This window comes from Balaenoptera acutorostrata, chromosome X, assembly GCF_949987535.1.
Source record: "Balaenoptera acutorostrata chromosome X, mBalAcu1.1, whole genome shotgun sequence".
Lineage (NCBI taxonomy): Eukaryota > Metazoa > Chordata > Mammalia > Artiodactyla > Balaenopteridae > Balaenoptera > Balaenoptera acutorostrata.
Genome location: NC_080085.1, coordinates 35,963,100 through 36,018,143, shown reverse-complemented (window position 1 = coordinate 36,018,143; position 55,044 = coordinate 35,963,100). Strand labels below are relative to the sequence as shown.

Below are 55,044 nucleotides of genomic sequence, written 5' to 3'. Positions count from 1 at the left end.
AATTTATACAAGTTTCAGAGAACTACCAACTCTCTAGTTAATTTTCATGAAGATGTTTTGGCTAGTAGTCTGGTTTAATATTAGCTTAACCTTGAAGAAATTGGTCCTGATTTGCCACATTCTTTTCTCCAACTGCTGAAATGAGGACTCCGCGCTTCCAATGCAGGGAGCCGCGGGTTCAATCCCTGGTCGGGGGACTCAGATCCCATGTGCCGCGGCGCGGCCAAAAGCTAAAAAAAACAGAATGTATTAGAAGTATTTTCAGAATTAGAGAGGAAGAAAGCAAAAACTTTAACAGAACATATCAAGTTATTAATAACAGGAGCGCTGAACTTTATGTTTGAAAACTAACGCTGAGTGAGCTAAGTGCAAGCATAAACTAAAATATACATGATTTTGAATTTAAACACCACTAATAACTTTACTATGTTGTAGTTAACACAGTAACCTGTTCAGCGACAGGATACTAGATGGCCTGTTAGTCATTTTTTGGATCATGGTTAATTTGATAACTTCAAGACATACAATTTTGCTACTCTAAATCTGGGTCCAATTTCAACATAAAAAAAGATATTTCTTTCTTTCATGGTTTCTTCCCCAGAAGAAATACCTATTACATTTTACTTTAATCCAGTTTACTATCATCCAAGTGTTCCTGATATAAAATCAATACACAGAAAATTATAAGAGAATTTATGCTCAGGGAACTTAAGGGACAGAAAGGAAAGATGTTAATGTATATTTCATTGTTCCTTGTGGAATTTCCTTTTTCATGTGGTTTAATGGGAATGGACAGTTTGTCTAAGGGAATGATTTGAAATTTACTTGGGATGGATTTAGTATCGAGGTTTTTAAGAAAAAATTAGCAGAGGCCAGCCAGCATTGTGCTGCAGAATTCCAGGAGACTATGATCCGCTCACGGTTTTCTATAAATTGCCTCCATTTCCAGGTGGCCAGTGATTTGTTAAAATACTTTGCCCAGGAATGACTGATTGATGAAAGGGCACGTTTAGGTCAACATAAAATAATAGCTAATATTTACTGAGAGCTTACTATTGCCAGGCACTAAGTATTTCAGACTGTATTGTCACAACAACCCAGCAGGGTAGCCCTCCTTTTACTGTGAGTAAACTGAGGCCTAGAGAAATGAAGTAATTTGCTGAGATCAAATTAAGATTGCTTAAGATCAACGAGCTAAGAAGCAGCATTTTGAGTCCAAGGCTAACACTCCTGAATACTGCCACTTTGCTGTGAAACAGAAAGTCAGGGGAAGGCTTCAATGTTTAGACTCTTCCCTCAGAGCCTTTTGACTACACACGATTTTAAAATGTTTTCCAAGCTCAAGAAGCTCACTAAAAGCAACTAAAATTGAGATGACCTCTTGTCATTTGGAGTTGACAAGCCATTGCCTTCTGACCCTCATGGCACTTATTTGGAACTTAGATTACCTTATGCAAGGAGCTCTAATTATCATATGACGAAGAGTACTAAATCATCTAAGCTCGATGCTTCAAGACCATGGTGGAAGAAGTCCTCATCCCACTCGAGGCGATGCAGCCCTCCAGAATCCGGGTGATGTGTCGTCCGTCCTGTTTGCCTCTGCTAGGTAGCCCAATGGCGGATGTTTTTGAGCTTTGTGTCGCCTTGGCACACCGCAGGCGCATAACAGGTGCGCGGTGCAGACAGCCAACGGTCAAATTTCACTAATGTCCAGATAGGCTACAGCCAACCTGCGGGCTTAGGATCCAGTTAAGTAAACTTTCTAGAATTGTATAACGCAAGGAACATAAGTAATTCAAGAACTGTGTCTTGAGCACCCTCTTACACCTCTACAATAAAAAAACCCACAAAACAGGAGCACAGGCTTCAGGAGAGGGAGCCCAATCGTTGGCTGGCGAGGTCTCAGTTTAAGGGAACAGAGTAGAGGCTTCCTAGGCGAGCACCAGACAAAGTACATAACGCGTCGGTCGTCATCTAAGACGGGGGTGGGGCCGACGTGCCCCGGAAACTAGAACTCCCTGCCGCCTGGCGGTTGGGGGAATCCGGGGCGCCTTCGGGCGGGGCCACGCCCACAGCGCCGCCGTCGCCTCGGGCGCGCCCAGGCTTCCGCGCCTGCGCACTACCGTCCGCCCCCGCCCCTCGCTCCGTGGCCCCGCGGGCTGGGTCCCGGCATGGTTCTCTCTGAGCTGGCCGCGCGCCTCAACTGCGCCGAGTACAAGAACTGGGTGAAGGCGGGTCACTGCCTGCTGCTGCTACGCGGCTGCTTGCAGGGCTTCGTCGGCCGCGAGGTGCTCGCCTTCCACCGCAGCCTGCTCGCCGCCGCCCCCGGCCTGGGCCCCCGCGCCGCCTGCCGCAGCGGCTCGCGGTGCAGCCCGCGCGCCCGCCAGGTGAGCACCCGGCCCGGGGTCTTGACCGTCGCCCCTCACCCCGTCCGCGGGCGCAGGGTCTCGTGCCCTCCCCGGAGCCGGGCCGACCGCCGTGCCTGGGGTTCAGATGCCCAGACGCCGCCCCTCCCTCCCGGGCCCCTCCTCACCGCCGCCCCCTGTAGTTTCAGCCTCAGTGTCAGGTGTGCGCAGAGTGGAAACGGGAGATTTTGAAACATCACACCAGCAGAAATGGAGACGTCCACTGGGGAAACTGCCGGCCGGTCCGCTGGCCGGTCGACGCCTGGGAGGTGGCCAAGGTAAGCACCTGAGGTCGGGAGGGTAGGAGGAGTTGGCCCACCAGGTAGGAGTTTCCTGGAGCCCGGGGCGTCTGTTGGGTCTGTGTGGGAGCTGGGGTCCCATAAACAGATGCAGAGAGAGATTGGGCTTTTGATCTAGGATGTAGTGTCTAGGCGGCTCAGGGCTGTTATATCGGACCCCAACGCAGCTTAGTAAAGTAGAAGATTTCAACAAGAGACGCTGGGTCAAGATGTAGAGCGAGCATCATGGGCACAGGCACAGAGGGAGAAGCAGGCAAGGCGTTTTGAGGGTAGGCTCCCTGAGTAGCTCACTTTGTCTGTAGGGTGCCATGAGGATGGCAGAATAAGCCAAGGGAAGTTGGGGCTAAGATAGAAAGGACCTTAAGTGCCTAGCTAAGGAGTAAAACTTTGGGGAGGTAGGGGTGGGGTAGGCAGCCAGATAAAAGGGGACTCTTCGGCCCGTTTTCAGATCTTGGCGATGTGACTTACTAGCTGGGCTGATTGAAGAATTTTTTTTGACATTTTGATATGTGCCAGAAGCCCAGTAGGAAGGGGGGAGGGGGAGTCGAAGTAGCCTCCTAACACAAATTCGCCTCTGGAGTCAGTCTACATGCTAGTTACCAGCAGGCACAGGCTTGGTGCCTGGGAAGCAGGGATCAGAATCTCTGCTCAGCTGCTGTGGTGCACCATTGGGCCAGCCTCTGTTCCCTAACCTCAAAAATGAGGAAGTTGGACTATATCGGTGGCCTCCAGACTTTTGGCTATCGTGGTCCAGTAAACCCACCATACCCTCTCCCCCTCTTGTTTGTTGCTGCCATAGAATTGCCAACTTTTGCTTTTACTTAGAAAAGAAGAAAACTTAAAACTCTACCCTTTGCTATGACCGTCCCTCACCTGTTTGTTTTCTGTCGCTGCTTTCATACCCTCAGAATCCTCTTGAAGCCCATGCCACCTGTTTCTGCCACTCTTTCCCTTCTTCATTGCCGTCACCCGCAGACCTAGTCCAACCACATGTGTATATTCTCTCTCCAAGCTGGACTCCCCGCTCGAGCATCCTGTGATCCTCTCGACCTCAGCCTCCCACTTGCATACTTACACCCGGACTGTGTCAGCACAGGGAGCTGCGGTGTCCAACATCCTGCTTGCCCTCGGCGTACTTATTCAACCCGCCCCCACCTCTGCCCCACCCCTTGTCCCTCTCCAACGTCCACAGCTCTGAGGCTTCCACTGCTTTCCCAATCCCCAGCAGCCTCTGCCCTCCCAGCTTCCTTTGCTTCCTCAGCCAGCCCAGATTCCACAGTCCATCATTCTGTTCAGTCCCTTGCAGTTGTCTCGGTCTTCTTCCTCCTTTCTCTGCACTTGCCAGGCTCAGCTCCAGCCCTGATGACACCACACCTGCTGCTCTGGGGAAGAATCTTTCGAGGGATCTTTCGCTTTCAGTTCTTGATCACGAGCCCAGCAGTCTGGCCCTGTCTCTCCGTAGCCTCCTGTTCCCGGAGACAACTGTTGCTGCCTCTCCTCCGCCGAGCTCCCACTCCTGTTCCCCCACCTGCAATCCCAGCTGCTAACCTTGCTCTCGCTTTCTTATCTTTTTACCAGACCTACCGACCTACCTCCATGTGCACCATCTTCTTCCTTCTGCTACAAAGGAGGAAGGGCGTCTCTCCTCTTACCGCCCTGTCCCTCCACTTGAGTGTTGGACCTTATCCCCTCCCACCTGCCCAAGGACTTTGAGTCTCCACTCTTCCGACCTCCCAGCTTACTCCCATCACCATACAAATAGCCTTAGTACTGCCTTGGTTTATTCAATTTTTTAAAAAAAGAGATTCAGTATAGAGTTAATATATGACTTAGCAGTGCCAGTCCTAGGTACATACCTGATGAAGTGGAAACGTGTCCACACAAAAACCTGTGCACGAATGTTCATAGCCGTACTCTTCACAATAGCCAAGAGGTGGAAACAACACACATGTCCATCAACTGATGAATGGATAACCAAAATGTGGTCTATCCATACAATGGGATATTATTTAGCCATAAAAAGGAATGAAGTACTGATACATGCTACAGTATTGCATGAACCTTGAAAACATTATGCTAAGTGAAAGAAGCCAGTCATATATTGTATGATTCCATTTATATGAAATGTCTAGAATAGCCAAATCTATAGAGGCAGAAAGTAGATTAGTGGTTGCCAGGGCCTGAAGGAGAGAGGGGGCAATAGCTAATGGGTAGAGGGTTTCTTTTTGGGGTGATGAAAATGTCCTAAAATTGTGGTGATAGTTGTGCAGCTCTGTGAATATACTGAAAACCACTAAACTGTAAATGCTTAATTTTTTTATTGAGGTGTAACTGACTATAATGTTATATTAATTTCAGGTATACAACATAATGATTCGATATTTATATACTTTGTGAAATGATCACCACAATAAGTCTAGTTAATGTCCACTACCATGTGTGGTTGCAAATTTTTTTTTTCTTGTGATGAGAACTTTCAAGATCTACTCTCTTAGCAACTTTCAAATACTGCAGTACAGTATTATTAACTATAGTCACCATGCTGTGGATTACATCCCCAGGACTTATTTATTTTATAACTGGAAGTTGGTGCCTTTTGACCCCCTTCACCTATTTTGCCCACTCCTCCACCCCCCACCTCTGGCAACCACCAGTCTGTTCTCTGCATCTGCGAGCTCGGGTTTTTGTTTTAGGTTCCACGAATAAGTGAGATCATATGGTATTTGTCTTTCTCTGTCTGACTTCTTTCACTTAGCATAATGCCCTCAAGATCCATCCATGTCATCACAAAGAACTGTGTACTTTATTTATTTTTTTAGCCATATTATTACATTTTATTTTATTCATTGAAAATAAATAATTATCAATGAATCCTTTCTAGATTTTCTAGTTTCCCAAAGTTCCCTGTATTCACATTCTTTTTTTTTTCACACACACACACTGTATTTTATTTTTACAAGAGATAAATAAACTGACACCAGGCATTGTAAATGGATGACCACAACAAAAGCAACAGTGATTGCAATTACCAAACATGAGACACACTCAGACTATGTCATAATATTGACATTCAGTCCAGTAATCCTCCACTGTAACAGCTCCTTTACTTTGCAGTGATAATTGATTTGTATATTTTTTGCTTCTGAGTCCTTGGGGGATTTTTTTTTTAATTCAAACAGAAAGTCACAAAAATTATAATCATCCTCATCAGTTCACTCAGTCCCATGTAATTAATTTTTTTTTTCATCTTGATCTTTTGTTAGCACTTTTATGAATTCATCAGTTTTCCATTAGAGTTCTGAAAATGCTTATTCATTCAGTTCAGTAGTATAGTCAGTTAGCAGAAACCTGTACTTGTCAGAGTCTTTTCCATGAAGAACTGTGTACTTTAAATGGGTGAATTATATGGTATGTGAATTACATCTTAATAAAGCTTTAAAAAAAAAATTGAGTGAATACTTGGAAAATAAAATTTGAAAAGAAAGAAAAACTTCCTTCATCCATTCCGTCCAGCTGTCTTCCCATTTCTCTAACTGCCTCCCATATACATACCCAGTAGAACTTCTCAAAAAGTGCTTTATGCCTAATTCTCTTTTCAGGGTTCATGCAGGTCCCGTTGACTCTTCAACCCACTCCCCTCTGGCTTCTGCCCCGCCACTCCACTGCATGTCTTGTCAGGGGCACGCGTGACCTTCAGTTCTCTGGCCTCGTCCTTCCTACCTCTCAGATATTCGGCACTGCCGCACTGCCGGCCACTCTTCTTGAAACAGCCCTGGCTTTGTGACAGCCTCCCCTCCTGGGTTTCCTCCTGTCTCCCCGGCTCCTCCTTAGCCTCCTTCTGAGTGTCGGTTGGCCTTCCTCCGGCCTTTTCTGTCCCTCCCCACCCCGCCTTCTCCCCTGGTGATACTGCCCAGGCCCGTGGAGTGAAATATTAAATACTACGTTTCTGCTGACGGCTCCCAGATTCGTACCCCTAGCTCTGCACTCTTCTGCGCTCTGGAGGCCCATACCCAGCTGCTACTTGATGCCTCCACTTGATCACCTCCTGGGTACTTCGTCTTTACTTCTCAAGCAGGACTCTTCATCTCTCCCCGCCAGCCTGCACCCATGCCCCACCACCAACTACCTACAATCATTCTTGCTTCATCTGTTTCCCCCCACCACCCCTCTTATTTGTACGAGCAAATTATTTTTGGAATCCTCCTCGCCATCTGTACATCACAGCTCTCGCCCCCTCTCCTGCCAGCTTCCCACCTGGCCACCTCTGTTGCTCTGCTCACCCCTGGTTGGTCCTTCACACAGCAGGATGTGCGGTCTTCATGTGGGAATCAGATCGCTTTCTTCCTTTGCCCAAAACCCTTGGATGGCTTCCCGATGTCCTTAGAATAAACTCCAAACTCCTTGTCAAGGCCAGTAAGGCCCAGCATGTTCTGGCCCCTGTTTATTTCTCCAACCTTGTCTCCTGCTACTCAGTGAAGAGACAGGAGGGGGTAGTGAGAGGCAATAACGTGTGTTTCTCACCCAGTGCTTGTCACATACGGAACCTGGCGGTAGGCGATACCATTTTAAGAAACAGCTTTCAGAGGCAAGGAGGCGGCAGAGCCTCTATGTCGGCTTCTGGTTCTGAGGAAAGGAAAGAAGTACTAGAATAAAACCTTGACGTGGGAGAGACAGGTTTATATTGGTGAGAAAATGCCAGACTGGACATACCTTGTAATGGGAAAGAAAAACTCTGCTTGGTTTTGAGGCAACTAAGGCCCCTCCCACTTTGGATGTTCCTCTCAGCCACAGTTGGAATAAGCAGTGTTTCTTTTCTTCTTTTTTTCCTCTATTGCGTCAATTTAGTTTGCCCGTGATACATTAGTTAAGTTCTTTGTTAACATTTGTAACATCCATAATCTACTTCTTTCAGCGGGTTGGCCAGAGACAGTGATGGTCTTGGCTACTGTACCTTTTGATAGGGGCCATTCAGTGTGTGTAGAATTCTTCTCAATTACGTGAGGCCGAGGTGTGTGATTCTACCACCATCAGGAACAGAGCCCTGACTCTCCTTGGGGGGTGTCGGCCCATACCACGTGCCTTTTTCAGAATAGCACCATGAGCAGCCCTGTAGGAAGGTCTCTTTATTTAGAGTTCTTTTTTTGCGAGTCATTTTTCATATGTCATCTCTTCTAGTCCCTTGGCAGGAATGTACTCTTGAGCTTCGTAGCTTGGTAAAGTTGTTGCCTTCAGATGTAAATTTGGAAATACTTCAGGAAAGAAATATGCCCAAGCCTTGCTATGACACCATTTGGGGGGTACACACCATAAAGTGCTACAAAAGGCAAGCTCATGCTAGAATGAGGCCATTCTGTTGTATCTAGTATCTCAAACCCTGGGACCCCGTCTGTAACGCCTGTGTAGGTCCTGCTTACCTTGCACCATCAGCATAATAATTGCCAACATTTGTGACCTGTGTATTAGCATGTGGCAGGCACCGTGCAAGTGCTTTACCCGCATTAACTCATTTAATTCCCGAAACATCCTTCAAGGTAGATGAGGACAGTTAGCCCCCATTTACTGATGAGGAATCCGAGGATAGGTAACTTGCCCAAGGTCACACAGTTGACAAGTGGCACAGCTGGGATTTGCACCCCAGCTCTGTCGCATTCCAAAGCCCAGACTCTTAACTTTCTACTACCATACTGAACTTTCTCGAGTAATTTTAAAGTGTCCACTTGGGAGTAACTATTACTTTTAAATCTTCTTTAACAACTCAGCCACTGAAACTTCAGTAAGGAAAAGAAAAGGGTGCTTTCTACCCCTGCCTCCTGCTTATATGCCATTAAGAAAGGACAATTAGGTCAAGCGTATAAGTGTCTCTAATAGCAAGTGGACAGATAGAGCAACTCTTCAGTTATTGCCCTGGGCTGAGGCTTGGCTGCCGCACTGTTTCCCGACTTGTGTTTTGGACTCATGAGGCTCTAACTTGAAACCCCAGTAAGAGAGTTGCAGTCATCATTTGCGGAACAGGCACATAACATTTGTCCCACTAGCCCCATATAGATAGATGTCTCCTAGGGTCGGAGGAGACTCAGGTGCCCCTTGGGCCTCCCCTGCTGCAGGCCTTCATGCCCCGAGGACTGGCAGACAAAACACGACCCGAGGAATGTGACGCGGTTGCTCTTCTAAGTCTCATCAACTCCTGTGATCACTTCGAGGTTGATCGAAAGAAAGTCACAGAGGTAAGAACTGTCGGACTGAAAAGCAGACAGAGTCGGTGGGGTGGGTACTGTGAAGACCAGCCAGGAGCTACGCCCCGTGCTGCTAAAGCAGCCGTGTGGGCAGAGCTCACGGCTCTCCCCAGACAGTGGTGTGCGAAGGAGTTAGACTTTGGTCCACAGTTGTCATCGCTGAGCAGGCAAGCAGGGCTCACATCACATGCACCTTCTGTGATGTCCCAGAACCCCTGTGCGAATGCAGGCGGGAGACTGACCCTTCCACCCTCCCCTGTTGAACTTTTCCAACAACCTGCTGTTGCACTGTTTGCCACTAAATCGACGAGCCTCAAATTTCTCTTCCCTGTTCTGCCATAAACAGAAGCAAAGTAATCTTCCATATTAAAAAAAAAACAAATGCAGAGTAATGCGTCATTCTGTCCACTGGATGCCAGCATTTGAATCCTGCCCTTCTCAAAGCTCATTGGCTAAACAGTTGCAATTTACCTAGAACTGAAGAAAATAGAAACACTAATGGATAAACAGTGTCAGAACAGATCGCTACGCTTGTCAGACTTCCTCTGGGAGATTTAGACTATCTCCGTTTCACCAGAGAACAGCTCTGGCACATTTGTTACTCTAAGGATCCTTGAAAAGGGTATATAGCATACCTGGATTATTTATAATATGTAGAGAAAATGCGTGTATATTTTGCTAGCATGCCAGCAGCTGAAAGGACTGAGAATCCTTTATCATCAGCAGACTCAAAAACTATCACAGTATAAAATCAACCCCTTTGGTAGCTTTTAACCAAGAGTGTAGAAGACTTGGCATGAATTATATATTAAAAGATTTTTGCATTGTCTGCTTCGGCCTTTGGGTATTCTCAGAGCCAGTAGCCAATAGTCTTGCTCTTTGGCAGGTGGTTTTAAGTTAGGGCATTTGGGGGATTGTGCGAGAGATACCCACCCAGCCACAAGATTTCAAGGACTAATGACAGTTGTAGGCTTGTTTGTATTTCTTACCCCAATTAATTTATTCAAGTGGCCGGGGGTTGAACATCCCCCTCAAGCCTTGACAGCACCTGCAGGCCGCACACTTGTGGATTTTAGAATTAACAAGGCCTTTCAACAGTCTTTCTCTGGAACTACAAAATCTCAGTTTACCCCACTATTGGCCTTTGAAGGCTTTTCTCTTTTTTTGTCTTTCTATAGGTGATTAAGTGTCGTAACGAGATCATGCACTCTTCAGAGATGAAAGTGTCTTCTGTGTGGCTTCGAGATTTTCAGATGAAGATCCAAAATTTTCTGAATGAATTTAAGAATATCCCAGAGATTGTGGCGGTATACTCCCAAATAGAAAAGGTATAAAATCACGTTTAACAGTTCTGGCATAAAGAACTAAGGGGGAAAAAAAGGAACCACAGTCACTCATTTAGAATTTGAAGCTTATTAGATTTAAACAAAATTCTAGAATGTAAGCAGGGGAACAATATTGATATGAAGTCAGAATTGTGATTGGGCTGAGCAGCTTTTCTGTGGTCACGGGATGTTATTAGAATGGATCCAGTCAACGATGTTTAAATACAAATTCTTTGAGTAACCGAGTAGAATATCTTTTTTTTTTTTTGGAATATCTTTTACATTCAATCAGTTCATATATTCGGTAACCCAACAGCTGTTGACATCTGACTGGGCTGTTTACATCCCTGAGGAAGATCAGCCAGATGGGTGTGACTATGAAACAGGAGTTTACCTGAGTGAGCACCAAGTAAACGAGATAGAGATGGAATTACTAAAGGAAAAACTTCAAGAGCTATATCTTCAAGCAAAAGGACAAGAGGTGTTGCCTGAAGAGGTAAAAAAAAAAAAAAAGCATTATATCCTCTGTGTGAGTAAACAAAACAAAGAAAGGCACCAGGGAGGAAGAGTAGCACATTTTAACTTATTAACGGTTATGTTTCTGCTTTAAAAGTCAAATAATTTCCAGAAATGGATATTCTTTTGGCACAGATTACTGTTACCCTTAAACAAATGTTTTCACTCCATCAGCAAACATTTGGGTGCCTAATATGTGCCACAGAGTGGAAGACCACAGGAAGGGCGACCACAGAATCCTGAACCGCAGCCTCCCGCGAGTGTCCGCAGCTCAGAGGGGGGATTGCAGAAAAAGGCTTTGCTGAGAAGGCGCTGTTGAGCTGGGACTAAGAATGAAATCAGAGTTCGGCAAATTGGCAAGAGCAGAAGGGCATTCTTGGCAGAAGGCATTTGAAAGACTAGCCTGGGCCAGACAGTGACGAGGCGAGCGTAGGAGGGAGGTATGGTCGGATGTGAGGGTGGTCAGGTAGGTCGAAGCTGTATTTTGAAAGGTCTTCTATGCCTCACTGTGGGGTTTGGACCTTATTCCCAAAAAGCAGTTGGGAGCCAACAGAGGTTTTAAATCAAGAGAGAGTAAATGAATAGATCAGATAGGGCTTTTAGAAAGTGACGTCTTAATGGCACTTGGAGGTTGGAGAGGAGCCAGGAGGCTCTTGCAGTTGTGTGAGGGTGAGAGAAAGAGGACAGAAGCTAGAGGTGTGGGGGAGGAGCCGGGTGCTGGAGGCACTACTGGGGCCAAGCTGACGGCTCGCAGTGGCTGGTTAGATTACTTGGGGCGTGGCTCGGGGCTGGCAGGAGGCGGCGAAGGAGGGGTTAAAGGATTCTAGCTCAGGACACTGCATGCTAATGATCGTCTCAAGTACAGGAGATATGAGTCCCCTTTGTTACATGCAAGATATTAAAAAAAACTAACAGTAGTAGAATTATATTTTGGTAAGGTTCAGAAATAGCCCAGCACTTGCTGGATTAGAATTCCAGATTCCCAGGATGTCTTGGACAGATCATTTTACCTCTCCATTCTACCTTGTCCGAGGAAAGTAGTTTTACTGGCTACCTCATGAAACACAGCGTGTTTTAATACAAAGTGTGTATTTCATTTTTTAGGCCATGCTCCATAGTGGTCCATATGCCTATGTTAACTTCTGACCTTGACCCAGGTGCTTCACTCAGCTTGATGAGCTCCTTTAGCACAGGGACTAGGTACCAGTGGTTTTGGGGGGTGCACCCACCCTGGCACACCATAGGTATTTAAAGTGACGAATAAGGCTGTTAAAGCTGTTTTCTAAATCCATCTGTTTCATCTGGCTTTATTTTTTTTTTTAATTTTCAAAAAATATTTATTTGTTTGGCTGCATTGGGTCTTAGTTGCGGCGTGCGGGCTCTTTTAGTTGCGGCATGTGGGATCTAGTTCCCTGACCAGGGAGCGAACCCAGGCCCCCTGCATTGTGAGTGCGGAGTCTTAGCCACTGGACCACCAGGGAAGTCCCTCATCTGGCTTTACTTTAAAATGCCATTAGAACCATCCCCAGTTTTCTTTCCGCTGCTCTTTTTAAAAGCAGAGTCAGACGACAGAAGAAAACCGGGGGATCAGGCTCATGGTCCCTGAGTCATCAGAAATTCTCTCCTCTTTCTTGAGGGAGCTGCAGTTCTTTTCCTGTTTGTGTAACAAAGAGCAAAATGCATCAGTAGCAACACGCTGAAACCAGGAGTCTCTGCAAGGTGGGAGCGGGAAGGGACCCTGGTAATACCCTGCTTTATAGCGACCCTAAGGGGCAGGCGCTGATGGGCTCAAGGCCTCACGGCTGGGGTATGAGGGGTGGCCCGGGGGTCTTCCTGCTCTGGCCCTGGGCCTGCCTTCCCACGTGCCGTGCAGCAGCTCTCATGTCACCGAGCAGCTAGCAATTGTAAATTTCGACCCTTCATTATCTCTGTTTTACAGAGAGGAAATTGGGGTTAATTGGCTTGTCCTCTGAGTCCCAAAGTCTCTAGATAAAGGTGATAAATTCTCGTTTTTCATGGTTTCTGTTCAGTGGACCGTGGCATTTCTCTTGATATTTCAGTTGATCAAAATGTAAGTTCGGATTGATTGGCACGTTATCTGAAGGATGGCTTTCCACGATGTGTGGAACAGACCTCTTTTGAAAGTTCAGCACCAAACACGATTATTCATGTTCTTTTGGGTTAGTCTCCAAAGTCAGAGGATTTGATAAACCAAATTTCAGTGACTCTAAAACACTATGAATTGCAAGACACACCATTAATTCAGTCACTTGTAAGAAAAAAAAAATGCTGCCAATTTACTGTAAGACACTATCAATGGTAAGGTGCATTCTCATTCGAGATGTTAAAATATGAAAAAAATGTGCAATTAGGAATCAAGAAATGCAGTGGTTGTATTATGACCATGGCACTTATTCTGTGAATGTTTAGCAAGACCTGTTTCTGGTGTTCATTAAAACAGCAGGGCTCGGGTTGGAAAGCCAAGTTGAGAAGAAATGGTTAATGGTGGTGATTTAGTACGACAGTCCCCCCAGAGGCATCAAGGAGCACGGGAGCGAGTGCCAGGGACCACGAAGCAGAGAGAGCTCATCATCTCCATTCTTTTCTGTCCAATTGGCGAGCCTTAATGATAAATAACATTATAAAAGGGGGCTCCCATTAAAATACACTGTGCGTACATAACTGTGATTGTAAAATGCGGTCCACCTCGGAGCCAAATGGGAGCAGCAGCTGCCACCCAAGAGCCCTTCACATACGCCTGCCGGCCCTTGGTGCTCTGTTAGGATCTGGGGGGTTCAAAATTCAACCGAAGAACGTTGAGTGCAGTAAGTGGCTAAAAAACATGCAGAGAACTTGCACATTCTTTAAAATCATTACTGATTTCTTAAACCCTGGTTGGGGGGGTGGCGCTTTCAGGGGGAAACTCAGGGAGAAAGTGACAGAATGCAGTCGAGGCAGGGAAAGGAGGGAAGTGACACTCCATTGGTTATAGTGCAGATTTATTTCATGAGTGAGTGCCTACTACTTGCCAGGCGCAGTTCTAGAAGCTCGGCGTGCATCAGTGAACAAAACAGACGATAACCGGTCAGCATAATAAGTAATGACGCGGCGAGGTAGAAGGAGGAGGACTGTGTGCAGCAGGGTGTGGGGGTCAGGAGTGGCCGAATGTGGGTGGGGGCTGGGCCGCGTGGGGTGGCCAGGCAGGCCCCACTGGGAGGCTGAGACTTAGCGATACCGTGGAGGAGGTGCGGAGCAGCCGTGTGCGCTTCTGGAGGAGGAGCACTCGGGCGGAGGGCAGGGCAAGCTAAGCAGGGTGGCTGGAGTGCGGTGAGGAGCTGAGAGAAGGGAAGCCTTGTGGGCCGTTGGGAGGATCCAGTCTCTTCCTCCTGAGACGGCAGCCACACTGAGTTCTGAGCAGCAGAACGATGAAGGGAGCACGCTGGCCGCCGTGTGGAGGATGCAGGGCCGGGGGCCAACGATGGAAGCAGGGAGACATTAGGAGGCTGCCGCAGGTACCAGGTCAGAGAGGTGGTGGTTCAGACCAGGGTGGAAGGGTGAAGAGTAGAGGTGGTGAGAAGGGGGGCACGTGTGGTGTGTGAGAGAAGGAAAGGCGTCAAAGACACGTCCAAGGGTTTTGGCTTAAGTGCCTGGGAGTATGGAGGCACTAAGCATCTTTTGCCTAGAACAGCACCTGCCTGGCACATAGTAGATTGTCGGTACACTTTTGTTAAATGATTGTCGGAAGGGAGGAATGTACCAGACACAGTGCTAGGTGCTTTTAGTAGATTATTTCTAATCCTCACAGGAATGCTTGGTGGCGTTGGTGTCATCATCCTATATTTGCATACATGGAAGTAAGCTCAGAGAGATCAAGTGTCTTGCCCAAAGTCACACAGCTAGTTAAGTGGCAAAGCTGGGCTTCAATATCCAAGTCTGTCTGACTACTTTTCTAGCACTTTGTTTTTCCATCTTTACTTCCTTTTCCCATTTAACATATAAACGTGCACAAGCCTTCCCCATTCTTAATAAATTTTTTTAAAAACTCCTTTTGACTCTTTCTCCTCCCCCCAAGCTAAAATAATCACCCCTCTTGAGCACATTTCAAGAGCAGAGAGGGTCAGGAGGTGACAGCACAAAGGATCATAGCTCCCAAGTCATCAAATGAGAAGGTCTATGGGAAGGGAGGACCCCACTCCATCTTGGAGGGTATGTGTGGTGCACAGACCAGGCCGGCATGGTCTCGGGCATCTGATGGGAACCAAGGAATGGGAAGAACCCTGGGGTGCATCTAGAGCACCCGGCACAGGCAGTGAGTGCTAACGGTGCAGTACCCACAATTACTAACGTACACTGTGAATTATGTCATTGATGTAATCTTCATTTCACGTTTTTATGGTTTCCAGATTTATTATTTAAAGCCCAGGTATCTTTCAGGAGCTGTAGGCTTGTTTCTAGCCATGTAATAAACAGCTCCAGCTGAAGGGCACATCCCCGTCTACTTAGTAACCTATCTGAAGACCTCTGGTCATCCTCAGCTCCACCCTGGCCCTCCCTGTTCCCTGTTCATCCTGGCCACAAGCCCTAGCCAGTCTTCCCTTCCCTCCCATCCCTGGCAGCCATCGTTCTGCAACCGACCGTCTCATTTGCTGGCATCACAATAACCTGGTGCCTGCTTAGGTTCTGCCCTAGCCCTACTGCACCAGAGTCAATTGTGTACATCTCTAAAGTTTAAGAACCACCACTCTGGCAAGAGTAGGGTACTCCACCACTTTCCTTCGTTAGATGTCGATCATCTTGACTTAGCTTGGAATTGGGGGTCCCTCATTTTAAACAATTCACCACACCCTAAAATATTAATAACTCTCTTCTTTGTAATAATCACAGTGACCAGTGAGGGTATCCTTGGATAAGCCGAGTGAAAACACTTCCGTGGTACTATTCTAAGAATACATGCTTTTATTAGTTTAAATGTCAGGAAGTATGTTACTGGTGGGAGTTTAAATTGGTATAGCCTCTAGAGATGACAGTTTTGGCAAAATCTATTAACATTAAAGCAGAAAACTCTATCAATTAAAACTGCATTCCACTTCTAAAAACAGATCCTACAAAGAGCCTGTCACTTTATGCAAAATGACACATGTCCCAGGTTAGTTACTGCAGCAGTATTTCTCTTAGCAGAAGGTTTGAAATAATATGTTAATATATGAGACATCCATAACTGAAAAACTATTCAGCCATTAAAAAAAATAATGAGGCCACTCTTTATAATCTGATATAGAAAAAAATCAGTTGAAGAACAGTGTCTAATATGCTGCCATTTGTGTTTTTAAAAATGTGTATGTGCCAATTATGTCTCAATAAAGCTGAAATTTTAAAAAGGTGTGCACATATATACATATATGCTCACGTGTAAATGCATGGCATATCTCTGGAAGAGACACAAGAAACTTCATTGTGGTCACCTTTAAGAGGACCTGGGTGACTGGGGACAGGATGTGGAAGAGGACCAACTTTTTACGTTGTACCCTGTGTTCATCTTGAATTTTGTACCAGTATATTTATTACTAGTAAATATGTATGTATATTTTATAAATATTGAATAGTAATAAATGTACATATGTATACATATTTACTAGTAATAAATGTGTACAAAATTCAAAATGAAAGAGCATTATATGTGAGTGTATACATTTGTATATATGTGTGTGTATATACATATGTGTATGTGTAAATGTATTTAATCATAATAAATGGGTACAAAATTCAAAATGAAAGGGCTTTATTTTATTTTTATATATACATATATATGTATGTGTATGTATACGTATGTGCATATATATGTGTATACACACACACACACACACACACACACACACACACATATAGGTATAGACATATAGCCCTTTCGTACAAATGCAGGAAGTTTTACAGCAAAAAAAAAATCATCTTTTAAAATTTTTTTCCAGTTTTATTGAGATATAATTGACATACAGCACTGTATAAGTTTAAGGTATACAGCATAATGATTTGACTTACATATATCGTGAAATGATTACCACAATAAGTTTAGTTAACGTCTGTCATCTCGTATAGATACCAAAAAAAGGAAAAAAATGTTTTTTACCTTGTGATAAGAATGCTTAAGATTTACTCACTTAACAACTTTCAAATATACCATACAGCAGTGTTAACTATTGTCATTGTGTTGTACATTACATCCCTAGTACTTATTTATCTTGTAAACTGGAAGTTTGTACCTTTTGACCACCTTCATCCAATTCCCTATTCCCACCTCTGGTAACTGCAAATTTGATCTCTTTTTGTATGAGTTGATTTTTTTGTTTTTGTTTTAGATTCCACATATAAGTGAGATCATAGAGTATCTGTCTCTCTCTGTTTGACTTAACATAACGCCCTCTGGGTCCATCCATGTTGTCTCGAATGGTAGGATTTTCGTCTTTTTATGGCCAAGTAATATTCCATTGTGTATATATATACCACATCTTCTTTACCCATTCATCTGTTGATGGACCCTCACGTTGTTTCCTTGTCTTAGCTATTGTGAATAATGCTGCTAATTAACATGGAGATGCAGATATCTCTTCAGCATGGTGTTTTTGTTTTCTTCAGATATATTCCCAGAAGTAGAATTTCTAGATCACCTGGTAGTTCCTTTTTTAAGTTTTTGAGGATCCTCTATACTGTTTTCCAGAGTGGCTACACCAATTTACATCCCCACCAACAGTGTACGAGGGTTCCCTTATCTCCACATCCTCGCCAACATTTGTTACCTCTTTCTGATGATGACTGTTCTTTTTTTTTGGCCGTGCCGCATGGCTTGTGGGATCTTAGTTCCCCGACCAGGGATTGAGCCCGGGCCTTTGGCAGTGAGAGTGTGGAGTCCTAACCACTGGACCGCCAGGGGATTCTCGATGATGACCATTCTAACAGGTGTGAGGTGATACCTCATTGTGGTTTTAATTTTCATTTCTCTGACGATTAATGATGTTGAGCACCTTTTCCTGTACCTGTTGGCCATTTGTATGTCTTCTTTGGGAAAATGTCTATTCAGTTCTTTGGGAAAATGTCTATTCAGGTCCTTTGCCCATTTTTTAATTGGGTTGTCTGTTTCTTTTGCTATTAAATTGTGTGAGTTCTTTTTATATATATGTGTGTGTGTATACATATACATATATAATTTTTTTTTTTTTTGGCTGCGTTGGGTCTTTGTTGCTGTGCACAGGCTTTCTCTAGTTGTGGCGAGCGGGGGCTACTCTTCCTTGTGGTGCGTGGGCTTCTCACTGCAGTGGCTTCTCTTGTTGAGGAGCATGGGCCCTAGAGCGCGCGGGCTTTAGCAGTTGTGGCTCGAGGGCTCTAGAGCGCAGGCTCGGTAGTTGTGGAGCACGGGCCCAGTTGCCCCACGGCATGTGGGATCTTCCCGGACCAGGGATCAAACCCGTGTCCCTTGCACTGGCAGGCGGATTCTTAACCACTGCACCACCAGGGAAGTCCCTCTTTATATATTTTGGATATTAACCCCTAAAAGCAAAAAATTTTAAGGAGACAAGCAAACACTCCCTTGTGTGGCCCCAGAACCAGCTATTGGTACACATGAACAGGAGCCAGTCTTGGAGCTAGTAAGTTTTTCATCTGAATTTCAAGTCTGCTATAAAATTATCTAAGCTGTGCATTGTATGGTTTCTTCTTACAGATCTTAAATCAACTGGAAGTGGTGAAAGAATTTCTGAGAAACAACGAGGATCTTAGAAATGGTCTCACAGAAGATATGCAGAAGCTAGACAGCCTCCATCAACAGCCTCAAAAACTGGACTCGAAGGAACCTAGGGCACAGACACCTGAAGGGAAGGCCTGAAGTGAGTTTAAGCATATGATGGTAAATAAGGACAGAATAGCCTCATCTCTTTAATGTCTGTTCTCTTAGGTAAGGCCATAACACACATAGTCTCATATGAAGTTCCCCTATGTCCTTATTATTTGAAAGAAAGGACATGGAGCTTTGTGCTCTTTCTAATTGATGGTTCTCACATCTGTGAACTAGTTCAAGATAAACTCCCTGTCAGCTTTGTTTAGTCAAGTATACCTGAAGTCATTGGTCTAGTCTTAAATGAATCAACTTTATGACATAATCAAGAAGCATTTCAGCCCTAAAGTGATGCCAGTGATGCCTCACTCTTAGCCGTGGCATGAATAATAGCAAATTGTTAACTTTCTTAAGAAAAACTTGTTGGAACTTCCCTGGTGGTCCAGCGGTTAAGACTCCGCGCTCCCAATGCAGGGGGCCCGGGTTCGATCCCTGGTCAGGGAACTAGGTCCCACATGCCACAACTAAGACCCAGTGCAGCCAAATAAATAAATTAACTAATTAATTTTTAAAAATACTTGTTAAAATAAGTAACTATCGTCAGTATTTTACTTTTTTTCCTCAAATGAAGAAAATTAATTATTTTCTTTTATTTTAGGTTGACCTTCAACAAAAATCAGGCATGTTCTGTGAAAGTCAGCTGGGCTTCCATCTCAGCCATCCTTTTCTGTGCAAAAGGGAAAACTTACCCAAGTACTCCACTCAAACAAAAAGGAATTTGTGTCATCTTTTCCTGGACTTTCCTTTAACTCTTTGGGAGTTTTTTTTTTTTTTTTACATTCCTAAACTTGGTGTTATGTGATCTGTACCAGCCAAAAAATATTAGATACTCTTGTGCCAAACTTGATGTCATCCGGGCTTTTTTGTTTGTTTTTTGGGTTCTGTTTTTGGTTTTGTTTTGCTGTTTAAAAGGTGAGATTCTTTTCTGGTCCTAAAACTCTAACTGCTTAAACACTAAAGGCTGTGTTCGGCCAGGCCTGTGTGAAGGGCCACGCAGAGTTCTCTGCCCACTGGCACGCAAGTCCTGTGCCCACACCCTTGCCTGAAAGTCCCATTCATGAGGATGCCCAAGGGTGGGCTGTGATGTACATGTTGAGATGTAAATCCTTTTTGCCAGCAGGCAAGGAAAAATGTGCCCAAAAGGCCATTTTCTAGCCATTTCCAGTTAGTACAGAACTGTTACTACCTGTTTCTGGTAGCTTGAGGCAGTAGGACAAAGAGGTGGGCTGGAGAACACAGTAACTTGACTGACCAAAGCAGGGGGAGGGCCCAGGCCAGCATCACAAGCAGGGATGTCTGGGAAAATTTTGAGGTTGCTGGCTTGTTTATGGCACTCTTAAGAAAAGTCAGCCTTGGTGGCAGTCACAGCTCTTCCGGTTCAGTTATAACCTGAATGCCCACCACAAGGCCTGGCCCTTGCGTGCTCAATGAATATTCATTAACTGAAGGGTCAACTGATAGCTTAGAGGTATTCATAGACGCAAATGTTAGTTACACTGTTAACTAAGCCTTGTCCTTTGTTATGAGATTGAGGAATGAAATTTTAATATTCTTTTTTTTTTTTTTTAAACATCTTTATTGAAGTATAATTGCCTTACAATAGTGTGTTAGCTTCTGCTTTATAACAAAGTGAATCAGTTATACATATACAATATGTTCCCATTTCTCTTCCCTCTTGCATCTCCCTCCCTCCCACCCTCCCCATCCCACCCCTCTAGGTGGTCACAAAGCACCGAGCTGATCTCCCTGTGCTATGCGGCTGCTTCCCACTAGTTATCTATTTTACACTTGGTAGTGTATATATGTCCATGACACTCTCTTACCCTGTCACATCTCACCCCACCCCCTCCCCATATCCTCAAGTCCATTCTCTAGTAGGTCTGTGTCTTTATTCCTGTCTTGCCACTAGGTTCTTCATGGCCTTTTTTTTTTTTTCCCATAGATTCCGTATATATGAGTTAGCATACTGTATTTGTTTTTCTCTTTCTGACTTACTTCACTCTGTATGACAGACTCTAACTCCATCCACCTCATTACAAATACCTCCATTTCATTTCTTTTTATGGCTGAGTAATATTCCATTGTATATATGTGTCACATCTTCTTTATCCATTCATCTGTCGATGGACATTTAGGTTGCTTCCATGTCCTGGCTATTGTAAATAGAGCTGCAATGAACATTTTGGTACATGACTCTTTTTGACCTATGGTTTTCTCAGGGTATATGCCCAGTAGTGGGATTGTTGGGTCGTATGGTAGTTCTATTTGTAGTTTTTTAAGGAACCTCCATACTGTTCTCCATAGTGGCTGTATCAATTTACATTCCCACCAACAGTGCAAGAGTGTTCCCTTTCCTCCACACCCTCTCCAGCATTTATTGTTTCTAGATTTTTTGATGATGGCCATTCTGACCGGTGTGAGATGATATCTCATTGTAGTTTTGATTTGCATTTCTCTAATGATTAATGATGTTTGTTGAGCATTCTTTCATGTGTCTGTAGGCCATCTGTATATCTTCTTTGGAGAAATGTCTATTTAGATCTTCTGCCCATTTTTGGATTGGGTTGTTCGTTTTTTTGTTATTGAGCTGCATGAGCTGCTTGTAAATCTTGGAGATTAATCCTTTGTCAGTTGCTTCATTTGCAAATATTTTCTCCCATTCTGAGGGTTGTCTTTTGGTCTTGTTTATGGTTTCCTTTGCTGTGCAAAAGCTTTGAAGTTTCATTAGGTCCCATTTGTTTATTTGTGTTCTTATTTCCATTTCTCTGGGAGCTGGGTCAAAAAGAATCTTGCTGTGATGTATGTCATAGAGTGTTCTGCCTATGTTTTCCTCTAAGAGTTTGATAGTGTCTGCCCTTACACTTAGGTCTTTAATCCATTTTGAGTTTATTTTTGTGCATGGTGTCAGGGAGTGTTCTAATTTCATACTTTTACATGTTCCTGTCCAATTTTCCCAGCACCACTTATTGAAGAGGCTGTCTTTTCTCCACTGTATATGCTTGCCTCCTTTATCAAAGATAAGGTGACCATATGTGTGTGGGTTTATCTCTGGGCTTTCTATCCTGTTCCATTGATCTATATTTCTGTTTTTGTGCCAGTACCAAACTGTCTTGATTACTGAAGCTTTGTAATATAGTCTGAAGTCAGGGAGCCTGATTCCCCCAGCTCCATTTTTTATTCTCAAGATTGCTTTGGCTATTCGGGGTCTTTTGTGTTTCCATACAAATTGTGAAATTTTTTGTTCTAGTTCTGTGAAAAATGCCAGTGGTAGTTTGATAGGGATTGCATTGAATCTGTAGATTGCTTTGGGTAGTAGAGTCATTTTCACAATGTTGATTCTTCCAATCCAGGAACATGGTATATCTCTCCATCTATTTGTATCATCTTTAATTTCTTTCATCAGTGTCTTATAATTTTCTGCATACAGGTCTTTTGTCTCCTTAGGTAGGTTTATTCCTAGATATTTTATTCTTTTTGTTGCAATGGTAAATGGGAGTGTTTTCTTAATTTCACTTTCAGATTTTTCGTCATTAGTGTATAGAAATGCAAGAGATTTCTGTGCATTAATTTTGTATCCTGCTACTTTACCAAATTCATTGATTAGCTCTAGGAGTTTTCTGGTAGCATCTTTAGGATTCTCTATGTATAGTATCATGTCATCTGCAAATAGTGACAGCTTTACTTCTTCTTTTCCGATTTGGATTGCTTTTATTTCTTTGTCTTCTCTGATTGCTGTGGCTAACACTTCCAAAACTATGTTGAATAATAGTGGTGAGAGTGGGCAACCTTGTCTTGTTCCTGATCTTAGTGGAAATGGTTTCAGTTTTTCACCATTGAGGACAATGTTGGCTGTGGGTTTGTCATATATGGCCTTTATTATGTTGAGGAAAGTTCCCTCTATGCCTACTTTCTGCAGGGCTTTTATCATAAATGCGTATTGAATTTTGTCAAAAGCTTTCTCTGCATCTATTGAGATGATCATATGGTTTTTCTCCTTCAATTTGTTAATATGGTGTATCACATTGATTGATTTGCGTATACTGAAGAATCCTTGCATTCCTGGAATAAACCCCACTTGATCATGGTGTATGATCCTTTTAATGTGCTGTTGGATTCTGTTTGCTAGTATTTTGTTGAGGATTTTTGCATCTATGTTCATCAGTGATATTGGCCTGTAGTTTTCTTTCTTTGTGACATCTTTGTCTGGTTTTGGTATCAGGGTGATGGTGGCCTCGTAGAATGAGTTGGGGAGTGTTCCTCCCTCTGCAATATTTTGGAAGAGTTTGAGAAGGATAGGTGTTAGCTCTTCTCTAAATGTTTGATAGAATTCGCCTGTGAAGCCATCTGGTCCTGGGCTTTTGTTTGTTGGAAGGTTTTTAATCACAGTTTCAATTTCAGTGCTTGTGATTGGTCTGTTCATATTTTCTATTTCTTCCTGGTTCAGTCTCGGCAGTTTGTGCATTTCTAAGAATCTGTCCATTTCTTCCAGGTTGTCCATTTTATTGGCATATAGTTGCTTGTAGTAATCTCTCATGATCTTTTGTATTTCTGCAGTGTCAGTGGTTACTTCTCCTTTTTCATTTCTAAGTCTGTTGATCTGAGCCTTCTCCCTTTTTCTCTTGATGAGTCTGGCTAATGGTTTATCAATTTTGTTTATCTTCTCAAAGAACCAGCTTTTAGTTTCATTGATTTTTGCTATTGTTTCCTTCATTTCTTTTTCATTTATTTCTGACCTGATCTTTATAATTTCTTTCCTTCTGCTGGCTTTGGGTTTTTTTTGTTCTTCTTTCTCTAATTGCTTTAGGTGCAAGGTTAGGTTGTTTATTCGAGATGTTTCCTGTTTCTTGAGGTAGGCTTGTATTGCTATAAACTTCCCTCTTAGCACTGCTTTTGCTGTGTCCCATAGGTTTTGGGTCGTCGTGTCTCCATTGTCATTTGTTTCTAGGTATTTTTTGATTTCCCCTTTGATTTCTTCAGTAATCACTTCGTTATTAAGTAATGTATTGTGTAGCCTCCATGTGTTTGTATTTTTTACAGATCTTTTCCTGTAATTGATATCTAGTCTCATAGCGTTGTGGTCGGAAAAGATACTTGATACGATTTCAATTTTCTTAAATTTACCAAGGCTTGATTTGTGACCCAAGATATGATCTATCCTGGAGAATGTTCCATGAGCACTTGAGAAAAATGTGTATTCTGTTGTTTTGGGGTGGAATGTCCTATAAATATCAATTAAGTCCATCTTGTTTAATGTATCATTTAAAGCTTGTGTTTCCTTATTTATTTTCATTTTGGATGATCTGTCCATTGGTGAAAGTGGGGTGTTAAAGTCCCCTACTATGATTGTGTTGCTGTCGATTTCCCCTTTTATGGCTGTTAGTATTTGCCTTATGTATTGAGGTGCTCCTATGTTGGGTGCATAAATATTTACAATTGTTATACCTTGCTGTTGGATCGATCCCTTGATCATTATATAGTGTCCTTCTTTGTCTCTTGTAATAGTCTTTATTTTAAAGTCTATTTTGTCTGATATGAGAATTGCTACTCCAGCTTTCTTTTGCTTTCCATTTGCATGGAATATCTTTTTCCATCCCCTCACTTTCAGTCTGTATGTGTCCCTAGGTCTGAAGTGGGTCTCTTGTAGACAGCATATATATGGGTCTTGTTTTTGTATCCATTCAGCCAGCCTGTGTCTTTTGGTGGGAGCATTTAATCCATTTACATTCAAGGTAATTATCGATATGTATGTTCCTATTCCCATTTTCTTAAATGTATTGGGTTTGTTATTGTAGGTGTTTTCCTTCTCTTGTGTTTCTTGCCTAGAGCATTTCCTTTAGCATTTGTTGTAAAGCTGGTTTGGTGGTGCTGAACTCTCTCAGCTTTTGCTTGTCTGTAAAGGTTTTAATTTCTCCATCGAATCTGAATGAGATCCTTGCTGGGTAGAGTATATCTTGGTTGTAGGTTTTTCTCCTTCATCACTTTAAGTATATCCTGCCACTCCCTTCTGGCTTGCAGACTTTCTGCTGAGAGATCAGATGTTAACCTTATGGGGATTCCCTTGTGTGTTATTTGTTTTTTTTCCCTTGCTGCCTTTAATATGTTTTCCTTATATTTAATTTTTGACAGTTTGATTAATATGTGTCTTGGCGTGTTCCTCCTTGGGTTTATCCTGTATGGGACTCTCTGTGCTTCCAGGACTTGATTAACTATTTCCTTTCCCATATTAGGGAAGTTTTCAACTATAATCTCTTCAAAAATTTTCTCAGTCCCTTTCTTTTTCTCTTCTTCTTCTGGTACCCCTATAATTCGAATGTTGGAGCGTTTAATGTTGTCCCAGAGGTCCCTGAGACTGTCCTCAGTTCTTTTCATTCTTTTTTCTTTATCCTGCTCTGTAGTAGTTATTTCCACCATTTTATCTTCCAGGTCACTTATCCTTTCTTCTGCCTCAGTTATTCTACTATTGATCCCATCTAGAGTATTTTTAATTTCATTTATTGTGTTCTTCATCATTGCTTGGTTCCTCTTTAGTTCTTCTACATCCTTGTTAAATGTTTCTTGCATTTTGTCTATTCTATTTCCAAGATTTTGGATCATCCTTACTATCATTATTCTGAATTCTTTTTCAGGTAGACTACCTATTTCCTCTTCATTTGTTAAGTCCGGTGTGTTTTGACCCTGCTCCTTCATCTGCTGTGTGTTTTTCTGTCGTCTCATTTTGCTTATCTTACTGTGTTTGGGGTCTCCTTTTCACAGGCTGCAGGTTCGTAGTTCCCGTTGTTTTTGGTATCTGTCCCCAGTGGCTAAGGTTGGTTCAGTGGGTTGTGTAGGCTTCCTGGTGGAGGGAACTAGTGCCTGAGTTCTGGTGGATGAGGCTGGATCTTGTCTTTCTGGTGGGCACGTCCACGTCTGGTGGTGTATTTTGGGGTGTCTGTGGCCTTATTATTATTTTAGGCAGCCTCTCTGCTAATGGATGGGGTTGTGTTCCTGTCTAGCTAGTTGTTTGGCATAGGATGTCCAGCACTGTAGCTTGCTGGTCGTTGAGTGAAGCTGGGTCTTGATGTTGAGATGGAGATCTCTGGGAGATTTTTGCCGTTTGGTATTACGTGGAGCTGGGAGGTCTCTTGTGGACCAGTGTTCTGAAGTTGGCTCTCCCACCTCAGAGGCACGGCCCTGATGCCTGGCTGGAGCACCAAGAGCCTTTCGTCCACACGGCTCAGAGTAAAAGGGAGAAAAAATAGAAAGAAAGAAAGAAAGAGGCTATAATATAGTGAAGTAAAATAAAGCTATTGTAAAGCAAAGCTATACAGACAAAATCTCACCCAGAAGCATATACATATACACTCACAAAAAAAAGGAAAAGGGGAAGAATTAATATCTCCTGCTCCCAGAGTCCCCCTCCTGAATTTGGGCTGATTCGTTGTCTATTCAGGTGTTCAGCAGATGCAGGCACATCACGTTGTTTGTGGAGCTTTAATCCGCTGCCCCTGAGGCTGCTGGGAGAGATTTCCCCTTCTCTTCCCTGTTCGCACAGCTCCTGGGGTTCAGCTTTGGATTTGGACCCGCCTCTGCGTGTAGGTCACCTGAGGGCGTCTGTTCCCCGCCCAGACAGGACGGGGTTAAAGGAGCAGCTGCTTCGGGGGCTCTGGCTCACCCAGGCCGCGGGGAGGGAGGGGTACAGAGGAGGCGGGGTGAGCCTGCGGCGGCCGAGGCCGGCGTGACGTTGCACCAGCTCGAGGCGCGCAGTGCGTTCTCCCGGGGATGTTGTCCCCGGATCCCGGGACCCTGGCAGTGGCGGGCTGCACAGGCTCCCGGGAGGGGAGGTGTGGAGAGTGACCTGTGCTCACACACAGGCTTTTTGGAGGCGGCAGCAGCAGCCCCAGCGTCTCACGCCCGTCTCTGGGGTCCGCGCTGATCGCCGTGGCTTGTGCCCTTCTCTGGAGTTCGTTTAGGCGGCGCTCTGAATCCCCTCTCCTTGCGCGCAGCGAAACAAAGAGGCAAGAAAAAGTCTCTTGCCTCTTCGGCAGCTGCAGACCTTTTCCCGGTCTCCCTCCCGGCTAGCTGTGGTGCGCCAACCCCTTCAGGCTGTGTTCACGCCGCCAGCCCCAGTCCTCTCCCTGCGATCCGACCGCAGCCCGAGCCTCAGCTCCCAGCCCCGCCCGCCCCGGCGGGGGAGCAGACAAGCCTCTCGGGCTGGTGAGCGCCGCTCGGCGCCGAGCCTCTGTGCGGGAGTCTCTCCGATTTTCCCTCTGCGCCCCTGTTGCTGTGGGATCCGCGCTGATAGCCGCGGCTCGCGCCCTTCTCTGGAGTTCGTTTAGGCGGCGCTCTGAATCCCCTCTCCTTGCCCGCCGCGAAACAAAGAGGCAAGAAAAAGTCTCTTGCCTCTTCGGCAGCTGCAGACTTTTTCCCCGGACTCCCTCCCGGCTAGCTGTGGTGCGCTAACCCCTTCAGGCTGTGTTCACGCTGCCAGCCCCAGTCCTCTCCCTGCGATCCGACCGCAGCCCGAGCCTCAGCTCCCAGCCCTGCCCGCCCCGGCGGGGGAGCAGACAAGCCTCTCGGGCTGGTGAGTGCTGCTCGGCGCCGAGCCTCTGTGCGGGAATGTCTCCGCTTTGCCCTCCGCACCCCTGTGGCTGCGCTCTCCTCCATGGCTCTGAAGCTTCCCCCCTCCGCCCCCCGCAGTCTCCGCCCGCGAAGGGGCTTCCTAGTGCGTGGAAACCTTTCCTCCTTCACAGCTCCCTCCCACTGGTGCAGGTGCCGTCCCTATACTTTTGTCTCTGTTATTTCTTTTTTCTTTTGCCCTACCCAAGTACGGGGGGAGTTTCTTGCCTTTTTGGAGGTTGGACATTTTCTGCCAGCGTTCAGTGGGTGTTCTGTAGGAGCAGTTCCACGTGTAGATGTATTTCTACTGTATCTGTGGGAAGGAAGGTGATCTCCGCGTCTTACTCTTCCGCCATCTTCTCCAATCCCCTAATATTCTTATGGAAGTTCAAAGATACCATTTTCTTTCAGCAAATTCACAAATTCATTCATACTTCCTTATTCCTTTTACCCAAAAAGTCATACACTTTTGACTTTGTCCTGTTTGTTTCCTAAACTGCAAAACCCCTGTCCCATTGTATGCAGTGGTCTGTGGGATCAGCTTTACCCTCACCTTCCCCTACCTCTGCTCATTTCCAAAGCCAGCAGTACTGAACTGGGCCTTGTCGCCCCTGGACCTTGAGGGACAGAATTGCCACATTCCCCACTGCCTGGAGGAAGTGCTTCCGTTTCGAGCCCAGGTGAAGCCCTGCTCCTTTGCTTACTCAGCTGCCCAGCAAGGATGTGAGTTTTAGAGAATGGGGGTGGGGGGGATGTATTTTTACCCTGAAATGCATTTAATGTAGTTCTGTAAAACCTGGATGAACGCAAATATGCCTGTGACTTCCTGCTTTCATCTTTCCTGCTACTATTTGGTCTTTAATCTTACATTTTCTTTCTCCCTTCATTTCATGGAGTTCTTTTAGAAGACTTCAATAGTAAAGTAACAATTTTCTTTCATCTTGCAACTTCCCGCAAACTAAGAAACTTCATGAAATATTTCCTAGTTTCTACATGTAAGATAACAAAACTTGGGATCAAATTAAATCTTGATTCACTAACCAATTTAAGATCTGATTTCTCACCTTAGGAACTTTGGATTATGAACACTTTCATTTCATACCTCTTGTATCTATTTAGCTTTTCCTTATCTACCCAAGAAACATTTATCAAGTATCAACCACATGCCAGGCACTGAAGTTGATGCAAATGGAGGATATGTAAGGTATGGACAATGGTATGTGAGCTGTCATCTTACTGGATTTATTGTCTGCTCTGATGAATTAAAGATACTGTTCAGGGAATTCCCTGGCGGTCCAGTGATTAGGACTCAGCACTCTCACTCAACTGCCGGGGCCCTGGTTCGATCCCTGGTCGGGGAACTAAGATCCCACAAGGCGGGAGGTGCGGCCAAAAAAAAAAAAAAAAAAGATATTGTTCAGAAAACATTATTCTGTCAACATTTAATTACATTAAAATTGAAACGAAGATAGGAAGACATGCCTGGAGGGGGCTTTAAAGCAAACATAGCTTTAAAGCAAACACAGCTTTAAGACTTCCCTGGTGGCGCAGTGGTTAAGAATCCGCCTGCCAATGCAGGCGACACGGGTTCGAGCCCTGGTCCGGGAAGATCCCGCATGCCGCAGAGCAACTAAGCCCGCGAGCCACAACTACTGAAGCCTGAGCACCTAGAGCCCGTGCTCCACAAAAGGAGAAGCCACTGCAATGAGAAGCCTGCACACCACAACAAAGAGTAGCCCCCACTCGCCGCAACTAGAGAAAAGCCCATGCGCAGCAACGAAGACCCAATGCAGCCAAAACTATAATAAATAAATTTATTTTTTTTAAAAAAACACTAATTAAAAATAGCAAACATAGCTTCAAAGGTTGATCCAAGGACATCAACTCTGTGGGACTCTCCCACAGATCTGTGCACGTGGGCACAGGGCATGGACAAAAGGGTGTTCACAGCAGCCTTGGCAGGCAGCCATCGAGAGAGGACTGGTTAAATAATCACAGCACATCCATGCTACCGAGTATTATGCAACTGTTAAAAAAGGCTACAATGCCATGATAGGGAATGACGTGTAAGACATTAGATAGAAAGGCAGAATGTGTAACAATGCATAGCATGCTATAAAACTGTGGTATTTTCAAATAACAGAGGTCTGAAAAGTTGTGTACTTTTCCCAAGCTTTTTTGCCATGTTACCGCTGACAAAGGAATTGGGGTCGAATTTGGCTTTTCTAGTTTTTGCACACTCGTGTATGAAATTTTTACAACAAAGCTGCACTCCTGTAGTTTGAAAACTTTTCATTCAAATTTTGAATTTCAAAATAATAGACATAAATTCAAACTGCAAGACTTAACGTGTCACGCTTCCTGGAATATATTGTAGCCTCCATTTTTGCGGGGGTCAGCTCCACCTCCAGGGGCACTCGTGAGTTATCAGGGTCAGGAGAGGCCCAGGAAGTGGTTTCCTACCCGCACAGGGCTTCATCATCTCTAAGTGCCTTGTTTCTGTCCAGCAATGTGATTTATTCCCAGCCTCTCCCTGAGACACAGTATGAGGTTCATAGTTTTGAAAGAATTAGAGGAGAAAAATGGTTGTAGCATTAGAGTTGTAAAGATAAGGCAGTTCGTTGGATTTTAGCCTGGGCTTTGCCAGGAAGGTCAGAGGACCTAAAGAGAAAGACGTTACTTATTAAACTCAGTATAAAACCCAAATTCTGGGAAGTAACAATAGTGTGTCAATAACAAAAGCTTCTGAAAAAATAGCTCTGCCTATTTGGAAAATGTTTTTGGCTTCATAAAGTAGTGGTAGAGACCTGTAGACAGTTTAAGTTAAATTGCCAAGACCAGAAAGAATTATGTTTGAGAGTTTGGGGAGATTATGAAATGACTATTACCCTAATGATTTGAAGGGTGTGTTTTTATTAAAGTATTAATCACTTACATGGCTTTAAACACTAATATCCTAGGCAACAAAGGGTTAGCTCTTAGCTGGGTGGGCATACTACAAGTTAGATCCTGTAAGTGGAGCATTGCATTAGAATGGAGGTGTTGCAATCTTTTGGATATTTGCTCTAATCGTTTTGCCCTCTAAATTATAAATGTAGAGTGACAGGAAATTATCAGCAGGGTTTACCTATTTTCCCCTTACCAGGTTAATTAGAAACCTACCTGCTCTGATATGTCTTCAACAGACAGTGGCCTTTTACTGAAATATAATAGTCAAATTACAAAATACATTTTGTAAAACAAATCTAAAAATGCATTAATTTCCACTCATGTAAGAGCAAAGGGGGAAAATCCTTTAAAATTTTAATAAAAATCTCGATAAAGGTTATGATTCATTTCAGAACTTTCAGAACTGCTTTTTATTAACGTATGATAGTCTGAACTATCTAAAATATTATGAGCTACCACCTATCTTCCAGAGACTTCTTTCCTGCTTCTCAAACCCATCCTCTGTAATATATGCATGTTTGTAATGACCACAAAACTGTAAACTGAGCATTTTGTGTCATCTCTTGGGGAAGGTGGGCTATGACCTTACATGATTTATTACTTCCTACTGAGTTTCAGGAAGGCAGGAGAATTTTTATTTCAGAGCCACGTGTGGTAGCCAGTCTCCAAGATGGCCCCCAATGATCCCTGCCTCCTGCTATTCCCACCCTTGTGTTGTCCTCCCACAGCATACCCCAAGGTTGGTCCATGTGACCAAGAGAACACAGCTGAAGTGATGGTATGTCACTTCCCAGATTAAGCTATAAAAGACTATGGCTTCCATCTTGGGCTTTCTCTCTCTGGGGGAAGCCATGTTGTGAGCAGCCCTATGGCCCACATGACAAGGAACTGAAGCCTCCTGCAAACAACCATGTGAGTGAGCTTGGAAGTGGATCCTCCAGCAAGTCTTCAGAGACTGCAGCCCCAGCAGACAGCTGAGAGACCCTAAGGCAGAAGCACCCAACTAGGCCCCTCCCAGATTCCTGGCCCTCCAAAATTATGTGAGATATTTGTTGTTTTAAGTTTTAAGCTAAGTTTGGGGGTGATTCATTACACAGCAATAGATAACTCATACACTGTCACTTTCCAGGGTTTGTTTTTCCCCCTGTATGCAGAATGTGAAATGCAGAAACTGCCTACAAAGAGGACTACTGCTTAGATGCCACAGAAGGTAAACTTGTGCCTGTCTTGTCCAAAACCTGATGTCTTCAGAAACTTTCAGAGTTGTTTTCAATATCTTTGCATTTGAAATCTTTAACAAAAGTAGGGTTTTTGATCACATACATTGGGGTTCCCCAGTAGACCACCCTGGAACTTCCCCCATTCTCCAGAGGGAGGGGGGATTGGGGGTCAAATCCTAAAGGGCAGCCTCTGCTGCAGAGGTAATGGCCTTACACCCAAAGCCCCACCCTTCTCTTTTCCCTCCTCATGCTCCCAGGTTTAAGCAAAGTCCTTTAGCACCCATAGGATTCCTAGGGGGGATACCCTGGGCTAATACTGTTGACCACTGACCCTCACCCTCACGCCTAGCTAGAGTGCAACACAGGGTGATAGGTTCACCAGCTTTACAAACTGCCAGTTCCCCCATTTTTAGGCATGAGGAAAAGAGGAAAGGATTATGATCTTGTCGTTTTTATTTTCTGTTTACCTAGAATTCAGGGTTGACAGCCACTGACCGCTGAGTTGTTTATTTATCCTGATTCCATTGAAGGTTCTGTCATTGCTCCCGGTCATCAACAGATTCTAGGTTCTCTTGCTAAGTACTCCTTAAAAGTCTGAGCTGGATTTCACTGAATTCATTTAAACCCACTCGGAAGTATTTCCCTCAGTATAAGTAACCCTTGGAATTTTTTGGCGTACAGACATTGTGGCTTATCTGGCCCGGACACCCAAAACAAGTAACAAAAGCATGTTCCCAAGAGAGCTTAAAAAAAAAAATCAATAAATTAGCTAAGTTGAAGTGTCTTTCATTCAGCCTTCCTCCCCTATATAAACTAACCCTCGAGTTGCATGTTCCGTGTAGAGGAAGACTAGCCAATCTACCCTCACCTTCTAAAAACCACTTTATTTCCCCGTCACGAAATAAACAACACTCAACAGCTTCAGTTCTGTGCTATTTGCCATTTTTTATTAACAGAACTGCAGGTTTCAATCAGATTCGCACTGTTTCAGAGTCAAAACAAAACTTTTTATGGATCTTTTCTTTAGGAAGAACAGTTCAGTGCTTGCAAGCTGCAAAGATTTGATAGGGCCCTCTCAATCATGTTCTGGGGTCAGCGGATCGTAGTCGGTGACCTCCAGGCAGTCGCCGTCAGTCACAGGGTCTTCAGCTGCCGGGGTGGTAGCGGGGGTAGCGGCGGTAGAGCCGGGAGAGGCGACAGAGGCAGCAGCGGCTGTGGCTGCCGTGGCGCCGCCGTAGTGGTAGATCAGATAGCGGCCCCCCTGCATACTCTGCGCCACCACGTTGGTGCCGTGACACGCCATCAGCAGCAAGTTGCGAGACTGTACGAGGTAGGCGAACCGCATGAATACCATCGAGTAGAAGATGAGCGCCGTCGTCATGCGGCCTCTGATGATGTCCAGCGGCGCCCTCATGTCCTTGAAGGCGGCCAGCGGGAGGCCCCAGTTGGCCACTGGACCCCAGAAGTGCGTGCTGGTCACGTAATCCCGGAACTCCTTGGTCTTCACGATCTCCACCGCCCTCCGCCACAGTGCCGCCACCGCCGCCATGATCGCCGAGCCGTGGGAGCGCCAACGGATGAACAGCCAACCGACAACGAGGTGGAGCGCAGAGCCCGGAACCGTTGATTACCCTGCGGCGGCCCGGAACCTCCGCCTTCGTGCGGCGGCCGTAAAGCGCGCTAGACAGCACGTGCCGCCGTCCTGCGTAGCTTTGGGGGCGGGGGCGCGGCCTCGCCCTCGTGCCTTCGCGTTTCTGCCGTAAAGTGCACCAGATGGCGCGTGCAGCTGTCGTGCCTGTCTTTGGGAACGCGAGGCGCAGCCTCGCCCTCGTGCCTTCGCGTGACTGCCGTAAAGTGTGCATGCGTGTGCTTCTAAGTGAAGGTGGGATTACAGCCTCGTCCTTCGCTCCCCGTCGTGCTGCGGCCACCTGAAAGCTCCTCGCCCAGGGAGGCGAGGGTCCTGCTGACTACTTCTACACAGGGGGAAACTCTCTTCTCTCCAGTCTGTGGACAGCGTTGACTAGATGTTGATACAGAATTCTTCAGCCAGGTACAGAATTTTCTTTGCACAATTTGCCCGAGTGTTACTTGCGAAGCGACATCTCACCTCTAAATATTTCAGCATCTGGCTCTTCACAAGGACTTTATCCTACAAACCACAGTACAATAATCCACTCAGATACTTAACGTTTAGTACTATCATCTAATATGCAGTGCATATTTAAGTGTTACAGTTTTATGGCTGTTTTTTTTCTTTATTGTTGGAGGGGGGAGATCCAGGATCCACTCAAGATTCACATTTAGTTATCATCTCTTTTACATTAGTCTAGAAGAGTTCCCCAGCGTTTTTTGTCTTTTGTGACATTGATATTTTTGAAAAGTACAAGTCAGTGTTTTTTTCAGAATGTCCTTAATTTGAATTAGTCTGTTTTCTCTTAATTAAATTTAAGTTGAATGTTTTTTGGCAAGAATACTATACACGTGTGGTTGTGTCCTTAGTGCATCACAGTGGGAGGCACGTGATATCACTTTGTTCCCTCATCGGTGATAGTGAGTTTGATCATTCGGTTAAGGAGTTGTCTGCCAGATTTCTCCATTGTAAAAGACCTTTTCCTCTATGTAATCAACAGATAATCCAAGGGGAGCCTCTTATGAGAGTGTATGGATAAGTCTTTCACCTAATAGTTAATATCCATTGATGAAAATTCTTAATGACAAAACTGATGACTCTTTTCCCAGTGTTTTCTACCTTTTCCAGTAAAAGTAATGTGTTGAAAAGTAATAAAGTATACATTGAAATATTAATACTTTAAGTAGTGATTTACAAACAAGCCCATTATACCTTTAAAAATTAATACATTCATTATCTATGTTCATTTACATCCCAGATGTTTTACAAATATAGCTTTAAAATATACGGTATAGCCATTGTTCAAAAGGAAAGCAGCATCATTTTCATATAACCCTTTTAAAGCACTGGGCTTCCAAATATCAATGACTGGTATACTGGTGTGAGTCAGTTAAGTATACATTTGAATTAATAAGTCAGCAAGCATGAATTGAGTGACATTTTAGGCCTACCCTGCCAGATGCTCCAATGTCCTAAAAGAAATGTAAGTTGCCACTCCTTGTCCACAAGAAGCTATCAGTACTTGTAGATCATCTCACATAGGTTGTTACTTGATTTTGATTACCTATTGCTGTGTAGCAAATCACCCCAAAACATAGTGGCTTAGAACGACAACAATCCTTTATTTTACTCAGAGATTTGCAATTTGGGTGGGACTCAATGGAGACAACTTATCTGCTCCATGCATGGCCAGCTGGGGCAGCTCAGCTTGACACTGGAAGATCCACTTTCAAAATGATTCACTAACAAGGCTGGCAAGTTGATACTGGTTGTTGACTGGGAACTCAGCTGGGACTATTAAAGCTGCTTGTGCTTCCTCACAGCATGGTGCCTAGGAACAAGTGTAACAAGAGAATCAAACAGAAGCTATGTGGTAGGCAGAATTCTAAAATGACCCCCAATGACCCCTGCCCTTGCATAATCTCCCCCAAGTGTGGGCAGAACCTATGAATATGATTAGATATCACTCCCATGATTATATGACAAAAGGGAATTTGCAGATATAATTAAGGTCCCAAAGTAGTTGACCTTAACATAGGGAGATTCTCTAAGTGGACGTGACCTAATCACATGAGGTGCTTTGTTTTGTTTTGTTTTTGGCTTAAGACAACGAGTTTATTTTCTCACAGTTCTGGAGACTAAAAGTCCAGAATTCAGCAGGGTCACGCTCCCTTTTGGGGCTGCCTCTTCCATCTTCTGGTGACTACAAGCATTCCTTGGCTTGTGGCCACAGTACTCCAGTCTTGGCCTCCATGGTAACATTGCCTCCTCCTCTTCTGTGTGTCTTCTCTCTGCCACATGAGCCATTTGAGTGTGGGTCTGGAGGTCAGAGACGGAGAAAGTCAGAGATTGAAAGTGTGAGAGGGATTTGACCTGAGGGAGATTCTCTGTAGCTGGCTTTGAGTGTGAAGGGGGCCACGTGGCAAGGAATTTCGTCAGCCTCTAGGAGCTGAGGGCAGCCCCAGCTGAGTGCCAGCAAGGAGAGGCAGACCTCAGTCCTACAGCCACAAAGAACTGAATTCTTCCAACAGCATGTACGCCTTTTGAGACCCTGAGCAGAGAACCTAGCCATGCTGTGCCCGGAATTCTGACCTACAGACTGTGAGCTAATACGTGGGTGTTCTTTCAGGCCACTAAGTTTGTGATAATCTGTTGTGTAGCAATAGAAAACTAATATAAGCTGTATTTATTGGCTTTTATGATCTAGCCTCGGAAGTCCCATAACATAACTTTCTCCACACAAAAGCCCACCCAAACTCAACAAGAGCGGACATAGACCCACCTCTGTAAGGCAGGAATGTTCAAAGTCATACTTTTTAAGAAGAGCATGTGGGATGGGAAATATTGTTGGACCACCTTTGGAAACTACAGTCTACCATATTCTTTTTTTTTTTTTTTTTTTTTAATTAATTTATTTATTTATTTATTTTTGGCTGTGTTGGGTCTTCGTTTCTGTGCGAGGGCTTTCTCTAGTGCGGCGAGCGGGGGCCACTCTTCATCGCGGTGCGCGGGCCTCTCACTATCGCGGCCTCTCTTGTTGCGGAGCACGGGCTCCGGACGCGCAGGCTCAGTAGTTGTGGCTCACGGGCCTAGTCGCTCCGCGGCATGTGGGATCTTCCCAGACCAGGGCTCGAACCCGTGTCCCCTGCATTGGCAGGCGGATTCTCAACCACTGCGCCACCAGGGAAGCCCTACCATATTCTTTAACTTGAAATCACATGACTATAGAACATTGGATCTCACGGATTGTCTGTACAATAGGGATGATAGTGGTACCTACCTCACAGCAGTATTGTGAGGTTTCAGTGTGTTCATCCATGTTCAGTGCTTAATATAGGGCCTGGTGTATAAGAAGTGCTCAGTGAATTTTACCTGTTATCATTATTATCGTCCAGTCCAACCCTCTCAGTTTACAAGTAAGGCAGGAAGCTCTAGGGAATTGTGTCATTTGCCACGGTGACTCGGTAAATTCATGGTAGACCAGGATTAAGATTTCCTTCTCTCACAGTAATCCTCTGCACAAATCACTTTAACGTCTGATGTGTTTCTGTCTTTCCAACTATGTTGTAAGTTCCCTTAGACCAGCGGAAGTATCACCAAATGAAATATTCCTTCTCCCCACAAGCCTTTCTAACATGTTGACTGGATATGGCCCAAATTGAACAAGACAAGATCTGCCTGTTCAGAGGGGCATTTTAAAGCTAGAGAAACGGAGGTACAGACAACGGTACAGGCAACGTTTAAGTGACTTTCCTGGTAGATTCCCGGCTGGTAGATGCCTGGCTAAATATAGTCTTTGTATAAGGTTTGTGCCTGGTAGATATTTGTTGGTTGTTACAGTTGCAGTGAATGGCCCAAAAGGAGGGTAAGACACTGTAATGGAACTTGGGGAGACTTGAGAAGGATACAAGGCTTGGAATGGGCAAAGCTGTAGAGAATCCTACCTGGCAAAGATAATGGCAAAACAGTTTTAGGATTAGAGAACATCGGTAATGCTGTCCTGGGATTACCCTTCCGCACAGGGAAATTAGGCTGCTGTATATTTCACTGTATTTTAATAGATGAGACTAAGCAGCTAAAGGTTTATTATTATTATTGATAGTATTTCTTTACCATTACTGTCATTTCTACTCTCTGTGCCAACAGAAAGCTGTCAGGGCCTACTGTGTGGCTCCACCTTGAGACACATGAACATGGAGGGCAAGTTCACTGTCATCTTTCAAAGGAAGACGCTGGGAGAAGACTGGCAAATACTAAGATAGATTCCTACCTTTCCCCAGTCTACTGAAAACTTGCCATCGCATACTTTATTCTAACGAAGATTCCAGGTTTACAGGTCTCATGACATTTTGCTGGACGTGAAGGATCCGGACCCACGTGACCGCTCAGTGAGCTCCGGGGCAGTGGACCATGGAGAGCACACCTTTTGATTTTAATTTATTTTCTTAACTTCTTATTCTGAAATAATTTCAAATTCACAGAAAAGTTAAAATAGTTTAAAACAAGAATGGCAAAGCAAGAAGTGTGAAAAGAACTCATGTATATCCTTCACCAAGATTTACCAACTGTTAACATTCTGACACATTCGCTTTATGGTTTTCTTTGCCCCTAAGAACTTCAGAACTTCAGTGTCTTTTTCCTAAGCATGCGGACGCTCGTGGACTTTCTCTTACGTTACCGCAATATACCCATCAACAGCAAGGCGTTTACCATTGATATAGTACTGTAATCTACAGTCCTTATTCACATTTTGCCAATTGTCCCAGTAAATGTCCTGTGTAACAATCTTCTGTTTCTAGTCCAGGATGCAGACTGGGGTCACGCATTGCATTTAATTGTGATGTCCCTGTAGCCTCCTCTAATCTACAACAGTTCCTCCACCTTTCCTCAGCATTCATCACCATGACACTTTAGAAGAGTACAGGCCAGCGGTTTGATAGAATGTCCCTCAGTTTGGGTTCCCTTGATGTTTCCTCATGACCACGTGCAGGGAGTTCATGTTTGGCAGGAGCCCTGCAGAAGTGACATCCTGTGCCCGGCGCGGCACCTTAGCAGGCACATTATGGCCATTAGTGAGACGAAGGTGGCCTTCTGGTGACTAGTGAGACCAAGGTAATGTTCACTAGGTCTCTCCACTGTAAAGTCAGTATTTTCCCCTTTGTAATTCATAAGTAATTTGTGGGGAGATACTTTGAGACTATGTAAATATCCATTTCCTCATCAAATATTTTAGCATCCATTGATGATTCTTGCCTGAATCAAGAATTACCGTAATGGGACTTCCCTGGTGGGCCAGTGGTTAGGACTCAGCGCTTTCACTGCTGTGGCCCGGGTTCAGTCCCTGGTTGGGGAACTAAGATCCCACAAGCCTTGCAGTGCGGCCCAGGGGGTGGGGGGAAAGAATTACTGTAATGATGACAGCATTTAATTAATTTATTTATTTTTGGCTGCGTTGGGTCTTCGTTGCTGCACGCGGGCTTTCTCTAGTTGCGGCGAGCAGGGGCTGCTCTTCGTTGTGGTGCGCGGGCTTCTCATTGCAGTGGCTTCTCTTGTTGCGGAGCACAGGCTCTAGGCACGCGGGCTTCAGTAGTTGTGGCACGCAGGCTCAGTAGTTGTGGCACGCAGGCTCAGTAGTTGTGGCTTGCGGGCTCTAGAGCGCAGGCTCAGTAGTTGTGGCGCACAGGCTTTGCTCCGCAGCATGTGGGATCTTCCTGCACCAGGGCTGGAACCCATGTCCCCTGCATTAGCAGGAGGATTCTTAACCACTGCGCCACCAGGGAAGTCCCAGCAGTTTATTTTTTAAATGATTTTCTGTCTTGTCGTTTAAAACAAAAATCAGAGATTGTATTTCATTAGAGCTGCCCTGGAATGCTGGCCAACATTTATAAGACATAAGACTATTCCTGAATTATGGCTGTGAAAACTGAACATTTAGGATTTAGGTATTTTATGAAATTTTTTTTGGCCACATCTTATGCTGATTTCCTTGGAATATTTGCTCTCACATTCTACCAAAGGGAATCAATAGCACAGTGCCTCAAGAGAAGCTGGATGAATAAAACAGTAGGCAGATATATTGGCTCTGCTATTTTCAGTTACTGCAAAAAGTAATTTTAGAGCCATCTGTGGCCCTGATTCTAATCTTTTGCCTTCTTATGCCGTTTTTCCCCCACATGTGAATACAGTGGCTGAAGCCTGCGTGGTTATCCAGCGTCTTCCAGTATCTAAGAGAACGTCAATTAAGTGTGTTATACCTCAGCTTCTCTAGCTATAAAACACCCCCTGTGTCCTGTTCTGGTCTGGGTCCCTCCGTGCAATCGCGTGGCAGGAGGGGATCATTGGGTCCGGCCCCCAGTGGACCGTGGCTTCCTCCCCATCTTCTGTTTCATGTCTGCCTTATTCCTGTGTCCTCAGATCAGGTCAGTGGTGAAAGAAGCAGAAGGCTGCAGGCCTTCCTCCCCCTCCCCTGCCAGGGCCTCATTCGCAGCATCCTGTCACCGGAAGTAGGTCAGTGCCTACTCCTCATACATAGTCTTGGCACCGGAAATGAAAAAACCTTCTGTTAACCTTTTACTGAAAGGATCATCAAGTATTTTAAATCTTAGAAAAATTTGATGTTTTAAAACTTTGTTTTGAAAATGTTTCACACTTACAAAAAGGTTGCAAGAATGCAGAGAATTCTCATATACCCTTTCCTGAGATCCACCAAGGTCAGAGTTCTATCCGGGAAGCAGGGCCGCTGAGCGTGAGAAGGGATTTATTGCAGCGAATAGACGGGACGGAGCTGGGGAGGTTATGGGGGAGGTGGAGGGAGGAAGAGTCGACAGCCGGTCAGTGCGAAGAGCCAAAGCGGGGCCTGGGCCCTGAAGGGAGGCTGGCCAGGAGTCTAGTGCTGGGCCTGGGGAGAGGCTCTGGGGTCAGCCCCGCAGTCAGGGGGACGAGGTGGCTGCGGAGCGGAGGAGAAGAGAACAAGCTGCGGTCCACCAGCACCTCTGTGCCTGCCTGCCTGCCTTCCACTGCGTTTCACCCCGCTGCCTTCTGAGAGTCGGTTTCCTTCTGCTTCAAACCTCTTGCAGTGATGTCTGAGCCAGCTCTTCCCTGGAATCGCGCGGGGAAGGCGATTCCGGGAACCACGGTTCCGGCTCAACCGGGTTGACACAGTACCAACCACTGCAGCCAAGTTGAAACTTTGCCATGTTCGTTTTATTGTTCTCTTTATACATATGCATGTGTATATGTGTGTGTGTATCTATATATGTAATATATTTATATATATATAATCCAAGCACACATTACTTTTTTTTAATATATATATATATTTTTTTAAATTTTATTTATTTATTTATTTATTTATGGCTGCGTTGGGTCTTCGTTTCTGTGTGAGGGCTTTCTCTAGTTGCGGCAAGTGGGGGCCACTCTTCATCGCGGTGCGCGGGCCTCTCACTGTCGCGGCCTCTCTTGTTGCGGAGCACAGGCTCCAGACGCGCAGGCTCAGTAGTTGTGGCTCACGGGCCTAGTTGCTCCGCGGCATGTGGGATCTTCCCGGACCAGGGCTCGAACCCGTGTCCCCTGCACTGGCAGGCAGATTCCCAACCACTGCGCCACCAGGGAAGCCCCACATTACTTTTTATCTGAACCATTTGAGAGTAGGTTGCAGACATCATTTTGCTTTACTCCGTAATACTTCACTGTGTACTTCCTAAGAACAAAGATATTCTCTGATGTAACCACAGTATAGTTATCATTGATGAAACGTTGTATACAATATTTTATGTAATTATAGTGCACATTTCAGTTTTGTCAATGGTCCCCAAAATGTCCTTTATTGCATTTTTTTCTCTTCAGTACAGGACCCACGCAGGGCATTTAGTAGTCCCCTTTCATCTGGAACAGTTCCTCAGCCTTTCTCTGTTTTTCATACCGTGGACATTTTTGAAGAGCACAGACCAGTTATTTTATAGACTGTTCCTCAGTTGGGGCCTGCCTGATGTTTCCTCACAGAGTCACATCTCAGCCAAAATACTGTCAAAGTGATCTGTGTCCTTCTCAGAGTATCACATCCAGAAGCACGTGTCTGTCTGCCCCTCACTGCTGATGTCCATTTTCATTACCTAGTCAAGGCATTGTCCAGTTTCTCCACTGCAGAGATACGACTGCCCCTTGCAGCTAATAAACGCTCAGTAGGTAATTACTTTAAGACTATGTAAATATCCTGCTCCTTGTCAGACTTTCTCTCCCATAGATTCAGCATCCATCTTCTCCAAATCAATATTTACTATGATGGATGCAGAGTGGTGATTTTCCAGTTCCACCAGTCCTTCCATGTATATCCGTCAGCATTACTGTAAGGAAGACCCTCCATTCTCCATTTTTTGTTTGTTTGTTTGTTTGCGCTGCGCCGCTTGCGGGATCTTAGTTCCCCGACCAGGGACCAAACCCGGGCCCTTGACAGTGAAAGTGCCGAGTCCTAACCACTGGACCGCCAGGGAACTCCCCCTTCTCCCCCCTTTTATATACGTACCTATTTATTATTAAGGTGGTCTCATGGATTTCTACTTTATTCAGTGGGTTATAATCCTTTACTGTCCCCTTAATTTGATGCCCTAATCAGCCCATATTTGGACAGTGGGAGCCCCTTGAAGCTGTCTCCTCTGACCTTTCAGCATTAAACTACACAAAAAGATACACCCTGCAAGGGCTGTCTTCTCCCCGACTTATTCCATGCTGTCCACCCCCATCCCCAAACTTATAGGTACCTAACTACATTGTTTTCTGGTTCATCCTTCCTGTGTTTCCTTCTGCAAAAGTGAGGAGATATGTGCATATTTACTTATTTCCCTTTCTTACACAAATGGAAACAGACTGCTTAAACTCTTTTTCACTTTACAGTATATCCTGGAAACACCCCACACCACCTCACAGAGATCTTCCACATTTTTTTTTTAATTTTTAAAAAATTTTTTTATTTTTGGCTGGCTGTGTTGGGTCTTCGTTCCTCTGCGAGGGCTTTCTCTAGCTGTGGCAAGCGGGGGCCACTCTTCATCTCAGTGCGCAGGCCTCTCACTATCGTGGCCTCTCTTGTTGCGGAGCACAAGCTCCAGACGCGCAGGCTCAGTAGTTGTGGCTCACGGGCCCAGTTGCTCCGCGGCATGTGGGATCTTCCCAGACAAGGGCTCGAACCCATGTCCCCTGCATTGGCAGGCAATTCTCAACCACTGTGCCACCAGGGAAGCCCCACATTCTTTTTTCTACAGCTACATAGTACTCCATTGTGTGGGTGTATCATCGTTTATTTAGCCAATAGCCTTGATTTGGACACTTGGGTAGTTTCTACTATTTTGTGAGTACGAGTAATGCTGAATATCCTTTTTTTTTTAAATAAATTTTTTTATTTTTTATTTATTTACTATTTTTGGCTGTCTTGGGTCTTCGTTGCTGCACGCAGTCTTTCTCTAGTTGTGGCGAGTGGGGGCTACTCTTCGTTGTGCGCGGGCTTCTTGTAGCGGAGCGCAGGCTCTAGAGCGCGTGGGCTTCAGTAGATGTGGCACGCGGGCTCTAGAGCACAGGCTCAGTAGTTGTGGTGCACGGGCTTAGTTGCTCCGCGGCATGTGGGATCTTCCCGGACCAGGGCTCGAACCCGTGTCCCCGGCATTGGCAGGTGGATTTTTTTTTTTAAACATCTTTATTGAAGTATAATTGCTTTACAATGGTGTGTTAGTTTCTGCTTTATAACAAAGTGAATCAGTTATACATATACATATGTTCCCATATCTCTTCCCTCTTGCATCTCCCTCCCTCCCACCCTCCCCATCCCACCTCTCTAGGTGGTCACAAAGCACCGAGCTGATCTCCCTGTGCTATGCAGCTGCTTCCCACTAGCTATCTATTTTACATTTGGTAGTGTATATATGTCCATGACACTCTCTTACCCTGTCACATCTCACCCCTCCCCCTCCCCATATCCTCAAGTCCATTCTCTAGTAGGTCTGTGTCTTTATTCCCATCTTGCCACTAGGTTCTTCATGGCCTTTTTTTTTTTCCGTAGATTCCATATATATGTGTTAGCATACTGTATTTGTTTTTATCTTTCTGACTTACTTCACTCTGTATGACAGACTCTAACTCCATCCACCTCATTACAAATACCTCCATTTCATTTCTTTTTATGGCTGAGTAATATTCCATTGTATATATGTGCCACATCTTCTTTATCCATTCATCTGATGATGGACACTTAGGTTGCTTCCATGTCCTGGCTATTGTAAATAGAGCTGCAGTGAACATTTTGGTACATGATTCTTTTTGAACTATGGTTTTCTCAGGGTATATGCCCAGTAGTGGGATTGCTGGGTCATATGGTAGTTCTATTTGTAGTTTTTTAAGGAACCTCCATACTGTTCTCCATAGTGGCTGTATCAATTTACATTCCCACCAACAGTGCAAGAGTGTTCCCTTTCCTCCACACCCTCTCCAGCATTTATTGTTTCTAGATTTTTTGATGATGGCCATTCTGACCGGTGTGAGATGATATCTCATTGTAGTTTTGATTTGCATTTCTCTAATGATTAATGATGTTGAGCATTCTTTCATGTGTCTGTTGGCAATCTGTATATCTTCTTTGGAGAAATGTCTATTTAGGTCTTCTGCCCATTTTTGGATTGGGTTGTTCGTTTTTTTGTTATTGAGCTGCATGAGCTGCTTGTAGATCTTGGAGATTAATCCTTTGTCCGTTGCTTCATTTGCAAATATTTTCTCCCATTCTGAGGGTTGTCTTTTCATCTTGTTTATGGTTTCCTTTGCTGTGCAAAAGCTTTTAAGTTTCATTAGGTCCCATTTGTTTATTTGTGTTTTTATTTCCATTTCTCTAGGAGCTGGGTCAAAAAGAATCTTGCTGTGATTTATGTCATAGTGTTCTGCCTATGTTTTCCTCTAAGAGTTTGATAGTGTCTGGCCTTACACTTAGGTCTTTAATCCATTTTGAGTTTATTTTTGTGCATGGTGTCAGGGAGTGTTCTAATTTCATACTTTCACATGTATCTGTCCAATTTTCCCAGCACCACTTATTGAAGAGGCTGTCTTTTCTCCACTGTATATGCTTGCCTCCTTTATCAAAGATAAGGTGACCATATGTGCGTGGGTTTATCTCTGGGCTTTCTATCCTGTTCCATTGATCTATATTTCTGTTTTTGTGCCAGTACCAAACTGTCTTGATTACTGTAGCTTTGTAATATAGTCTGAAGTCAGGGAGCCTGATTCCCCCAGCTCCATTTTTCGTTCTCAAGATTGCTTTGGCTATTCGGGGTCTTTTGTGTTTCCATACAAATTGTGAAATTTCTTGTTCTCGTTCTGTGAAAAATGCCAGTGGTAGTTTGATAGGGATTGCATTGAATCTGTAGATTGCTTTGGGTAGTAGAGTCATTTTCACAATGTTGATTCTTCCAATCCAAGAAAATGGTATATCTCTCCATCTATTTGTATCATCTTTAATTTCTTCCATCAGTGTCTTATAATTTTCTGCATACAGGTCTTTTGTCTCCTTAGGTAGGTTTATTCCTAGATATTTTATTCTTTTTATTGCAATGGTAAACGGGAGGGTTTTCTTAATTTCACTTTCAGATTTTTCGTCATTAGTGTATAGAAATGCAAGAGATTTCTGTGCATTAATTTTGTATCCTGCTACTTTACCAAATTCATTGATTAGCTCTAGTAGTTTCCTGGTAGCATCTTTAGGATTCTCTATGTATAGTATCATGTCATCTGCAAACAGTGACAGCTTTACTTCTTCTTTTCCGATATGGCTTCCTTTTATCTCTTTTTCTTCTCTGATTGCTGTGGCTAACACTTCCAAAACTATGTTGAATAATAGTGGTGAGAGTGGGCAATCTTGTCTTGTTCCTGATCTTAGTGGAAATGGTTTCAGTTTTTCACCATTGAGGACGATGTTGGCTGTGGGTTTGTCATATATGGCCTTTATTATATTGAAGAAAGTTCCCTCTTGCCTACTTTCTGCAGGGCTTTTATCATAAATGGGTGTTGAATTTTGTCAAAAGCTTTCTCTGCATCTATTGAGATGATCATATGGTTTTTCTCCTTCAATTTGTTAATATGGTGTATCACGTTGATTGATTTGCGTATATTGAAGAATCCTTGCATTCCTGGGATAAACCCCACTTGATCATGGTGTATGATCCTTTTAATGTGCTGTTGGATTCTGTTTGCTAGTATTTTGTTGAGGATTTTTGCATCTGTGTTCATCAGTGATATTGGCCTGTAGTTTTCTTTCTTTGTGACATCTTTGTCTGGTTTTGGTATCAGGGTGATGGTGGCCTCGTAGAATGAGTTGGGGAGTGTTCCTCCCTCTGCAATATTTTGTAAGAGTTTGAGAAGGATAGGTGTTAGCTCTTCTCTAAATGTTTGATAGAATTCACCTGTGAAGCCATGTGGTCCTGGACTTTTGTTTGTTGGAAGATTTTTAATGACAGTTTCAATTTCAGTGCTTGTGATTGGTCTGTTCATATTTTCTATTTCTTCCTGGTTCAGTCTCGGCAGGTTGTGCATTTCTAAGAGTCTGTCCATTCCTTCCAGGTTGTCCATTTTATTGGCATAGAGTTGTTTGTAGTAATTTCTCATGATCTTTTGTATTTCTGCAGTGTCAGTGGTTATTTCTCCTTTTTCATTTCTAATTCTATTGATTTGAGTCTTCTCCCTTTTTCTCTTGATGAGTCTGGCTAATGGTTTATCAATTTTGTTTATCTTCTCAAAGAACCAGCTTTTAGTTTTATTGATCTTTTCTATCGTTTCCTTCATTTCTTTCTCATTTATTTCTGATCTGATCTTTATGATTTCTTTCCTTCTGCTAGCCTTGGGGTTTCTTTGTTCTTCTTTCTCTAATTGCTTTAGGTGCAAGGTTAGGTTATTTATTCGAGATGTTTCCTGTTTCTTGAGGTAGGCTTGTATTGCTATAAACTTCCCTCTTAGAACTGCTTTTGCTGCGTCCCATAGGTTTTGGGTCGTCGTGTCTCCATTGTCATTTGTTTCTAGGTATTTTTTGATTTCCCCTTTGATTTCTTCAGTGATCACTTCGTTATTAAGTAGTGTATTGTGTAGCCTCCATGTGTTTGTATTTTTTACAGATCTTTTCCTGTAATTGATCTGTAGTCTCATAGCGTTGTGGTCAGAAAAGATACTTGATACGATTTCAATTTTCTTAAATTTACCAAGGCTTGATTTGTGACCCAAGATATGATCTATCCTGGAGAATGTTCCATGAGCACTTGAGAAAACTGTGTATTCTGTTGTTTTTGGGTGGAATGTCCTAGAAATATCAATTAAGTCCATCTTGTTTAATGTATCATTTAAAGCTTGTGTTTCCTTATTTATTTTCATTTTGGATGATCTGTGCATTGGTGAAAGTGGGGTGTTAAAGTCCCCTACTATGATTGTGTTACTGTCGATTTCCCCTTTTATGGCTGTTAGTATTTGCCTTATGTATTGAGATGCTCCTATGTTGGGTGCATAAATATTTACAATTGTTATACCTTCCTCTTGGATCGATCCCTTGATCATTATATAGTGTCCTTCTTTGTCTCTTGTAATAGTCTTTATTTTAAAATGTATTTTGTCTGATACGAGAATTGCTACTCCAGCTTTCTTTTGATTTCCATTTGCATGGAATATCTTTTTCCATCCCCTCACTTTCAGTCTGTATGTGTCCCTAGGTCTGAAGTGGGTCTCTTGTAGACAGCATATATATGGGTCTTGTTTTTGTATCCATTCAGCCAGTCTGTGTCTTTTGCTGGGAGCATTTAATCCATTTACATTTAAGGTAATTATCGATATGTATGGTCCTATTCCCATTTTCTTAAATGTTTTGGGTTTGTTATTGTAGGTGTTTTCCTTCTCTTGTGTTTCTTGCCTAGAGAAGTTCCTTTAGCATTTGTTGTAAAGCTGGTTTGGTGGTGCTGAACTCTCTCAGCTTTTGCTTGTCTGTAAAGGTTTTAATTTCTCCGTCAAATCTGAATGAGATCCTTGCTGGGTAGATTAGTCTTGGTTGTAGGTTTTTCTCCTTCATCACTTTAAATATGTCCTGCCACTCCCTTCTGGCTTGCAGAGTTTCTGCTGAAAGATCAGCTGTTAACCTTATGGGGATTCCCTTGTGTGTTATTTGTTGTTTTTCCCTTGCTGCTTTTAATATGTTTTCTTTATATTTAATTTTTGACAGTTTGATTAATATGTGTCTTGGCGTGTTCCTCCTTGGATTTATCCTGTATGGGACTCTCTGTGCTTCCAGGACTTGATTAACTATTTCCTTTCCCATATTAGGGAAGTTTTCAACTATAATCTCTTCAAATATTTTCTCAGTCCCTTTCTTTTCCTCTTCTTCTTCTGGTACCCCTATAATTCGAATGTTGGTGCGTTTAATGTTGTCCCAGAGGTCTCTGAGACTGTCCTCAGTTCTTTTCATTCTTTTTTCTTTATTCTGCTCTGCAGTAGTTATTTCCACCATTTTATCTTCCAGGTAACGTATCCATTCTTCTGCCTCAGTTATTCTGCTATTGATCCCTTCTAGAGTATTTTTAATTTCATTTATTGTGTTGTTCATCATTGCTTGGTTCCTCTTTAGTTCTTCTACGTCCTTGTTAAATGTTTCTTGCATTTTGTCTATTCTATTTCCAAGATTTTGGATCATCCTTACTATCATTATTCTGAATTCTTTTTCAGGTAGACTACCTATTTCCTCTTCATTTGTTAAGTCCAGTGTGTTTTGAGCCTGCTCCTTCATCTGTTGTGTGTTTTTCTGTCGTCTCATTTTGCCTATCTTACTGTGTTTGGGGTCTCCTTTTCACAGGGTGCAGGTTCGTAGTTCCCGTTGTTTTTGGTATCTGTCCCCAGTGGCTAAGGTTGGTTCAGTGGGTTGTGTAGGCTTCCTGGTGGAGGGAACTAGTGCCTGAGTTCTGGTGGATGAGGCTAGATCTTGTCTTTCTGGTGGGCACGTCCACGTCTGGTGGTGTATTTTGGTGTGTCTGTGGCCTTATTATGATTTTAGGCAGCCTCTCTGCTAATGGATGGGGTTGTGTTCCTGTCTAGCTAGTTGTTTGGCATAGGGTGTCCAGCACTGTAGCTTGCTGGTCGTTGGGTGAAGCTGGGTCTTGATGTTGAGATGGAGATCTCTGGGAGATTTTTGCCGTTTGGTATTACGTGGAGCTGGGAGGTCTCTTGTGGACCAGTGTTCTGAAGTTGGCTCTCCCACCTCAGAGGCATGGCCCTGATGCCTGGCTGGAGCACCAAGAGCCTTTCGTCCACACAGCTCAGAGTAAAAGGGAGAAAAAATAGAAAGAAAGAAAGAAAGAGGCTATAATATAGTGAAGTAAAATAAAGCTATTGTAAAGCAAAGCTATACAGACAAAATCTCACCCAGAAGCATATACATATACACTCACAAAAAGAAAGAAAAGGGGAAAAATTAATACATCCTGCTCCCAGAGTCCACCTCCTGAACTTGGGATGATTCGTTGTCTATTCAGGTGTTCAGCAGATGCAGGCACATCACGTTGTTTGTGGAGCTTTAATCCGCTGCTCCCGAGGCTGCTGGGAGAGATTTCCCCTTCTCTTCCCTGTTCGCACAGCTCCTGGGGTTCAGCTTTGGATTTGGACCCGCCTCTGCGTGTAGGTCGCCTGAGGGCGTCTGTTCCCCGCCCAGACAGGACGGGGTTAAAGGAGCAGCTGCTTCGGGGGCTCTGGGTCACTCAGGCCGCGGGGAGGGAGGGGTACAGAGGAGGCGGGGCGAGCCTGCGGCGTCAGAGGCCTGCGTCACGTTGCAGCAGCCTGAGGCACGCCGTGCGTTCTCCCGGGAAAGTTGTCCCCGGATCACAGGACCCTGGCAGTGGCGGGCTGCACAGGCTCCTGGGAGGGGAGATGTGGAGAGTGACCTGTGCTCGCACACAGGCTTTTTGGTGGCAGCAGCAGCAGCCTTAGCGTCTCATGCCCGTCTCTGGGGTCTGTGCTGATAGCCGCGGCTCGTGCCCGTCTCTGGAGCTCGTTTAGGCGGCGCTCTGAATCCCCTCTCCTTGCGCGCCGTGAAACAAAGAGGCAAGAAAAAGTCTCTTGCCTCTTCGGCAGCTGCAGACTTTTTCCCGGACTCCCTCCCGCTAGCACCGAAGCCCGAGCCTCAGCTCCCAGCCCCCGCCCGCCCCGGCGGGTGAGCAGACAAGCCTCTCGGGCTGGTGAGTGCTGCTCGGCGCCGAGCCTCTGTGCGGGAATCTCTCCGCTTTGCCCTCTGCACCCCTGTGGCTGCGCTCTCCTCCGTGGCTCCGAAGCTTCCCCCCTCTGCCACCCGCAGTCTCTGCCCGCGAAGGGGCTTCCTAGTATGTGGAAACCTTTCCTCCTTCATGGCTCCCTCCCACTGGTGCAGGTCCCATCCCTATTCTTTTGTCTCTGTTATTTTTTCTTTTGCCCTACCCAAGTACGTGGGGAGTTTCTTGCCTTTTGGGAGGTCTGACGTCTTCTGCCAGCGTTCAGTGGGTGTTCTGTAGGAGAAGTTCCACGTGTAGATGTATTTCTGATGTATCTGTGGGAAGGAAGGTGATCTCCGCGTCTTACTCTTCCACCATCTTCTCTCATCCCCTAATAATGGCAGGTGGATTCTTAACCACTGCACCACCAGGGAAGCCCTGAATATCCTTGTGTCTGTATTTTCTTGTTGTTACTGGTGTATTTTAAGAGGAAGGCCCTAGAAATGGTACTGCTGGGTCAAAGGGTAAATAACAAATCTAGTTTTGCCAGATATTGACAAATTCACCTTCCATTTTGCATTCTCACAATGTTTGAGTGTCTGTTACCGCACAGCCTTGTCAACAGTATACTGTCAAGCTTTAGAATGTTTGCTAACCTCATAGATGAGAAATGGTATCTCACTGTAGTTTTTTTAAATAACAGCTGTATTGAGGTACAATTCACATACCATACAATTCACGCATTTGAAATGTACAATGGTTTTTAGTGTTTTCACAGAGCTGTGCCATCATCACGGTAATCAACTTTAGAACATTTTCATCACCCCAAAAAGAAACCCCGTACCCATTAGTAGTCCCTCCTCATTGTCCCCTCCCCAAAGTCCCTGGCAACCTCTCAACTCCTTCCTGACTCTAAGGAGTTGCCTATTCTGGACATTTCATATATGTGATATTTTGGTCTGGCTTCTTTCATTTAGCATTATGTTTTCAAGGTTCGTCCATGTGGTAGTGTGTGTGTCAGTACCTCATTCCTTTTTTGGCAGAACACTCTCCTACAATGTGGAAAGACCACATTGTGTTCATCCATTCATCAGTTGATGGACATTTGGGTTGTTTCTGCTTTTTGGCTATTGTGAATAATGCTGCTGTGAACATCTGTGTACAAGGTTTTTGTTTTTTTGGGTTTTTTTGTTTTTTTAATTGAAGTATAGTTGATTTACAATGTTGTGCCCATCTCTGCTGTACAGCAAAGTGTCTCAGTTATACCATGTAGACATTCTTTGTTTATATCCTTTTCCATTATGGTTTATCACAGGGTATTGAATATAGTTCTCTCTGCTGTACAGTAGGACCTTGTTGTTTAGCCATCCTACATATAATAGTTTACATCTGCTAACCCCAAACTCCCAGTCCTTGCCTCCCCTCCCCACCCCTTGGCAACCGCAAGTCTGTTCTCTATGTCTGTGAGTCTGTTTCTGTTTTGTAGATAAGTTCATTTGTGCCATATTTTAGATTCCACATATAAGTGATATCATATGTTATTTGTCTTACTCTTTTTGACTTCACTTAATATGGTAATCTCTAGTTGCATCCATGTTGCTGCAAATGGCATTGTTTCATTCCTTTTTGAGTACTATTCCATTGTATATATGTACCACATCTTCTTTATCCATTCATCTGTCATTGGACATTTAGGTTGTTTCCATGTCTTGACTATTGTGAATAGCGCTGCTGTGAACATAGGGGTGCATGTATCTTTTTGAATTATAGTTTTGTCCAGGTATATGCCCAGGAGTGGGATTGCTGGATCATATGGTGATTCTGTGTTTACTCTTCTGGGGAACCTCCATACTGTTCTCCATAGTGGCTGCACCAACTTACATTCCCACCAACAGTGTAGAAGGGGGTTCCCTTTTCTCCACACCCTCTCCAGCATTTGTTATTTGTAGACTTTTTAATGATGGCCATTCTGACTGGTGTGAGGTAGCGCCTCATTGTAGTTTTGATTTGCATTCCTCTAATAATTAGTGATGTTGAGCATTTTTTCATGTGCCTACTGGCCATCTGTATGTCTTCTTTGGAGAAATGTCTATTAAGCTCTTCTGCCCATTTTTTGAATGGGTTGTTTTATGTGGTTGTATGTTTTCACTTCTCTTGGGTAGATCCCTAGGAGTGGAATGACTGGGTCATATGGTAACTCTATGTTTAGTCTTTTGAAAAACTGTCAGACTGTTTTTCCAAAGTGGCTTCAACGTCTTACATTCCCACCAGCAGTGTACGAGGGTTCCAATGTCTCCGCAGCTTCAGTAACGCTTGTTGTTCTCTTTTTGATCGCAGCCATCCTAGTTGATGTTCTCAGTGTGGTTTTAATTTGCACTCTTAGTATGAGTGAATTTGAGTATCTTTTCACATGTTTAAGGGCCATTTTAGTATCCTTTTAGGTGAATTGTCAATTCATGTCTTTGGCTTGTTTCTATATGGGAATTTTGGACTTTTCTCCCCTCTCATTTTGAAAGTTCTCTCTATATTAGAAATATTAGTACTTTATCTGTGAGGTATGTTGCAAATATTTTCTTCTTTTGTGGTGTTTTTAGCAGCATTACTCATAATAGCCTCACACTGTGAATGGACATTTAAAATGTGGTCTGTCCATTACTGGGATACTGTTCAGCAATAAAAAGGAAGGAACTATGGATACATGCTATGACATAAATGAACTTCAAAAACCTGATGCCCAATGAAAGAAGCCAGACACAGGAGACCACATGCTATATGATGTCGTTTATATAAAATATCCAGAAAAGGTAGATATATAGAGACAGAAAGTAGATTAGTGGTTGCCTGGCTCAGGGGACCAGAGTGCAAAATGGGATCAACAGTAAATGTGCATGAGGGATCTTGGGTGATGAGAAGGTTCTGAACTGATTTGTGGCAGTGTCGCACAGCTCGGTAAATTTACTAAAACACCATTGAACTGTACACTTGAAATAGGTATGTTATATGATATCTAAAACATACCTCAATAAAATTTTTAAAAAATTATATTTTTAGATAGTCAAATTTATCAACCTTTTCTTTCATTGCATCTGGGTTTTGAGTCAAGTTGGGAAAGCTCTTCCCTACACTTGGGCCATTGAAGTAATTCACCCTGTTTTCTTCCAATACTTGTATGGTTTCTTTCTCTCTCTCTCTTTTTTTTTTTTTTTAAGTTTTTACTTGATTTTATTTTTTTATTTATTTATTTCTGGCTGTGTTGGGTCTTCGGTTCGTGCGAGGGCTTTCTCCAGTTGCGGCAAGCGGGGGCCACTCTTCATCGCGGTGCGGGGACCGCTCTTCATCGCGGTGCGCGGGCCTTTCTCTATCGCGGCCCCTCCCGTCGCGGGGCACAGGCTCCAGACGCGCAGGCTCAGCAATTGTGGCTCACGGGCCCAGCTGCTCCGTGGCATGTGGGATCTTCCCAGACCAGGGCTCGAACCCGTGTCCCCTGCATTAGCAGGCAGACTCTCAACCACTGCGCCACCAGGGAAGCCCCTCTTTCTCTCTCTTTAAAATCTAGATCTCTCACCCATTTGGAGTTTGTTCTTGCGTGTGCTGGGAGATAGGGATCTAGTTTTATCTTTTCCCAAATGGGTATCCTGTCGCCCCAACATTTATTCAAAAGTTCACCTTTGCCCAGTGATTGATTTGAGATGCCACTTCTACCATATACTAAATTTCTGTATGTACTTCAGTCTATTTCTAGACTTTCTGTTCTATTCCATTGGTTTGTCTATCAGCGCATCAATACCATACTGTTGTGTTTTTTTTTAGTGGGACATTTTATTTTTTATTTTTTTAATAGATCTTTATTGGCGTATAATTGCTTCACAATACTGTGTTAGTTTCTGTTGCACAGCAAAGCAAATCAGCCATATGCATACACATGTCCCCGTATTCCCTCCCTCTTGGGCCTCCCTCCCACCCTCCCTATCCCACCCCTGTAGGTCATCGCAAAGCACCGAGCTGATCTCCCTGTGCTATGCTGCTGCTTCCCACCAGCCAACTATTTTACATTCAGTAGTGTATATATGTTGATGCTACTCTCACTTCGCCCCAGCTTCGCCCTCCCATCCCATTTCCTCAAGTCCATTTTCTGTATCTACCTTTTTATTCCTGCCCTGCAACTAGGTTCATCGGTACCTTCTTTTTTTTTAGATTCCATATATATGTTAGCATAAACCATACTGTTTTAATCATAGAGGCTTTATGTTTTAATATCTGGTAGAGCTAGTTCACCCTTGTAACTTTTCCTTTTCACTGTTTTCTTAGTTTTTCATATATAAACTTTAGGATCAACCTGTCTAGCTCCATAAAAACATTTTTATTTTCATCAGGATCAGATTAAATTTGTTAATTAACTTAGGAAGAACTGACATTTTTATGATGTTGTTGTGGGTTGAATTTTGTCCACCAAAAAGATATGTTGAAGTTCTAACCACTGATACCACACAATGTGACCTCGTTTGGAAATAGGGTCGTTGCAGATGTAATTAGTTGAGGTCATACTGGAGTGGGCCCAGTACTAAGGGTGGGCCCTTAGTCCAATATGACTGTTCTTATAAAAAGGAATTCTGCCTCGTCTAGCATACAAATACAGGCTTGAGTTTCCAGCCTGCTGGCCTGTGCCCACAATCACATGAACCAGCTCCTTAAAACAAATGTGCATGTATATATGTGTGTGTATATGTATTTTTCATATATTCTCTGGAGCACACCGACTGATATACATGTTGTTTTTCTATTCAAAAAGATGTCTTTTCATTTGTCTATTTTTGTGTCTTTTAAGAGTGGTTCAAAACTGAAACTTGTTTTCTATAGCCATGGTTTGAGATGTATGTAACATTCTGGGCTTGTATGTTCTTTCCTTGGGTTTCTTGAAAATGCTGTTCCACCCTCGCAGTACTTTGCATATTACACATGAGAAGTCTGATGCTAGGCAACTTTTCTTATTCATATAAATAACTTGACCTTGTGCCTGGAAGCCCTGAAGATCTTTTGTCTTAAAAGTCTAAAATTTTAATAAGATATGTCTCAGAGTTGATAGATTAATGTCAATTTTCTGAAGTACATGGTGGGCCATTTCAATATGTAGATTTAAATTTTCTCTTATTTCTTGGATTAGAGTTTTAAAAAAAGTTAATGTCACCAAAGATTAGACATATTGAGATCATGTGCCTCCTGACATCATGAGCAAATATCAAACCAACAATCTTATAGAGAGACATTCTATAAAATCACTGGCCATTACTTTTTCAAAAGTGCACCAGTGGTCCAGTGGTTAGGATTCAGCACTTTCACTTGCTGGGGCCCCGGGTTCAATCCCTGGTTGGGGAACTGAGACTAAGGAGACAGGACAACTAAATGCGAAATGCGCTCCTGAACTGCATCTGGGGCCAGTAAAAGGTCACTAGAGTAGGACAACTGACATAATTTACTAATCAAAGTTTGTTCCTATTATTTGCAACCAAGAAACTAGCCAGTACATATCAGTGGTACAATGATGGGCCCAAGCAGAGTTCCTTGAATTTGGTACTATTATTATAGTTTATATTAAGCATTCACAAACCTTTGAGCATGTTATCCCGCTGAATGCTGACTTTCACAAACCTGGAGTATTACCATCCCCATTATATAGATGAAAAAGTTTGATTCAGAGAGGATTAAGGGATTTGCCCAAGATTGTTCAGCTAGTAAGTGGTGAATCGGATAACTGAATTCA

General features: G+C 43.9%; 2 protein-coding genes across 4 annotated transcripts; one reads left to right on the top strand and one right to left on the bottom strand.

The window, feature by feature from the left end:
- Positions 1-2,120: 2,120 nt before the first annotated feature.
- CXHXorf38 (chromosome X CXorf38 homolog) lies at positions 2,121-19,507 on the top strand. 3 transcript variants are annotated; one of them, XM_057537532.1, is made up of 7 exons: positions 2,121-2,387; positions 2,549-2,683; positions 8,809-8,928; positions 10,116-10,265; positions 10,579-10,758; positions 18,490-18,652; positions 19,259-19,507. In XM_057537532.1, exons 1-6 carry the CDS (start codon positions 2,172-2,174, stop codon positions 18,649-18,651), a joined length of 963 nt encoding a protein of 320 aa, XP_057393515.1. In that variant the 5' UTR covers positions 2,121-2,171; the 3' UTR covers position 18,652; positions 19,259-19,507. The 3 variants fall into 3 exon arrangements, with proteins under 3 accessions (XP_057393515.1, XP_057393513.1, XP_057393514.1); XM_057537530.1 differs by having other exon boundaries at positions 10,555-10,758; XM_057537531.1 differs by having other exon boundaries at positions 10,555-10,758; positions 18,490-18,672.
- A 12,992-nt stretch (positions 19,508-32,499) lies between these two features.
- On the bottom strand, positions 32,500-32,973 carry MPC1L (mitochondrial pyruvate carrier 1 like). Its single transcript, XM_007180133.2, has one exon. It carries the CDS (start codon positions 32,971-32,973, stop codon positions 32,500-32,502), a length of 474 nt encoding a protein of 157 aa, XP_007180195.2.
- Between the last annotated feature and the right edge of the window lie 22,071 nt (positions 32,974-55,044).

Coding starts and splice junctions, on each gene's coding strand:
- CXHXorf38 (XM_057537530.1), top strand. CDS start 2,172: ATGGTTCTCTCTGAGCTGGCCGCGCGCCTCAACTGCGCCGAGTACAAG. Junction 2,388..2,548: donor GCAGCCCGCGCGCCCGCCAG/GTGAGCACCCGG, acceptor CGCCCCCTGTAG/TTTCAGCCTCAGTGTCAGGT. Junction 8,929..10,115: donor ATCGAAAGAAAGTCACAGAG/GTAAGAACTGTC, acceptor GTCTTTCTATAG/GTGATTAAGTGTCGTAACGA.
- MPC1L (XM_007180133.2), bottom strand. CDS start 32,973: ATGGCGGCGGTGGCGGCACTGTGGCGGAGGGCGGTGGAGATCGTGAAG.